General features: G+C 40.1%; 1 non-coding gene across 1 annotated transcript; it reads right to left on the bottom strand.

Annotated features, from left to right (window-relative positions):
- Positions 1 to 32,569: 32,569 nt before the first annotated feature.
- Positions 32,570 to 32,676, bottom strand: LOC112799119 (small nucleolar RNA R71). The gene has a single exon (XR_003200696.1). It is a non-coding gene; the product is annotated as a small nucleolar RNA R71 (small nucleolar RNA).
- Between the last annotated feature and the right edge of the window lie 39,413 nt (positions 32,677 to 72,089).

The raw sequence follows: 72,089 nt of genomic DNA, 5'->3' as shown, positions 1-72,089 counted from the left end.
GGGACGAATCAGAAGAAAGGAGTTCTTGAGATTGATACTCTGAATGCCATATTGGCTCAGAACAAAATATTGACTCAGCAAGTCAATATGATTTCTCAAAGTCTGTCTGTAATGCAAGCTGCACCAGGCAGTGCTAAGGACGCTTCATCTGAAGAAGAAGCTTATGATCTTGTGAACCCTTCAATGGAAGAGGTGAATTACATGGGAGAACCCTATGGAAACACCTATAATCTTTCATGGAGAAATCACCCAAATCTCTCATGGAAGGATCAACAGAGACCTCAACAAGGTTTGAATAACAATAATGGTGGAAGAAATAGGTTTAGCAATGGCAAGCCTTTTCCATCATCTTCTCAGCAACAGACAAAGAATTCTAAGCAGGGCCACTCTGACTTAGCAACCATGGTCTCTGATCTAATCAAAACCACTAAAAGTTTCATGACTGAAACAAGGTCCTCCATTAGAAATTTGGAGGCACAAGTGGGAGCAAGAAAGTTACTGAACTCCCTTCTAGCACTCTTCCAAGCAATACAGAAGAGAATCCAAAAGGGGAGTGCAAGGCCATCATCATGGCCGAACTTGGAGAGGAGAAAGAGGCAGTGAGCGCCACTGAGGAAGACCTCAATGGACATCCACTGGCCTCCAATGAGTTCCCTAAGAGGAACCATGAGAATCTGAGGCTCACACAGAGACCATAGAGATTCCATTGGATTTACTTCTTCCATTCATGAGCTCTGATGAGTATTCGTCCTCTGAAGAGGATGAAGATGTCACTGAAGAGCAAGTTGCTAAGTACCTTGGAGCAATCATGAAGCTAAATGACAAGTTATTTGGTAATGAGACTTGGGAGGATGAACCCCCTTTGCTCACCAAAGAACTGGCTGACTTGTCTAGGCAGAAACTACCTCAAAAGAGATAGGACCCTGGGAAGTTCTCAATACCTTGTACAATAGGCACCATGACCTTCAAGAAGGCTCAGTGTGACCTAGGGTCAAGCATAAACCTCATGCCTCTCTCTGTAATGGAGAAGCTAGGGATCTTTGAGATGCAAGCTGCAAGAATCTCACTAGAGATGGCAGACAATTCAAGAAAACAAGCTTATGGACTTGTAGAGGATGTTCTGGTAAAAGTTGAAGACCATTACATCCCTGCTGATTTCATAGTCCTAGAGACTGGGAAGTGCATGGATGAATCCATCATCCTTGGCAGACCCTTCCTAGCCACAGCAAAGGCTGTGATTGATGTTGACAGAGGAGAATTGATCATTCAAGTGAATGAAGAATCCATTGTGTTTAAGGCTCAAGGATATCCCTCTGTGACCATGGAGAGGAAGCATGAAGAGCTTCTCTCAAAACAGAGTCAAACAGAGCCCCCACAGTCAAACTCTAAGTTTGGTGTTGGGAGGCCACAACCAACTTCTAAGTTTGGTGTTGAACCCCCACATTCAAACTCTAAGTTTGGTGTTGGGAGGTTCCAACATTGCTCTGAGTATCTGTGAGGCTGACGATTGGATTTTTGACGGTTTAGAATTTCTCAAATAAAATCTCGTCGAAGTATAGTTTCTAAACCAAGCAATAATCCTTTCATACAAAAAGTTGTTTGTCACTAAAACAAACCCCTAAATTTATAAACCGAAGTATTCAAACCTCGGGTCGTTCTCCCTAGGAATTACAATAAAGTGTCTTGTTATTGGTTGTGAGTTATTTTGGGGTTTTTGAGATTATGGACAAGAATTATAAATGGCAAGGGAAATAACCTAACAACTAATAAAGCTCTTGGCAAGATATGAGAACTAGAAGTCCTATCCTAGTTATCCTCCTCAATTGTGATAACAAATTATCCATTACTCCCACTTAGTTAACCTCTAACCATGGAGGAAAGTCAAGTGGATGAATCAATTTGATTCCTCAAGTCCTAATCAACTCCTAAAGGAAAGACTAGCTTTAGAGGTATTCAAATCAATTAGCAACTTCTAATTATCAATCAACAAAAGGATTAGATAACTCAAGAGTCACTAATTACTCAACAAAAGCCAAGAGGAACAAAAGCTACACTAAAATCCTACCAAGCATTTCATCAAACACTTGGAAGGCACAAAAGAAAAGCAAAGTCATTTGACAACAAGAATGAAATCTAACAACAATTATTGCAAGGAATTAATAACAACAAATCAAAAGGAACAAAATTATTATGATTTACCTTGAATTGAATTGAAAGAAAAAGGAAGGAACAAAAGTAGATCTACACCAAAACACAAGAACAACATAAAGGAAATTACAACAAAAGAATAGAGGAAGATGAATGTAACAGCAAGGAATTGAAAGGTAGAAGTAGAAGAAGATGAATAAAATCTAGATCTAAGAACTAAACCTAATCCTAATCCTAATTTTAGAGAGAAGTAAGAGCTTCTCTCTCTAGAAACTACTTCTAACTACTAAACTAAACTAATGGTAACTAACATGTGTTTCCCTCTTCACTCCTTGGGTTAAATAGCATCAGAAATGAGTTGGATTGGGCCCACAAGGCTTCTAAAATCGCTGGCCACGTTTTGCTTCAAGTGGACTAGGTGGCAGCAACGGCGCGTGCGCGTACTATGCGCGTGCGCGCCACCATACTTGTAGCAACTATGGCAAATCTTATATCGTTTCGAAGCCCCGGATGTTAGCTTTCCAAACCAACTGGAATCGCATCATTTGGACCTCTGTAGCTCAAGTTATGGTCGTTTAAGTGCGAAGAGGTCGGCTTGACAGCTTTCCGGTTCTTTCATTTCTTCATGAGTTCTCCAACTTTTCATGCTTTCTTTCTTCATTCCCTTGATCCAATATTTGCCGCCTAAACCTTAAATCACTTAACAAACATATCAAGGCATCTAATAGAATCAAGGAGAATTAGATTTAGCTATTTTAAGTCCTAAAAAGCATGATTTCACTCTTAAGCACAATTAAGGGAGAAGTTATAAGACCATGCTATTTCAATGGATAAATGTGGGTAAAAGGTCGTAAAATCCCCTAAAATCAATACAAGATAAACCGTCAAATTGGGGTTTGTCAGAGGCTCCATGAGAGCCCACTGTCAAGCTACTGACGTTAAAGAAGCGCTTGTTGGGAGGCAATCCAATGTTATATTTATCTATATTTCCTTTGTTATTTTATGTTTTCTATAGGTTGATGATCATGAGAAGTCACAAAATCAATTGAAAAAGCAAAAATAGCACGAAAAACAAAAAGAAAAATAGCACACCCTGGAGGAAAAACTTGCTGGCGTTTAAACGCCAGTAAGGGCAGCAAATGGGCGTTTAACGCCCAGTCTGGCACCATTCTGGGCGTTTAACGCCAAAAAGGGGCACCAGACTGGTGTTAAACGCCAGGAAAGGGCAAAAAGATGGCATTAAACGCCAGAAATAGGCACCAGTCCGGTGTTTAGCACCAGAATTGGCAGAAGGAGCATTTTTGCTCGCCACTTGGTCCAGGGATGAATTTTCCTTGACACCTCAGGATCTGTGGACCCCACAGGATCCCTACCTACCCCACCACTCTCTCTCTTCTTCACCCATTCACCAATCACCTCAACACCTCTTCCCAAAAGAAACCCCTCACCAATCAAATCCAACTATTCTCTTCACTACTCACATTTATCCTTCATAAAACCCCACCTACCGAACCACAAAGCCACCTCCATCTCCTCTATTTCTTCTTCTTCTTCTCTCGTCTTTCTTCTTTTGCTCGAGGACGAGCAAACCTTCTAAGTTTGGTGTGGTAAAAGCATTGCTTTTTGTTTTTTCATAACCATTTTTGGCATCCAAGGCCGGAGAAACCTCTAGAAAGAGGAAAGGGAAGGCAAAAGCTTCCACCTCCGAGTCATGGGTGATGTGTGGAGAACGATCCAACACAAAACTCACCAACAAGTGTACCGGGTCGCATCAAGTAATAAAACTCACGGGAGTGAGGTCGATCCCACAGGAATTGAAGGATTGAGCAATTTTAGTTTAGTGGTTGATTTAGTCAAGCGAATCAAATATTGGTTGAGTGATTTTGTATCCAACAGTAAGTAAATAGTAGGAAATGTAAAGGGAGAAAGATGAATTGCAGAAATTAAAGAGAACTGAAAGTAAAGATGCTAAATCTTAAAGAGAAAGAAATTAAATGACTGAAACTTAAAGTACAAAAAATGTAAATTGCAGTAACTTAAAGTGCAAGAAATATAAATTGCTTGAATGGAAAAAGGGAGCTGAGGACTGGGAATTCAGAATTTAAGCAAGGGAAATTTAATTGCAACAATTAATAAAGCAGAAGATGAATTGGAAGTAACTAGAATTCAAACAGGAAATGAAATTTAATTGCAAGCAGGGGTTCACAGAAGAACCAAAAGGAAAAAGAGATCTCAGGGCTCCAGAGACTAGATAGCAAAGTCTAGATCTCAATTGCCTTCCCAGATCCAAGTTCACAAAGCAATTAACAAGAAATTAAAGAAAAAGCAGCAAAGAAAATGTAATTGAACTCAATTATGCAGCAAGGAAATTAAAGAGATCTTGAATGGAGATTGAGACAGAAATTCCTCAATTCTTCACACCCAAGACTCAAACAAGAAAAGTAAAAAGTGCTCAAGCAAGAACGAGGAAGAAGAGAGATCAATTCTCCTCCCCAATTCTCTCAAATCTCAGTTCCTAGCTCTCAATGAAGTCTCAAAATTAAAAATCAAAAGAAGGTTCAAAAATCAAAAGTAAAAGGAAAACTTCTAATTACATCAAACTATCTCCTATTCATACACTTTCTATTATTGGATTTTGGAATTTGGATGGGCTTTTGATTTGGTGAAGAAATGAATTCAATTGGATTTTTAATCCAATTTTTAGCCCATGAAAAAGTGGCTTCCAGGAGGCTGCCCTGCCCTTGTGGAGGGCAGAGCAGGAAATGGTGCGTGCGGCTCATTGCGTGCGTGCTTGGTGTGTGTGATGCTGCAGGATGCTGCCCTGCCCTTGTGGAGGGCAGGGCAATGTTGCCAATGGTGAGGTTCCAAGTTCGAAACTTGGTGGAGGCACACACTGCTTCTTTTTCTTTGGTTTTCTTGGCACCAAAGTAATGCTTAGTTCCTTGCTTCCTCACAGTGCCGTGTTCGATTCTGGGAGAATGAAAGCAAGCCAATTTTTGCTTGATTTTATTGTGCTTGAGCGCTACTCCTTTCCTCTTTGTCATTGGGTTCGAAATCCATAGGAAGCATTATGAAACAATTTCTTTTGAATTGTTCTTGGGTGAAGCCCGATATTGCTCTTGAGGAGGGCAGGGCAGAGTTTTTGCTCCCTTTGGTCCTTGGCATCAAATTGTGCTCTGCCCTTGTTGTGGGCAGGGCAGTGTTGCTTTTCAAAGTTTGGCTCATTATGTTGCTGTCCTGGAGGGCAGTGTGCCCTTGTGGAGGGCAATGTTTGCTTTCTCCTTCCATGCGCCACACTTCTCATCTCTTAGCCACACTTCTTAAGCCACATTTTTCTTCTTTTCTTCCCTTCTTCACCTACAAGAAACCAAAACTACCACTCAAAGTATCTCTAAATTCATAAGGTTTATAATTCATTAAAAATCAATTAATTCTTGCTCAAACCTCATAATTTAGCATCAATTTAATGGTAGTTGCTTGATTTAAAGAAGTTATGCATTTTCATTCCAAATCACTTACTTAGGATGCAAGAAAGTGCATAAAGACTAGTAAAACAAGTGAAATTAGCTTTGAAAAAAGGGTATATGATGACCTGTCATCAATGGGAGATGGAGAGATTCATCTCAAGGGTGCATCAAGACCACTTCTATGAAGTTGTGGCCATGAAAAAGGTGATCGCTGAGGTCCCTTTCAAACTCAAAAAGAGTGAATATCCAGAGATCCGACATGAGATCCGAAGTTACTATAGATCGGGCCATCATGATTCATAGCATCATGATTGGAGAGGAAATAGAAGTTCATGAGGTTATATCCCAAGAGCTTTAGAAGGTGGCGGACAAGTCCTCTACCTTGGCAAGGTTAGCCTTCCCTCATCTCATTTGTCCCCTCTGTTATTCAGTCAGAATTGACATAGAGGGAGACATCCTCATTGATGAAGACAAGCCCATCACTAAGAAGAGGATGAAGCAAACAAGGGATCCAACTCACCATGAAATCCCTGAGATACCTTAAGGGATGCACTTTCCTCCACAAAACTATTGGGAGCAAATCAACACCTCCCTAGGAGAATTAAGTTCCAACATGGGACAACTAAGAGTGGAGCACCAAGAACATTCCATTCTCCTCCATGAAATTAGAGAAGATCAAAGAGTCATGAGAGAGGAGCAACAAAGGCAAGGAAGAGACATTGAGGAGCTCAAGCACTCCATAAGATCTTCAAGAGGAAGAACAAGCCGCCACCTTTCTTATGAATGTCTTAGTGTCTATGCCTTAAAGTTATGAATGTCCTATGAATCCATCACCTTTCTTAAATGAAAAATGTTCTTAATTGGAAAAGAGAAGAATTGCATGAATTTTAAATTTTATAACAGATTAATTATTTTGATGTGGTGGCAATACTTTAACTTCTGAATGTATGACTGAACAGTGCATATGTCTTCTGAATTTGTTGTTCATGAATGTGGGCTCTTGAAAGAATGATGAAAAAGGAGACATGTTACTGAGGATCTGAAAAACCATAAAAATGATTCTTGAAGTAAGAAAAAGCATTGAATTAAAAAAAAGAAAAAAAAGAAGAAAAAGAAAAAAATAAAGTTGTGATCAAAGGCAAAAAGACTGTGCTTAAGAACCCTGGACACCTCTAATTGGGGACTCTAGCAAAGCTGAGTCACAATCTGAAAAGGTTCACCCAGTTATATGTCTGTGGCATGTATGTATCCGGTGGTAATACTGGAAGACAGAGCTTTGGGCCACGGCCAAGACTCATAAAGTAGCTGTGTTCAAGAATCATCATACTTAACTAGGAGAATCAATAACACTATCTAGATTCTGAGTTCCTATAGATAAAGTGAGATGCCAAAACTGTTCAAAGGATAAAGTGAGATGCCAAAACTGTTCAAAGGCAAAAAGCTAAAAGCCCCGCTCATCTAATTAACACTGATCTTCATAGATGTTTTTGGAATTCATTGCATATTCTCTTCTTTTTATCTTATTTGATCTTCAGTTGCTTGAGGACAAGCAACAATTTAAGTTTGGTGTTGTGATGAGCGGATAATTTATACGCTTTTTGGCATTGATTTTAGTATGTTTTTAGTATGTTTTAGTTAGTTTTTATTATATTTTATTAGTTTTTATTTAAAATTTACTTTTCTGGACTTTACTATGAGTTTGTGTGTTTTTCTGTGATTTTAGGTATTTTCTAGCTGAAATTGAGGGACCTGAGCAAAAATCTGATTCAGAGGCTAAAAAGAACTGCAGATGCTGTTGGATTCTGACCTCCTTGCACTCGAAGTGGGTTTTCTGGAGCTACAGAAGCCCAATTGGCGCGGTCTCAATTGTGTCAGAAAGTAGACATTCTGGGCTTTCCAGCAATGTATAATAGTGCATACTTTGCCTGATATTTGATGGCCCAAACTGGCGTTCCAAATCAGCTCAAGAATTCTGGCGTTTAACGCCGGAACTGGCACAAGAATGGGAGTTAAACGCCCAAACTGGCACAAAAGCTGGCGTTTAACTCCAAGAAAAGTCTCTACACATGAAAGCTTCAATGCTCAGCCCAAGCACACACCAATTGGGCCCGGAAGTGAATTTTTATGTCATTTACTCCTCTTTGTAAACCCTAAGCTACTAGTTCTCTACAAATAGGACCTTTTGCTATTGTATTAGAAATCTTTTGATCACTTTAGATCTTAGGATCATCTTTGGATGTCTAGTTCTTAGATTATGGGAGGCTGGCCATTTGGCCATGCCTAGACCTTGTTCTTATGTATTTTCAACGGTGGAGTTTCTACACACCATAGATTAAGGTGTGGAGCTCTGCTGTACCTCGAGTATTAATGCAATTACTATTGTTCTTCTATTCAATTCAGCTTATTCTTGTTCTAAGATATTCATTCGCACTCAAGAACTTGATGAATGTGATGATTATGTGATGCTCATCATCATTCTCACTTATGAACGCGTGCCTGACAACCACTCCCGTTCTACAAGCAAACAAGGCTTGAATGTTTATCTCTTGGATTCCTTAATCAGAATCCTCGTGGTGTAAGCTAGAATTGATGGCGGCATTCTTGAGAATCCGGAAGGTCTAAACCTTGTCTGTGGTATTCTGAGTAGGATTCAAGGATTGAATGACTGTGACGAGCTTCAAACTCGCGATTGTGGGGCGTTAGTGATAGACGCAAAAGAATCACTGGATTCTATTTCGACATGATCAAGAACCAACAGATGAATAGCCGTGCTGTGACAGAGTGTGTTGAACATTTTCACTGAGAGGACGGGACTGTAGCCATTGACAATGGTGATGCCCAACATACAGCTTGCCATGGAAAGGAGTAATAAGGATTGGATGAAGACAGTAGGAAAGCAGAGAGACGGAAGGTCAGCTCTTCTTATTCTTTGAAGAGTTCTTTGGTCAATTTCAGAGAGGATAGGGGAAGATCTTCCTGTACCTGACATACAAACACACAACAATAAACACACAGATCCAGAAAAACCAGTGAAACTTCAATCTATTGCTAGAATGAAATTTTAGTTAGTTTAAGCAAAAATTCAAACAGTTAATGTGTCAGTAAAACTTAAAGAAACAGAAAAGAAAAAGTGCTTAATCTAGACCTCCACTTCACTTAATCATTGTCAATCTATTTCAATCCCCGACAACGGTGCCAAAAACTTGATGTGTGGAAAACGATCCAACACAAAACTCACCGGCAAGTATACCGGGTCGCATCAAGTAATAAAACTCACGGGAGTGAGGTCGATCCCACAGGGATTGAAGGATTGAGCAATTTTAGTTTGGTGGTTGATTTAGTCAAGCGAATCAAGTAGTGGTTGAGTGGTTTATCATTAACAGAAACTAAATTGCTTGGAATGTAACGGGAGAGGGGAGAATTGCAGTAAATTAAAGAGCAGGAAAGTAAAAGATGCTGAATCTTAAAGAACAAGAAATTAAATGACTGAAACTTAAAGTGCAAGAAATGTAAATTGCAGTAACTTAAAGTGCAAGAAATATAAATTGCTTGAATGAAAAAGGGATTTGAGGATTGGGAGTTCAGAATTCAAACGAGGAAAATTAAATTGCAACAATTAACTAAACAAGAGATGAATTGAAATAGACTAGATCTCAAACAGAAATGGAAATTTAATTGCAGCAGGGATTCACAGAAGAACCCAAAAGGAAAATGGGATCTCAGGGCTCCAGAGACTAGGCAGTAGAGTCTAGATCTCAATTGCCTTCTCAGATCCAAGTTCACAAAGCAATTAACAAGAAATTAAAGAAGAAGCAGTAAAGGAAATGAAATTGAACTACATTATGCAGAAGAGAAATTAAAGAGATCTTGAATGGAGATTGAGACAGAATTTCCTCAATTCTTCACACCCAAGACTCAAACAAGAAAAGTAAAAATGCTCAAGCAAGAACGAGGAAGAAGAAAGATCAATTCTCCTCCCCAGTTCTCTGAATTCTCAGTTCCTAGCTCTCAGTGAAGTCTCAGAATTCAAAACTCAAAATAAGGTTCAAAAGTTTCAAAGTAAAGTAAAAGTTCAAAGCTCAAAAGAAATGTCCTAATTACATCAAACTATCTCCTATTTATACACTTTCTATTCTTGGATCTTGGGATTTGGATGGGCTTTTGATTTGGTGAAGAAATGAATTAAATTGGATTTTTTATTCAATTTTTAGCCCATGAAAAATTGCTTCCAGGAGGCTGCCCTGCCCTTGTGGAGGGCAGGGCAGAAAATGGTGCGTGCGGCCCTTGGTGCGTGTTGGTTGGTGCGTGTTGGTTGGTGCGTGTGGTGCTGCAGGATGCTGCCCTGCCCTTGTGGAGTGCAGGGCAAAGTTTTTTTGGTGCGCCAGATTTTGCTGCCCGTGCGTGCTGCTGCTGCCGAGACCCCCTTGGTGCACCAGATTCTGCCCATGCGTGCGTGCTGGCTGTGCACCACAAAATGCTGCCCTGCCCTTGCGGAGGGCAGGGCAATGTTTTCAAAAGTGAAGCTCCACGTTCGAAACTCGGTGGATGCACACGCTACTTCTTTTCCTTGGTTTTCTTGGCACCAAAGTAAGGCCTAGTTCCTTGCTTCCTCATGGTTCCGAGTTCAATCCTTGTGGCAAGAATTGGTAAGCTTTTTCTTTGAATTATTCTTGATTGGAGCCCGATATTGCTCTTGAGGAGGGCAGGGCAGAGTTTTTGCTCTCCTTGACCTTTGGCATCAAATTGTGCTCCGCCCTTGAGGAGGGCAGGGCAGTGTTGCTTCTCAAGCTTGTTTCATTATGTTGCCCTCCTGGAGGGCAGTGTGCCCTTGTGGAGGGCAATGTTTGCTTCCTCCTTCTATGCGCCACACTTCTCATCTCTTGGGCCATGCTTTCTTAAGTCACGCTTCCTCTTTTCTTCTTTTCTTCACCTTCAAATAATCAAAACAACCAATCAAAGTATCACTAAATTCACAAGGCTTATAAATCAATTAAAAATCAATTAAATTTAGCTTAAACTTCATGAGTTAGCATCAATTTAATGGTAGTTGCTTGATTTAAAGAAGTTATGCATTTTCATTCCAAATCACTTACTTAGGATGCAAGAAAGTGCATAAAGACTGATAAAACAAGTGAAATTAGCTTGAAAAATGGGTATATGATGACTTGTCATCAAGCGCACCAAAATTATCATCAAGTAATAACCCACAGTGGAGTAGGATCGTATCCACAGAGGTTGGCACACCCGAGCAGTTTTAATTGATTGATGAATTAGTCAAGCGGATCAATAATCGTGTGAAGTGTAAAATTGTGAATGGCATAAGTGTAAATGACTAGAATGTAAAGAAAAGCAGTAAAGTGCAGGAATGGAAATTACAGAATGTAAGTTTCTGAATCATAAATGACTTGAATGTAAATGGGAATGGGGAAATTACTGAAAGTAAAATGAAGCTATAAAGAAATGGATAGATAAGAATGGGAGAATTCATTGAGATTGGGATATGTTGCATCTTTGGATCAAATCTAGCTTAGATCTTCTTCAATCATGCAACTCACTGACCTCTTTGCAATCATGATTGATTGAGGTCCAATCCCTTGGTGACTCAATTTCTCAAATGTTGATCAGTAGCCAATTCCTTGGTCTAATTGCTCATGAAGAGAGATATGCTTGGTCCCTGATTATACCACACACCTTTGTAGATCCAGGTAGAGGGGGGATTATATGTCACGTATCCCATCACCAAAACCCTTAATCTACTCAAATGTGAGAAGGGATTTCAAGCATGGTTTCGTGTTTCCTTTCCCAAGGTTCCCATGAAACTCAATTGTATTCAATCTCTTTCTTAAGATAATTGATCACTAAACATTAAGAACGAAATTCCTTCTAACAAATCAAAGAGAAGATGAAGAGAAGAAGAATTTCACTATTATCAAACCGTCAAGTACAACAGAGCTCCCTCTCTCAATGAGAGGGAAGTTAGCTACTCATAGCTTAGAAAGAACTCAAATGTGGAATGTAAAAGTGGATCTAGAACTAACTGCTTAACCCCTTCTTCAGTACTCTTTTGGGGTATATATGCTGCTCCTAGTAAAATGAAATAATTACAAAAGTGAAAAAGGGAAAATTACATTTTGGAGGGAAAGAAAGCACTCAATAAATGTGACCTCTTAGCTGGCGTGTGGCTGGCGCTTCTCAGGCGTGTCACGTGCCCTTCAAAATGGCTTGGCGTGTCACGCTCAATCCCTCAAGTGGCACACTCGTCCCTCTTTCAACCTTGGCGTGCCACGCCTTCGAACTGAAGTGGCACGCTGAAGTGGAATTCTTGTGTTGGCGTGCCACGCCTTCGACCTCAAGTGACACGCCCTTTGATTTCTCCACTTTCCTTGCCTCTGGAAAATTGAACTGGTGTGCCACGCCTAAAGGTTGGCGTGCCATACCCTTGTTAGGTGAATGACCCCTCTACCTGGTGTGCCACGCCACGAACTCAAGTGTAATGCCCCAATGCTTCTCTGCCTCTGAATGATACTGGCGTGCCATGCCTTGTTGCTCAAGTGGCATGTGATGCGTGAGCATCTTGTCTATCTTTTCCTAGTAAATTTGCATCTAATTTCTTGAGTTTAATTAAGAATTAATTATATTTTAGCCACTATGGATGCTATTTTGAGTTTTGTGCAATTTTATTCATTTTAGGTAGCATTCGGATAGATTTGATGAAGTTTTTGCAGAGAAAAAGAAGAAACCAAAGGGATGACCAGCGAAGACCGACGCGGACGCATGGCTCACGCGACTGCACGGAATGGAGAAATTGCAATGACACGATCGCATGCCTGACGCGATCGCGTGCCTGACGCGAACGTGTGGACTAGAATCTGCACAAATGACGCGAGCGCGTGGACGGCGCGGACGCGTCACATGCGCGATCTGCAAAAACTACAAATGACACTGGAGGCGAATTCTGGGCTGTTTTAACCCTATTTCGAAGCCCAGAAAACACAGATTAAAAGCTGCAGAATGGACAAATCAAGTGGTCCCCACCCATCAACTGAAGATCTGTAAATTAATTCAAATTTAAATTCAAATCTTATCTTTTAGGAAAAGATATTATTTTTAGTTTTAGATATTAGATTTTAAATTATTAGGATTAGTAATATATAGAAACTCTGTACATTTAGACAAGGATACAGATATTGTTACCTGAATCCTTATTTTTCCTCTCAATCATGAGCAACTAATCCTTCATTGCTAAGGTTAGGAGTTGTGTCTGTTTGTATGGATTTATTCGTTTGATCATTCTAATTTAATCCATGTTTAGATTTATATTTCAATAATTGTTTTCGCTCTTTATTTTATGAATATGGGTGGAACGGAAGTATGAACCATGTTCTAATTGAGTTCTTGTAAAACTTGGAAAAGCTCTTTACTTGAACAACAGCTTGAAAACATATTCGCCTAAATTCTAATTGTTTGTATTTAATGGGATACGTGACATATAATCCCTTTATTTTTGGATAATTAGAATTCTTTTGGCATATAAACTAGAAATTGATCATCACCCTCTAATTGGAATTAATTGACCAAGAAATTGGCAATTAATGAATTTTAGAGGAGACTAGGAAGGTCTAAGGAATTAGGGTCTAGTCATATATAGTTTGCCATGAAATTAAATCTTGCATGATTAAAATAGTTAGTAAGAAAATAAATCCGGAAAAATAGATAACTCTGAAACTTTAACTGTTTTCTCAAATATTTTATTCCCAACTTATTTATCTGCTTGTCTTTGATATTCTGAATTTACACTTAAACCTTTTGAACATCTCAAAACCAATTTCTGCTTGCCTAACTAAGCTTATCACTCAATAACTGTTGCTTAATCCATCAATCCTCGTGGGATCGACCCTTACTCACATAAGGTATTACTTGGTACGACCCGGTACACTTGCCGGTTAGTAAGTGTGGGTTATAAATACCGCACCAAGTTTTTGGCGCCGTTGCTGGGGATTGATAGTGATTAACAACTATTAGTTGTTTGATTGCTTAGATTAGGCATTTTAGTTTTAATTTTTATTTAAATATTATTTTATTATTTTTCCAAAAAAAATCTTTTTTTTACGTTAATATTATTTTTCTTTTGTTCCCCCTCCCCTGTCACGTTTTCCTTCTTTCTTTTCTTTTTGTTTTTTTCCTTTTTAAAAAAATATAAAAATAAAAATAAAAATAAAAATTTTAAATAAATAGCACAAATATTGTTTTAAATTTCTGAAATTAAGTTTGATGTTGACTATTTATTATTTTTCTTCTATTTATTTTATTCAATATTTTTATCTCTTTACACAGAGTTACCTCACTGGAAATTCTCTGCGCTCTGATGTAGAGATTCCCAATCTTTCTTGTTTTCTGTTTGTTTATGCGCAGGAACAGAGACAAAGAACATCTCTTAGACTTTGATCCTGAACCTGAAAGGACTTTTAGGCGACGTTTACAACAGGCAAAATTGTACAAGGCTGCAGAATCCACTATGAATGCTAACAATGCTGATAATCCCAATGCGGCAAACCCGAATGGAAATGAGCAACAAAGGAGAGTGCTTGGCTCCTACTCTTCTCCTACCGCAGATCTTTATGGAAAAAGCATCGTGGTGCCTTCTATTACTGTAAACAACTTTGAGTTGAAGCCTCAACTGGTCACCCTGGTGCAACAAAACTGCCAGTATCATGGTCTTCCCCACGAAGACCCAAATCAATTCATTTCAAGTTTTCTACAGATTTGTGATACTGTGAAGACAAATGAAGTGAACCCAGATGTGTACAATCTAATGCTCTTCCCGTTTGCTCTGAAGGATGGAGCAAAACTATGGCTAGATTCTGAACCCAATGACAGTTTGGATACTTGGAACAAGGTGGTTACTGAGTTTCTCACAAAATTTTTCCCACCAAAGAAGCTGACTAAGCTTAGGATGGAGGTTTAGACCTTCAGACAGAAGGATAGTGAGACTCTGTATGAAGCTTGGGAGAGATACAAGCTACTGACTAGGCAATGCCCTCTAGACATGTTCTCCAAATGGACACAAATAGACATATTTTATGAAGGCTTGGGTGAAATGTCCAAAATGTGCTTAGACAATTCTGCAGGAGGTTCCTTGCACAAGAAGAAGACACCGGAGGAGACTATTGAGCTGATTGAATTGGTTGCAAGCAATCAATATTTACACTCCTCTAACAGTAATCCTGTGAATTCTGAAACCCCTCAGAAGAGAGGCGTGTTGGAAGTAGATGCTATTAATGATCTTCTTGCTCAGAACAAGCTGATGTCTCAGCAAATAAATCTACTTACTCAACAGATGGGTGGCATGCAAGTCTCAGCTATCAACACCCAAAATCCACCACAGGAAGTCTCCTATGACATGAAAGGTAATTTTGTGCAAAATGATAATTATGATTATGCTCAACCTTCTTTTGAACAGGTGAATTACATGGGGAGTGTTCCTAGGAATCCCAACAATGACCCATATTCTAAGACATACAACCCGGGATGGAGGAATCACCCAAATTTTGGATGGAGGGATCAACCTCAGAGACCTCAGAACTTCAACAATAATTCTCAGGGTGGTTTCCAACAGAACAATGATTTGGAAGTAATATTGACAGGTTTAAGACAGGAAACCAGAGCATCCATCAGGAACCTAGAGATTCAAATGGGTCAAATAGCCACCAGATTTAATAAAATTGATCAGAGGACCACTAATAACCTTCCTAGTAACACAATTCCAAATCCAAGAGAGGAATGCAAGGCTATCACTTTGATAAGTGGACAAGTGGCAAGTGCAGAAGCACAAGTTATGCAGGAAACCAGAGCCTCCATTAGAAATTTAGAGGTGCTAGTAGACCAACTAAGCAAGCAAATACTTGAGAGGTCTGCAAGTGCATTTTAAGGTGACACAGTGGTGAACCCATGAGAAGATTGCAAGGTTATTCAATTGAGAAGTGGTAAAGTAGCTAGTTCTAAGACCAAGGTCAATGAAGAGCTAGTTGAAAAGGATGCTCCAGTGGAGAAGAAAGAAGAAGTAGAGCACGCCCCTCTAAAGCGTGCAGACAACCCATTCCCAGACTCTCTTGACACTTATCCTACACTGCCAAAGGCTCCTGGGTACAAGCCTAAGATGCCATATCCTCAGAGACTTCAAAAGGAGACCAAGGACAAGCAGTTCTCAAACTTCTTGGAAATCTTCAGAAAGTTACAAATCAATATTCCTTTTGCTAAGGTTTTGGAGCAAATGCCTATCTATGCCAAATTCATGAAGGAGCTGTTGTCAAAGAAAAAGCGTTTAAAGGGAGATGAGACAGTAGTCTTGACTAAGGAATGTAGTGCTGTAATTTAGAATAACTTGCCAAAGAAGATGCCAGATCCAGAGAGCTTTCAAATTCTATGCACCATTGGGAGCACAACCTTTGAGAAAGCCCTATGTGATCTGGGGGCAAGCATAAATCTAATGTCCTTATCTGTGATGAAAAAGCTGCAAATCCAAGAGGCACAACCCACAAAGATAGCATTGCAGATGGCAGATAAATTTATGAAGCCTGCATACGGATTAGTGGAGAATATCTTGGTCAAAGTAGGTAAGTTCTTCCTCCCAGCAGACTTTGTGATTATGGACACAGGGGAGGATGAGAATGCCTCTATAATTCTAGGAAGACCATTCCTAGCCACTGGAAGAGCTCTGATTGATGTAGAAGTGGCTGAATTAGTGCTTAGAGTGCATAATGAGCAACTGGTCTTTCATGTCTTCAAAGATATACATCCAACAGGTGAAGAAGAGAGGTGCATGCAGGATGAGCTTATTGATCCAAGCCTTCAAAAACCGCCTGATGATACACAGCAGAATCTACAACTCAAACCTCTCTTGGTAACAGTCAGCCGCCTGATGATACACAGCAGAATCTACAACTCAAACCTCCCTTGGTAACAGTCAATAAAATTCCTCCTGACATCAAACCTAAGTTTGGTGTTGGAAATGCATCATCTACCAAGGAAGAGGTTCCCAAAAAGAAGAAAGTACCCAGAGCATGGAGAAATAAAAAGATCCCCACTGAAGGTTTCTCCCCATGAATGAAGGTAGTATTGACCAGCAATCCAGCATGGGTTTATACAGTAATCAGAATCCTCTCTCTGGAGCATATTGAGCTGCGTTATGGAGACACAGGAAAGAAGTTCAAAGTAAGGGGTGAAGAGCTGAGCCCCTATGATCCTCCTCCTTAGAGGAACTGACCGTCAAGCTAGTGACAATAAAGAAGCGCTTATCGGGAGGCAACCCGATAACTTCGTATCCTTAGCTATTTTTCATAGTATTAGTTTTCTTATTTATTTTATTTGAGTTCTTACTAATTTTCTGATCATGCAGCTATATTATTCCAGGAAATGAATACTTCAAAAAAAAAGGAGGAGGCACACGACACGTAAGCGTCACTGACGCGGACGCGTCACTTATGTGTGAGTGAAAATTGTTATTTGACAGAGAGTTGCACGGGAGTGGCGCTGGTCTCATGCCTTTCTCACAAATGATCCCACACATTTATGTACCCCACGCATTCACGTCGTTTGTGATTTTCGCCAGTCACGCGGGCGCGTCACCGACGCGAACGCATGACCTGCCAATTCGACGTAAATGAGTGTTTGGGCAGAGAGTTGTGCTAGCTTGGGGAAACAAGTGTGCTAAAAGCACAAATTTGATAACGCGGACGCCTGACTGACGCGTTCACGTCAATTGAACATATGGCCATCCACGCGTTCGCATGCATGACGCGAACGCGTCGTATGAAAATATGGCTCCCAAGCCATGCGAACAAAAACTCGCACGGGCGCGCAGCTGGCTTCGCGCAAAACGCACAAAACCCAGGGCACGCAGACGCGTGCCTGACGCTAACGCGTCATTATGAAGAATGCGCGACCCACACGGTCACGTGAGCCATGCGCACGCGTCGCTCACGCCGCCCAGTTTTCTTTTTCTCTCTCTCCCAATCCTAATTCTCTCTTATTCTTTTATCCTTTTATTTTTCTCTCTTCATAATATTTATCTCTTCTATTTTCAGTTCTTCTTTACTTAAGGACAAGCAAACCTTTAAGTTTGGTGTTGACGCTGCGCTTATAGGTTTTCTGGCACAAAAGGGAGGCGAATCATCTTTACTGTGGAACACAACCTAAAGAATAAAGCGACCGCTAGGATAACTAAGGTGGTTGAGTTCCTTTCATTTTATTCCTCCCCTTTTTTTTCTCTATGTTATGTTCTGGCTTTCTGCTATTTTACTTTGTCTGTTGCATGATCTTTTATTAGTTAGAAACCTAGGATTAGTTTTCTTTTAATTGCTTTAATTCTAAAAAGATGTTTCATGTACCACTCACTGAACTTGAATCTAAAAAGAAAAAAAAAGAAGTGATGTATTGCATGAGAAATTGAGTTAATTCTAAGAATAATCTTATTTACTTAAATGTGGTGGTATTTTCTGTAATTTTTGAATGTATGATATAAACAGTGCATATTTGAATTTGAATAAAGAGATGTTCATGTATAAGGAATAGGAATTTAGAGAATTATTATGACTTCTCTGAAATAAACAAAAATTTAATCCTTGAAGAAAAAGAAACAACAAAAGAAAAAAATAATAATAAATAAATAAATAATAATAAAAGCAAGGTCTAAGGCTCTGAGCATCAATGACTAGGGAGGTCAGGCATGATTAAAAGCTCAAAGAGTTGTTTCCCTAGTCATATGCTTGTGGTGTGACTGTGTCAAGTAATCCTTGAGACAGAACACTTAGAGTCGAGACCAAGTGCGTTTAACAGAGTATGCCAAAGGCTTTGAGCACCACTGTCTGAGAAAAATCAAAACTCAAAGGGAGTTCCCCAGTTAAGTACTTGTGGTGTTTTTGTGTCAAGTAACTCTTGAGACAAAACATTTAAAGTCACGGCTAGCCTCAAAGTGCAAAGCACCAAAGAAAAATAAATTAAAGTAAATGTTGCTGTGTTCAAGGATTAAACTAAAATGCAATGATCAGAGAATTCATAATATCATCCGGATTTTAATTCTGAATGACAATAACAATCTTGATTCAAAGGAGAATGAGATGCCAAATCTATTCAGGATTACAGTTATAAACTCCACTATAAAAAGAGTCATGAGCTTAATCGAACTCTCATTCTCATGCAAATTCACATCATAAGCATATATTAATTTTGGTTGCTTGAGGACAAGCAACAGTTTAAGTTTGGTGTTGTGATGCGTGAGCATCTTGTCTATCTTTTCCTAGTGAATTTGCATCTAATTTATTGAGTTTAATTAAGAATTAATTATATTTTAGCCACTATGGATGCTATTTTGAGTTTTGTGCCATTTTATTCATTTTAGGTAGCATTCGGATGGATTTGATGAAGTTTCTACAGAGAAAAAGAAGAAACCAAAGGGATGACCAGCGAAGACCGACGCGGACGCATGGCTCACGCGACCGTGCGGAATGGAGAAATTGCAATGACGCGATCGTGTGCCTGACGCGAACGCGTGGACTAGAATCTGCACAAATGACGCGAGCGAGTGGACGACGTGGAAGCGTCACATGCGCAATTGATGCATGAAAACTTGTCTCTCAACAAATTTCCCTTCGGCAAGTATATCGAATTGTCGTCAAGTAAAACTCACAATAGAGTGAGGTCGAATCCCACAGGGATTGATTGGTCAAGCAACTTTAGTTAGAAGAATATGCTAGTTAAGCTAAACAGAATTGAGATTGAGATGCAGGAATTTAAATGACTAGAAGGTAAATAACAGAAATTAAAGTGCAGAATCTTAAATGGGGAGTTGGGATAATGAGTAGGAAATTAAATGGCAGAAAGTAAATAGAATGGGTAAGATCAGAAATGGGGAGATCATTGGGTTTAGGAGATGTTGCATTCTCCGGATCAAGTTCATTCTCATCTCTTCATCAATCAATGCATTCATTAATGTCCTTGGCAATCTTAAGTGATTGGATCCCAATTCCTTGGCAATCCAATCTCTCTAAACTTGAACAATTGCCCAATTCCTTGATTTAATTGCTCATGGGAAGAGATGAAAGTGTGGTCACTGATTATACAACATGTATTTCCAAATCAAAGTGTTGGGAGGATTAAATGTCACAATATCCATCCAAACCCCAATTTGGTCCAACATGAGAAAGCATTTCTAGCATGATTTCCTCATCCCTTTTCCAAGGTTCAAAGGAGATCCAATTATGGAGAGTTTCTTTTCCAAGACAACTAACCAATTGAATTAAGATCGAAAGCTTTCTAGTAAGATCAAGAGAAAAGAAAGAAGAAGAAGAATGAAAACTATAATTGATCTATCAAATTACAACAGAGCTCCCTAACCCAATAAAAGGGGTTTAGTTGTTCATAGCTCTAGGAATCAAAAATGGCAGAGAAGAAGAATCCATTCTAGAAGTACAGAAAAGTAAATATGCAGAGAGTAGTTCCCAAAAGTGCTAAGCTTCTCTCTAGTTCAAAACTACTCCTATTTATACTACTCCTCATGATCTTCTAGTGAGTTCTTCAAGTCTTGGATGTGGGCTCTAGACCTTGAGTTGAAGCAATTCTCATCTTTAGTGGGCCCAGCTTGCAGAGAAATATGAATTAGGCTTGGGCATTTAGTAAGATTAACGTTGGGTAATATTTTGAGTGCGAAAACGTTAGTGGCATTCACTTTTTCCACTAACATTCCACCCTTATATACCCACGTTAATTCCAACGTTAGAAACCTTAATGTGAATACTAACGTTTCTTACTCAATCCTTGGCCAACGTTAATGGGACTCACTTTTCCCATTAACGTTGGCTTGTGCCCCTTTTCGCAAACGTTAATGGGAATCACTTTTCTCATTAACGTTGCTTGCCTCTTGCCCCTACGTTAGATCTCACGTTAGCTTGGTTAACGTAGCTCTTAACGTGGGTCTCTATCACCTTCGAGAGAGTTAGTGACACTCACCTTTGTCACTAACGCTCCTATTGCCTTAAGTCTCTACGTTAGAACCCACGTTAACAAAGTTAACGTGGCTCTTAACGTAGTAATGAAGCCATCTCCCAACGTTAGTAACAAAAGTGAGTGTCACTAACGTTGGTTCTTTGAATTCAACTCCACGTTAACTCTCACGTTAACAATCTCAACGTGAGAGTTAACGTAGGCAATGGTAATGATCCAACGTTAGTGACAAAAGTGAGTGTCACTAACGTTGGCGTTGTTGATCCTCTTCCACGTTAGAGTCCACGTTAACTAAGTTAACGTGACTCTTAACGTGGGGCATTGCCTAGTTTCCCAACGTTAGTGGTGTTCACTTTTACCACTAACGTTGAGGAGAAACGTTATTGGAGTTCATGTTTCTCGTTAACGTGGAGTCCTCTTTTTCTTCTACGTTAAGTACCACGTTAACTTAGTTAACGTGGCTCTTAACGTAAGCTATGAATGGCTTCGCTGGCGTTATTGGTGATCACTTTTCTCATTAACGTTGCAAGCTCTTTTCCATCCCACGTTAGTAGTCACGTTAACTAAGTTAACATGAATGCTAACGTAGTTCTTCCATGCTTCATTTGTCCTGAAATCAAGCAATTAAAGTGCATCAAAGCTCTAGCTAAAGTCATGAGATTATGCATCATCAAATTCTCTTGCAATTCTGGCAAAAATCCCATGAAATCATGCAAAATTCACAATAGTTGCTTAAATGAAGGTGTAAGTGTATTTTCACCCAAAACTTGCCTTATTCACTAGGAAAATGCATGAAACTACCCTAAAACAGTAAAGAAAAGGTCAGTGAAACTGGCCTAGATGCCCTGGCATCAGCGATCTGCAAAAATACAAATGACGCTGGAGGCAAATTCTGGGCTGTTTTAACCCAGTTTCGAAGCCCAGAAAACACAGATTAAAAGCTGCAGAATGGACAAATCAAGTGGTTCCCACCCATCAACTGAAAATCTGTTAATTAATTCAAATTTAAATTCAAATCTTATCTTTTAGGAAAAGATATTATTTTTAGTTTTAGATATTAGATTTTAAATTATTAGGATTAGTAATAAATAGAAACTCTGTACATTTAGACAAGGATACAGATATTGTTACCTGAATCCTTATTTTTCCTCTCAATCATGAGCAGCTAATCCTCCATTGTTAAGGTTAGGAGCTCTGTCTATTTGTATGGATTTATTCGTTTGATCTTTCTAATTTAATCCATGTTTATATTTATATTTCAATAATTGTTTTCGCTCTTTATTTTATGAATATGTGTGGAACGAAAGTATGACCCATGTTCTAATTGAGTTCTTGTAAAACTTGGAAAAGCTCTTTACTTAAACAACAACTTGAAAACATATTCTCCTAAATTCTAATTGTTTGTATTTAACGGGATACGTGACATATAATCCCTTTATTTTTGGATAATTAGAATTCTTTTGGCATATAAACTAGAAATTGATCATCACCCTCTAATTGGAATTAATTGACCAAGGAATTGGCAATTAATGAATTTTAGAGGAGATTAGGAAGGTCTAAGGAATTAGGGTTTAGTCATATATAATTTTCCATGAAATTAAATCTTGCATGATTAAAATAGTTAGTAAGAAAATAAATTTGGAAAAATAGATAACTATGAAACTTTAACTGTTTTCTCAAATATTTTATTCCCAACTTATTTATCTGCCTGTCTTTGATATTCTGAATTTACACTTAAACCTTTTGAACATCTCAAAACCAATTTCTGCTTGCCTAACTAAGCTTATCACTCAATAACTATTGCTTAATCCATCAATCCTCGTGTGATCGACCCTTACTCACGTAAGGTATTACTTGCTACGACCCGATACACTTGCCGGTTAGTATGTGTGGGTTATAAATACCGCACCAGCATGCCTATGTGAGGAATAGTGAATGGCGTGCCATGCCTTCGAGCTCAAGTGGCACGCCCCATGTAATTGGCCTCTTCCACCCTTTCTGGAAAATTATACCAGCGTGCCACGCCTGCAGGTTGGTGTGCCATGCCCATGATCTTGTCTTGTTCTAGGGGTTGGCGTGTCACGCCTTGGCATTCAAGTGGCATGCCAACGTGAGTTTTTGGAACTGGCGTGCCACGCCTTCGACACCAAGTGGCATGCCCAGTTCTTGCTTGTGTTGTCTTATGCATTGGCGTGCCACGCCCGGTTGCTCAAGTGGCACGTCTAAGTGAGGTTGAGAGGATGGTGTGCCACGTCTTCGACTTCAAGTGGCACGTCCATGTATTTGTTCACTCTTCAAGCTTGGCATGCCACGCCTAGGTCTTCAAGTGGCATGCCAAAGTGACTTTCTGGAGCTGGCGTGCCACGCCTTCGACTTCAAGTGGCATGCCTATAGTAGTTGATGGATCCAGCGTGCCACGCCCAGCCTGGCGTGCCACGCCCTTCTTGTGTCTCCTCTTTTTGCTCTTTGGAATCTATTACTAGCGTGCCACGCCCAGTCCCCAGCGTGCCACGCCCACATGCATGCTTAAATCTACCTTCTGGAATTTAGTACTGGCATGCCACGCTTAGTTCCTGGCATGCCATGCCAGCGCATTTTTGTGGCATTTGCCCTCAAGTGACACGCCAGTTTTACACGCCCAGCTCCTTGCTTATCTTCTACCCATTTTTGATACCTTTTTCACTTGCAATTCAGCACATCTCATCTCAAAGTAGTGTACCATAATATTCATCAAATAGTGCATGAATTGTAATGATCAAATCAGATTTGTGCTCTTTTATAGTCTTCTTTGTGCAAGAAAGAAGGGTAGATGATGCAAGTCATCATAACACCAAACTTAAGTTTTGCTTGTCCCAAGCAAATCAATGTGAGTAAACTTTTATATATTGAGGCCTTGGCTTTAAAAGACTACAATACAACTAAGAGTAAAACTAACTGTCTAACACATGTATGAATGTTTTAATTGTCATGAAAAACTCTTGGATCCTTGAGGGTTCACTCTGGTATAGGCTTTAGGGGTCCTTTCTATTGATTGTCACCTTGAAGTAGTAAAGGTTATTTTGCTTTCTAGACCATGACTTTAAGTGTTTTGTCTCAAGATAACCCTTTAATTAGGCTTTCAATTAGCACTCCCAAACCAGTTGGTTTTAGGGTACTAGGTGTTGAGACACCCCTAAGAATTTACTTGCCCAGGTTTATTCTTGACACATCTTCACCACGAGCATCTACTAGGATTACTACTTTTTTAGCTTTTTAATGTTTCTTTTTCTTTTCTATCCAGTAGTTGATGCTCAGAGCCTTAGGTCTTTATTGCTTACTACCTCTTGGTTTTATGGATATTCAAGGAACACCCCTTAGCCTTCCCTTTGTTATACCTTCTAGGACTAGTTCTCTCCATGACTCATTTTCTTTTTAGTTCATCTAAGGTTCTACACTTAACTTTTTGTTTCTTTGTTTGTTTGATAATCCCTCTTGGCCTTGGTCTCTCTTATTATTTTTGCACAACTCACAGTAACTCTTATGGAGACAAGTTCTACTTTTATTTAATTGAAATGAAGACTTGAAATACATTGCATTTTCTTTCTTGTTAAAGAAAAACTCATAAAGACTTTAAACAGAAAAAGAAAACTAAGCATAAAACATAAACTATCCTAGCATGATTATTCAAAGAGTAAATAAAGCAAACTTAAACATAGTGCAGAAATTTGGAAAGTGTCAACCATGGGGCTCAACAACCTTGAGCAGCTTCATCTTCAGTTCATTGGCCCCTTCCCTTTGTCCTTCTTCTTGGGAGGGGATAAGCCACCTTCATCTGGCTTGGAGGAACCTTCTTGAGCCTTGGCATCCTTGGGCTTCCAAAATCCTAGCCTCCTCATGTAGTTCTTCTCATCTTCCTTATGTTTGGCTAAAATTTCCTCTTGTCTTGCACTTAGCTCTTCCATCCCTTGCATGAAAGTTGGGTATCCTGGGTTTAGAGCGGCAACAGCGTTACACAAGTGATTCAGCTTCGCTTGTGTGTTTTGATGTCATATTGTCTCCTGGATAATGTCCTGGCATCATAGAGATGCCTGAATTCGGCCAAGGTCCTCTATTGCCACTTGCCTTGCTCTCCTATTTTGTCTAGTGCACTTCGCACTTCTCCCCAATCAAATTGTACTTGCTGCTCCTTCCTCATTTGTTCCTAATTCTCTTGGAGTTGTTGAACGTTTTGGTTGACTCTGCTCCATTATTGTTGCTGAGCCTCCTTGAATTGGTTGACATCTTCCCTCAAATGGTGTAGATCTCCCCTCATTTGGTGTACATCTCCTTGCAGTTGCTCCCAATTGAAACCTTCTGAAAATTGTTGATATTGGTGGTGTGGTGGTGGTTGAAGTGCTAGGAATTGAGGTTGCTCTTCTGTCTCTCCCTCTATTTGTTGTTGTTGTGGTTCATGAGCATGGGCTCTTCTTTCTCTAGCCCTGTTGAGTGGGTGGACAGCCACCACTTTTGCCATCTTCTTGGCAGTGATGAACTTGTCCTGCTTCACAAGCACTTCATCGATACTCTTTTCAACTCCAGCCTCATCACACAGCCTCTGTATGATGCTAGAGAATGCCAACCTTGTGTTGTCAGTGGTACTTTTCAGCACTTTGTTGATGTTGTTGGCAATCTTCTCCCCCACATTAATGTTCTCTCCTCTCATGATGCTGTAGATGAGCACAGCTCTCTCCTTCATCACCTCTGAAGTGTTGGATGTAGGGATTAGGGATCTCCTCACAAACTCTAGACACCATCTAGCTTGGGGGCTCAAATCTCTTCTCCTCAGTTGGTTGGGTATCCCATCCTTGTCGTTGATCCACTGCACATTCATCACACATATTTCGCTCAAAATCTCCTCAAACTCAGGGTCTTGTTGCTTCATTCTCTCTTCATAGCTCCTTGTCCTCTTCACCATTAGCATTCTCTCTATTCTAGAGGGGGCTGTAGTCAATGGATTTCCCCCTCACATAGCTAATATAGCCATATTGTTGCCCTGGTTGAGGTACAACATTGGCATAAAACTTCCTCACCAAGCTTTCAACCACTTCCTTTGGTGGGTTGCATAGAAGTGACCAACCCCTTTGCTCAATCTCAATGTTGATCTCGATGTGTTCATTCCTCCCTAGTTAAAATCCAACTTCTGGGATGATTTTCTTCTCACTCACCCAACCATAAAACTGATTTTGGTTGAATGCAGAGAGGAACTTGTAGGTGTTGAAAGAGCTTGAGGATCCAGAGGTTGATTCCTTTGTTCTTCTTTTCTTTGAGGCTGAGCTTTTTGGTGGTGCCATTAGGTTGGGAGAGTGTGAAAAAAAATAGGGGGTTCGAAAGAAAAAGAAGGTAAAACAAGGTTTTACTCCAACACCAAACTAAGGACTTGATTGTCCCAATCAAGAAAAGAAGGAAGAAAGCAGGGGATAGTAGAAGATGAGAGGATATGCAAAGGTAAGTGTTGTAGGGGTTGTTGAAGTAGAGGGGGATGGGGAGTGAGGCTTCTATAGTGGGTAAATAGTTGTTGTTCGAAGGTGGGAAATAAAAGGGATTAAATGTTTCCCACTTTGGGATGTGGCGCCTAGCGTGGGAAGAGGTGCCAACTCTTTTCCTCATTGTGTCTTCTGCGTTTGTTGTGTTCCAAAGTGCAAGTACACTTTGACTTCCTTGGTTTGTGAGTTGTTCCCCATGTGGGCCGCATCTTCTCTCCTGAAAATGAAACTGATCCCATTAGTAATGACAAAATACCCCTTCACATTTCTTCTCATCAAGAATGAATTGGGTTGCAACTGATGGGTGTCCCTTGGGACACCAAACTTAATTCTTTGGCATCTTAATAAATTGGTTTCGTCATTGTGAATTTAATGTGTTTATAAGAGTGGAGCAACATTAATCCTTTCATTTTCTTTCGATTCCAACTCCATTGAACTCATTAACTCATGTTTATTTATTATCCAAAGTATTAAGTGCTTTCAGCTTGGGTGAATTGGGTTGCTGTGTGATTATTGGTGGTGGCCACACCAAACTTAATCTCTGGGCTTACTCTTTAAAATTATTCTTTCAATTGTGAGTAAGCCTAGATTAAGTGGGTGAGAGGCCACACCAAACTTAGCACTTTAGCTAGTCCTCAACCCATTTACTCATCATTAGTCATGCATTCATCAAGTTGCAAATCCCAAATAGAAATAAATAAAAGAGTGTAAAAATGATCTACTATCAAAGCAAATAGCAAACTTCCTAATCTTAAAATTATAAACTAATCCTAATTAAAAAGATTGAAACAATCACAGAATTTAAACTACTTCTAAGAAAGCAATTAAATCAAAAGGATAAAGTGTTGGGGTGCCTCCCAACTAGCGCTTCTTTATTGTCATTAGCTTGACATTCCTTCATCTTTAGCTGAGCTTATACCTCACTCTCTACTCCTCCAATGAGCCTCCCAAGTAGTGTTTGAGTCTATGGCCATTGATAGAAAAAGTTATCTGAGTCTTGTCTTCCATGAGCTCCGCATGACCATAGGGGAACACCTTGAGCATGGTGAAAGGTCCTGACCATTGAGACTTAAGTTTTCCAGGGAAAAACTTGAGTCTTGAGTTGTAGAGTAACACCTTTTGTCCTTCAGTGAACTCACTTCTTGTTATCTTTTGGTCATGCCACCGTTTTGTATTCTCATATGCTTGATTTCTAAACTCTTCTAGTTCATTGAGTTGCGTTAATCTCTTTTCTCCAGCAGCCTTCTCATCAAAATTGAGTAGGTTTAGAGCCCAGAAAGCTCTGTGCTCTAGTTCAACTGGTAAGTGGCAAGCCTTGCCAAATACTAGTTGGTTTGGTGACATCCCAATGGGGGTCTTGAAAGCTGTCCTGTAGGCCCATAGAGCATCGTCTAGCTTCCTAGACCAGTCCTTTTGTGAGCTTCCAACAGTTTTTTCAAGTATTCGTTTCAGCTCTCTGTTGGAGATCTCGGCTTGCCCGTTGGTTTGTGGGTGGTATGGAGTTGCCACTTTGTGTTTTACTCCATATATGAGAAGGACTGCTTCCAATTGTTTGTTGCAGAAGTGTGACCCCCCATCACTAATCTGCTGAAGATGTTCCTTCTTAAGAAGCTTATCACAACCTTGTTGTCATTTGCTGCAGTAGCTATGGCCTCTACCCATCTTGAAACATAATCAACTGTCACTAATATGTAGCTATTTGAGTAGGAGGTTGGGAAGGGTCCCATGAAATCTATTCCCCATACATCAAATAGTTCCAGCTCTAGTATATATTGTTGTGTCATCTCATTCTTCTTGGTTAGATTACCAGCCCTTTGACATTCATCACACCTTGACACCATTTCCTTGGCATCCTTAAACACTGTCAGCCAGTAAAATCCGGATTGGAGCACCTTTGCTGTTGTCCTTTCTCCACTGAAGTGACCTCTATATGCTGATCCATGGCAGTGCCATAACACTTCTTGCCCTTCTTCATGGGATATACACCTTCTTAGGACACCATCAGTACACTTTTTGAACAAATAGGGGTCATCCTAGATGTAGTGTTTGGCATCCTTGATTAGCTTCCTCCTCATGTGCTTGTTGATATTTGTTGGTAACTCCCCAATAGCCTTGAAGTTAGCTATGTCTGCAAACCAAGGGGCTACTTGAATCATCATCAATTGTTCATCAGGAAAGATTTCATTTACTGCAACTTGCTGCATTTCTTTTTCTTGTGGAATCATTGAGAGGTGGTCAGCTACTTTGTTTTCTGCTCCGCTCCTATCTTTAATCTCAATATCAAATTCTTGGAGTAGCAAGATCCACCTTGTCAGTCTAGGCTTAGATTCTTGTTTGGTAAGCAAGTACTTGAGTGCTACATGATCAGTGAACACAATTACTTTTGAGCCAATAAGATATGATCTAAACTTATCAAAAGCAAAAACTATGGCTAAAAGTTCTTTCTCTGTGGTGGTATAGTTCCTTTAATTCTCATTAAGGACCTTGCTAGCGTAGTAGATTACATGTACTAGCTTGTCTTTCCTCTGTCCTAGGACAGCACCAACAACAAAATCAGATGTATCACACATTAGCTCAAAGGGAAGATCCCAACTTCGTGGTGCTATGATAGGTGCAGAGGATAGTCTCTTTTTAAGTTCATCAAAGGCTACCATGCATTCTCTATCAAAAACAAAAGGAATATTTGAGACAAGTAGGTTGCTAAGGGGTTTTGCAATCTTTGAAAAGTCTTTAATAAACCTCCTATAAAACCCAGCATGTCCCAAAAAGCTTCTGATTGTTTTGACATTGCAAGGTGGAGGTAATCTTTCAATTACTTCCACTTTTGTTCTATCTACTTCTATGCGATCTTTTGAAATCTTGTGACCAAGAACCACCCCTTCAGTCACCATAAAATGGCACTTCTCCCAGTTCAAAACAAGGCTGGTTTCTTGACACATTTTTAGCACAAGAGAAAGATGGTATAGGTAATTAGAATATGAGTCCCCAAACACAGAGAAGTCATCCATGAATACCTCTATGAACTTCTCAATCATATCCAAAAAAATGGAGAGCATGCACCTTTGGAATGTTGTAGGTGCATTGCACAATCCAAAGGGCATTCTCCTATAAGCAAATACACCATATGGACAAGTAAATGAAGTTTTTCCTGATCCTTGGGGTCTACAACAATTTGGTTGTAGCCCGAGTATCCATCTAGGAAACAATAATACTTATGTCCTGCTAGTCTTTCAAGCATCTGGTCCATGAATGGTAGGGGAAAGTGATCCTTCCGGGTGGCTTCATTAAGCTTCCGGTAGTCAATGCACATACGCCATCCGGTTACCGTTCTTGTGGGTATCAATTCATTCTTCTCATTTGCCACAACAGTGATCCCCTTTTCTTAGGAACTACTTGCACCAGGCATACCCAAGGGCTGTCCGAGATGGGGTAGATCACCCTTGCTTGCCACAATTTCAAAACTTCTTTCTGAACCACTTCATTCATAGTTGGGTTCAGCATCCTTTGTTGTTGTCTTGAGGGTTTGGCATCCACTTCAAGCAGGATTTTATGCATGCACATTGAAGGACTGAACCCCTTTAAATCTGAAAGTGTCCAGCCTATGGCATCCTTATGTTGTCTCAGCACTTGGATAAGTTCCTCTTCTTGCTCCTTTCTCAGACTTGAATTTATGATTACTGGGTAAGTGTTATTGGCACCTAGATATGCATACTTCAAGCTGGGTGGTAAAGCTTTCAGCTCTAGTTATGGTGGCTCTACATCTTTGTTGTCTGTAATAGTTGGCATGGTCGAGCTCCTCATGGTTGTTTGTGGTAGTTTTCCATCTGGTGGTTCTTGCTCCAGCTCACTGTTTTCTTCACATTGTTCTTCTCTCATGACTTCTTGGATTATCTGTTCCATGGTATCTACCATCACGCATTCTTCTATGGGTTCCTTGGGGTAACTCATTACTTTAAAGACATTGAAGACCATTTTCTCTTCATGCAATCTCAAGACTAATTCCCCTTTTTGTACATCAATGATGGCTCCAGCAGTGGCTAGAAATGGCCTTCCTAGGATAATTGATGTGTTGACTTCTTCTTTCATGTCCAGCACAACAAAATCAGCAGGGAAAATGAACTCTCCCACTTTCACTAGCAAATCTTCCACTACCCCATGTGGAAACTTAAATGTTCTGTAAGCCAATTGGAGTGCCATTCTTGTTGGCTTGGCTTCCTCAATCTTCATTCTTCTCATCATGGTCAGGGACATTAGATTTATGTTAGCTCCCAAATCACACAAAGCTTTCTCAATAGTGATGTCCCCTATGATGCAGGGAATTTGAAAACTCCCTAGGTCTTTCAGCTTTTGAGGTAACTTCTTCTGTATGATGGCGCTGCACTCTTCAGTCAAAACTTTGGTTTCTTTTGCTCCTCAGTTCCTCTTTTTGGTTATAAGCTCCTTCAAGAACTTGGCATAGAGTGGCATTTGTTCTAATGCCTTAGCAAATAGTATATTGATTTGGAGCTTCTTGAAGATCTCTAGGAACTTAGAGAACTGGCCATCCTTCCCATCTTTTCTCAATCTTTGAGGGTATGGTGCCTTTGGTACATAAGGCTTCAAAACTGGCTTTGGTGGAGGCAAAGCTGGGATCTCTCCTTCATCCTCTTTACCATGTTTTGGTGCAACCTCTTCATGATTATCTTTACTTGGGGCTCCTTCCTCTACAACCTTCCCACTTCTTAGAGTTATGACTTTGCATTCCTCTCTTGGGTTAGCCATGGTATCGCTGAAAAATGTGTGAGTTAAAAGTGGGATTTGTTTAGAAAGAATCCCTACTTATGCTTCCAACTTTGAGATTGCTGCACCTTGATTTTTCAGATTTAACCTGTATTCCTCTTGATTAGCATCTATCCTTCTGTCAGTTTGTGCTTTTCTGTCCATGAGGGAGGAGACTGCCCCTGAAATCTGGGATGAAAGTTGTGCTATTGCAGCCTCCATCCTTTCAAAGTTGCTCTTGGTTTCACATGATTGCATGGTTGAGCATGGTGTGTCTTGATTGAGGTTGTTGTGTATGGGTTGGTTGTTATGGTATGAGTGGTTTTGTGAGTTATGGTAAAGTCTATGGTTCCCTGTTTGATGGTTGGGGTTGTGGGTTTGTTGATTTGATGGATAAGGCTTGTTGTGGTCTTGGTTGTGATTTTGTTGATTTCCCCACCCAAAGTTTGGGTGGCTCTTCCAACCTGGGTTGTATGTCTTAGAGTGTGGGTCATATGGTGTTCTAGATGAATTATGCACATAATTAACTTGCTCCCAGTCACCTTCAGATTTTGATGCATTTCTTTCTTGTTGAGGAGTTTGGTCTTGAATAACTAAGGCTTGGTTGGCCTCCATCCTCTTGGTCAATGCTGCTATTTATGCCGTAATTGCCTTGCTGCAATTACACTCTATTTAACTCTACTAGCATATTTTTCTGACTAAAATTACTTGACTAATCAATCCCTGTGGGATTCGATCTCACTCTATTGTGAGTTTTTACTTGACGACAATTCGGTATACTTGCCAAAGGGAAATTTGTTGAGAGACAAGTTTTCGTGCATCAAGTTTATGGCGCCGTTGCTGGGGATTGATTTTGTATCAACAATGATTAAGTTGGAATTTCATTAGATTGAGCATTTTTATTTTGTTTGTTTATTTTCTCTAGTCATTTACCTTCAGTTTCTTTAAGTTCTTCCTCATCCCCTCACCCATTGTTATTCTTTTTTCCTTGATTGTTATTTACAATTCTGCTCACTAACCCACTAACTGTTTGATAATTTGCACCACTCACACTAACAATCACTCTAACAAGAATAATCACTTCATTTTATCTCTTATTGTATGCTCTGTTAGTTGTATGACAGGGAGAAGAGGCAGAGCTTCAACTTCCTTTGATTCAGAACATGAGAGGACCCTCCATAGATTAAGGAGGGAAGCAAGAGGGAAAAAAGTTGTTGGTGCTGAGGAAGAGGAAGAGTATTTTGAAACAAACATGGAGGAGAATTTGGAAAATAATCATGAAGGAGAAGCTCACAACCATGCCAGAGAAGGCCCTGCAAATCATGCTGGGTAAGAGAGGAGAGTTCTAGGCTCTTACATCAATCCAAATCCAGGAAACTGTGGAAATAGTATCCAAAAGCCCACCATACATGCCAACAATTAAAACCCCAGCTCATCACCCTTGTTCAGAACAACTGCTCATTTGGAGGAAGTGCCCAAGAAGACACCAATCAACATCTAACCACCTTCCTGAGAATATGTGACACTATGAAGTCTAATGGAGTCCATCCGGATGTCTATAGGCTACTTTTGTTCCCATTTTCACTCAGGGACAAAGCATTTAAGTGGCTTGAATCCTTCCCGAATGAGAGCTTAACAAATTGGGAAGACGTGGTGAACAAGTTTTTGGCAAGATTCTACCCTCCTCAGAGAATTAACAGGCTAAGAGCTGAGGTGAAAAGTTTCAGGCAACAAGATGGTGAGACTCTCTATGAGGCATGGGAGAGGTTCAAGGACTTAACAAGAAGATGCCCACCGGACATGTTCAATGAGTGGGTTCAACTTCACATTTTCTATGAAGGTCTTTCTTATGAGTCAAAGAAGGCTGTAGACCATTCATCAGGAGGCTCTCTAAACAAGAAGAAAACCATTGAAGAAGCCATAGATGTCATTGAAACTGTAGCTGAGAATGACTACTTCTATGCTTCGGAAAGAAGCAACACTCGAGGAGTAATGGAGCTAAACCACATGGATGCATTGCTGGCTCAAAATAAGATGATCATCAAGTAGCTAGCAGATCTCACCAAGAAGGTGGAAGAAAACCAAGTTGCAGCAGTCATCACTTTATCACCAGCTCAAGAAGGAGTGAATATAGGAGAAGAAGGTGACTGGGAACAAGCCAATTATGTTGGGAACTCACCCAGACAAATCCATGATCCATACTCCAAAACATACAATGTTGGATAGAGAAATCACCCTAACTTTGGGTGGGGAAATCAGCAAGACCAAGGCCAAGACCAGAGACACCACAACTACAATCCCAACAACAATGCAACTCACCAATATACCTCATAGAGATCCTATCAACACCCACCTAACCACCCTTCTCAACCACCTAATCTCAACCCACCATCACTAACCGAAGATAGACTTTCCAAGATTGAGGCTATACTTGAAAGCATCTGTAAGGAAATTCAAGACAGTAAAGTTTTTCGGGAAGAGGTGCGATCCAATATGCAAAATCAAGATGCTGCCATCAAGAAACTTGAAACACAAATTGGCTACCTATTCAAGCAAGCCCCTGGTCACATTACTCACAGCAACACCAATTCGACTCCAAGGAAGGAGTGTCAGGCTATCACCCTCAGAAGTGGGAAGGAATTGAGAGAAGCCCATAAGAACCCGTTAGAGAAGAATGCGGATGAAGAAGAAAAGGGACAAGAGGAAACTCGATTCTCCACTCCTAAGTCACATCAAGAGGGAGAAGCACTCAAACCATGCCTCTCAAAAGCTCCATACCCCAGCAAATGCCACTCTACGCCAAGTTCTTGAAGGAGTTGATGACCAAGAAGAGAAGCTGGAAAAACAATGAGACTGTAGTGCTCACCGAAGAATGCAGTGCCATCATCTAGCATAAATTGCCCCAGAAATTGAAGGATCCTGGGAGCTTCCAAATCCCTTGTATCATAGGGGAAATCACAATAGAGAAGGCTTTATGTGACTTAGGAGCTAGCATAAATCTGATGTCCTTAGCAATGATGAGGAAAATGAAGATTGAGGAGGCTAAACCAACAAGAATGGCTCTGCAACTAGCAGATCGATCATTCAAGTTTCCTCACGGAATCGTAAAAGACTTATTGGTAAAGGTGGGAGACTTCATCTTCCCAGCAGACTTTGTAGTATTGGACATGGAGGAAGGAGCCAAGACCTCTATCATCTTGGAAAGGGCATTCTTGGCCACCTCCGGAGCCATCATTGATGTCCAAAAGGGTGAACTTGTCCTTAGACTACATGAGAAGAAAATGATATTCAATGTGTTCAAGGCCATGAGTTACCGACATGACTCATTGGGAGAATGTATGAGGCTGGACTCGGTGGAAGCTGTGGTGCAAGAAACTCTTGAAGAAGAACTTGAGGAGTTAACAGAAGAAGAGGAATTAGTATCAAGCGAAGAGGCTGCAGCCACTGAAATGCATGTTCAAGGCACACTAGAAAGGAAGGATGAAAGAAAAGAAGTACCCAAACTTGAGCTAAAGGCACTGCCGCCCGCTCTCAAGTATGCATACTTAGGAGAGAATAAAAGTTATCCAATGATTATAAATTCAGCCCTCAGCCAAGAACAAGAGGAAAAGTTGCTTCAAGTCTTACAAAAACATAAGGATGCCATTGGATGGACACTTGCTGACTTGAAGGGAATCAGTTCAGCCATATGCATGCATAAGATACTATTGGAAGAGGATGCCAAACCCTTCATTCAGCCACAAAGGAGGTTGAATCCAGTTATGAAGGAAGTAGTATAGAAAGAAGTCTTGAAACTGTGCAATGGAGGAGTAATCTAACCAATTTCGGATAGCCCATGGGTCAGTCCAGTCCAAGTGGTCTCCAGGAAAGGAGGAATCACTGTGGTACCCAATGAAAGAAATGAGCTAATCCCTACAAGAACCGTCACAGGATGGAGGATGTGTAATGACTACAGAAAGCTCAATGAAGCCACAAGAAAAGATCATTTCCCACTTCCCTTCATGGATTAGATGCTGGAAAGACTTGCAGGACATGCATATTATTGTTTTCTATATGGTCATTCATGATATAACCAAAGAGTGGTTGATCCAAGAAACCAAGAGAAAACATCATTCACCTCTGCCCATATAGAGTGTTTGCCTACAGGCGCATGCCATTTGGGCTATGTAACGCACCTGCAACTTTTCAACGCTGCATGCTTTCCATCTTCTCGGATATGATAGAAAAGTTCATTGAAGTTTTCATGGATGACTTTTCAGTATTCAGAGACTCCTTTCCTCATTGCCTAAACCATCTTGCCTTGGTATTAAAAAGATGCCAAGAGACCAATTTGGTCTTAAATTGGAAAAAATGTCACTTCATGGTGACAGATGGAATAATCCTTGGCCATAAAGTTTCTAACCAAGGCATTAAGGTAGACAGAGCTAAGGTGGAGCTAATTGAAAAATTACCTCCACCAAGTGATGTCAAGGCAATTAAGAGCTTTTTTGAGCATGCTGGCTTCTACAGAAGGTTTATTAAAGATTTTTCAAAGATAGCCAAGCCCTTAAGAAATCTCCTTATGTCTGATACACTATTCATCTTTAATGAGAAGTTCATGCTTGCATTTGAGAACTTAAAAAAGAGGCTAACCTCTGCTCATATCATCACTCCACCTGATTGGAATCTACCATTCGAACTGATGTGTGATGCATCCGATTTTGCAGTTGGGGTAGTGTTAAGGCAGAGAAAAGAAAATTTGGGGCATGTCATATACTATGCCAGCAAGGTCTTTAATGACACTCAACGAAATTATACCACCACCGAAAAGGAGTTACTGGCAATAGTTTTCACATTTGACAAATTTAGATCCTACCTCATTGGCTCTAAAGTTAATTTTTTCACTGATCACACAGCACTCAAATATCTATTTGCCAAACAGGAGTCAAAACCAAGACTAATAAGATGGATCTTATTGTTGCAGGAATTCAACATTGAGATTAGAGGCAAAAAAGGTGTGGAGAATAAGGTAGTAGATCATCTATCCAGAATCCCTTGTGAGAAAGATGCTACACATGATACAAATGTAAATGTGTTTTTCCCAGATGAGCAGTTAATGTTGGTTCACAAAGCACCCTGGTTTGCAGATATTGCCAATTCTAAGGAAGCCGGTGATCTACCCCCTGGGATTAACAAACATCAAAGAAGAAAACTCATCAATGATGCTAAGTATTTCATTTGGGATGAACCCTATCTCTTCAAAAAATGCTCAGCTGGAATCCTTAGGAGGTGCATCTCAAAAGAAGAAGGACGAGAGGTCCTGTGGAGTTGTCATAGCGCTAGCTATGGAGGTCATTTTGGAGGAGAAAGAACCGCAGCAAAAGTACTGCAATGTGGGTTCTTCTGGCTCACTATTTTTAAGGATGCTAAGAAACTGGTGAGGAGCTGCAATGAGTGCCAAAGTGCTGGCAATCTGCCTAAGAAAAATGAGATGCCACAGCAATACATTCTAGAACTTGAACTGTTAGATGTGTGGGGGATCGACTTCATGGGACCATTCCCAACCTCATATTCGGACAAGTATATCTTGGTGGCAGTGGACCATGCATCTAAGTGGGTGGAGGCCGTGGCAACCCCAACAAATGACAACAAGGTAGTCATAAAATTTCTTAGAAAGAATATCTTCACCAGATTTGGAGTCCCATGAGCCCTCATCAGTGATGGAGGGAGGCATTTCTACAATAGACCATTGGAGACCCTACTCCTAAGATACGGGGTGAAGCATAAGGTTGCCACACCTTATCACCCCCAAACAAGTGGGCAAACAGAGATATCCAACCGAGAGTTGAAAAGGAACTTGGAAAAAACTGTGGGGATATCAAGAAAGGACTGGGCGAAGAAGTTAGATGATGCTCTTTGGGCATACAGGACAGCCTTCAAAACACCAATTGGGATGTCCCCATATAAACTGGTATACGGAAAGGCCTGTCACTTGCCATTAGAGCCGGAGCACAAAGCCCTTGGGCTCTTAAGATACTGAACCTGGACAGCACTGCTGCTGGTGAAAAGAGGATATTGCAGCTGCAAGAACTGGAAGAGTTTAGGTTTTAAGCCTATGAAAATACCATGATCTATAAGGAAAAACCAAAAAGTAGACATGATCTCAAACTGGCACCAAGAAGTTTCGAAGAAGGACAATATGTGCTTCTCTACAACTCCAGACTGAAACTCTTTCCTGGGAAACTCAAATCAAGATGGTCTAGACCCTTTCTAGTTACAAAAGTCTCACCATATGGACACATAGAAATCATGGAAGAAAGCTCAAAGAGGACATTCACTGTGAATGGGCAGAGACTCAAGCACTACTTGGGCAGCATGGGGGAAGTCCCCAAATAGAAATATGACCTCAACTAGAAAAGCGATCGTCGAGCTAGCAATGCTAAAAAAAGCGCTTTGTTGGGAGGCAACCCAACCTGAGGTAATTTTCTTTTCATGATTGGCCCTGATGAGCGGATAATTTGTATGCTTTTTGGCATTGTTTTTAGTATGTTTTTAGTATGATTTAGTTAGTTTTTAGTATATTTTTATTAGTTTTTAGCTAAAATTCACATTTCTGGACTTTACTATGAGTTTGTGTGTTTTTCTGTGATTTCAGGTATTTTCTGGCTGAAATTGAGGGTCTTGAGCAAAAATCTGATTCAGAGACTGAAATTGATGCTGTTGGATTCTGACCTCCCTGCACTCGAAGTGGATTTTCTGGAGCTACAGAAGCCCAATTGGCACGATCTCAACGGAATTGGAAAGTAGACATCCTGGGCTTTCCAGCAATATATGATAGTCCATACTTTGCCTGAGATTTGATGGCCCAAACCGGCGTGGCAAATCAGCCTCAGAATTTCCAGCGTTTAACGCTGCAACTGGCATAAAATTTGGAGTTAAACGCCCAAACTGGCATAAAAGCTGGCGTTTAACTCCAGAAAAAGTCTCTACACGAAAATGCTTCATTGCTCAGCCCAAGCACACAATAAGTGGACCCAGAAGTGGATTTTTACATCATTTACTCATTTCTGTATACCCTAGGTTACTAGTTTAGTATTAATAGGATCTTTTGACATTGTATCTGTACCTCATGACACTTTACACGTTTCTTTGTGTACTTTCCACGGAATGAGTCTCTAAACCCCATGGTTGGGGGTGAGGAGCTCTGCTGTGTCTTGATGGATTAATGCAATTACTACTATTTTTCATTCAATCATGTTTGCTTCCATTCCAAGATATTACTTGTTCTTAAACCGGATGAATGTGATGATCCATGACACTCATCATCATTCTCAACTATGAACGTGTGCCTGACAACCACCTCCGTTCTACCTTAGATTAAGTAGATATCTCTTGGATTCTTTAATCGGAATCTTCGTGGTATAAGCTAGAACTGATGGCAGCATTCAAGAGAATCCGGAAGGTCTAAACCTTGTCTGTGGTATTCCGAGTAGGATTCAATGATTGAATGACTGTGACGAGCTTCAAACTCCTGAAGGCGAGGCGTTAGTGACAGACACAAAAGTATCACTGGATTCTATTCCGGCCTGATTGAGAACCGACAGATGGATAGCCGTGCCGTGACAGGGTGCGTTGAACATTTCCACTGAGAGGATGGGAGGTAGCCACTAACAATGGTGAAACCCTTGCATACAGCTTGCCATGGAAGGAGCCTTGCGTGTTTGAAGAAGAAGACAGTAGGAAAGCAGATATTCAGAATATGGAGCATCTCCAAAACCTCAACCTATTCTCTATCACTGCAAAACAAGTACTTATTTCATGTTCTTTTACTTTTCACAATCAATCCTGATAATTTCTGATATCCTGACTAAGGTTTACAAGATAACCATAGCTTGCTTCAAGCCGACAATCTCCGTGGGATCGACCCTTACTCACGTAAGGTATTACTTGGACGACCCAGTGCACTTGCTGGTTAGTTGTGCGGAATTGCAAAAATGTGATTGCAATTTCGTGCACCAAGTTTTTGGCGCCGTTGCCGGGGATTGTTCGAGTTTGGACAACTGACGGCTTATCTTGTTGCTTAGATTAGGACTGTTTTATTTTTGTTGGTTTAGAGTCTTTTAGTTGAGTCTAGTTTCATATTTTAAGTTTGGTGTCAATTGCATGCTTTTGTTTTTCGTTTAATTTTCGAATTTGCATGTCTTTAGTCCCTTTTTGATCCGTAAAACTTCTAAGTTTGGTGTCCTCCTTGTGTTTTTCCCTTAAAATTTTCGAAAATTAGTGTTTGATTTGCTAAAAATTTTAAGTTTGGTGTCATTTTGTTGTTTTTCTCTTTCCTCATTTCAAAAATCAAATCTTTTTCATAAAATTTTTCAATCATATCTTTTTAATTGCTAATCTCAAAATCTTTCTAATTGACTAATTGATTCAGTTTTCAATTTGCTTTGATCTTATTTTCTTTTAATTTTCGAATTTTTTTTACTTTATTTTCCTTCTATTTTATTTTTTTTCGGTTGATTCAAAAAAAAATTATCTACTTGCAATCCATATCCTTTCCCTTTATCCATCATGGATCTAAGTGGGATTGAACAGTCCAGAAGGACTCTGGGGTCTTATGCTAACCCCATTACAGCTGCATATGGGAGTAGCATCTGTACACCTCCCATCAAAGCAAGCAGCTTTGAGCTAAATCCTCAACTCATTATCATAGTGTAGCAAAATTGCCAGTATTCCGGTCTTCCACAGGAAGAGCCTACTGAGTTTCTGGCACAGTTCTTACAAATTGCTGACACAGTACATGATAAAGAGGTGGATCAGGATGTCTACAGACTATTATTGTTTCCATTTGCTGTAAAAGATCAAGCTAAGAGGTGGTTGAATAACCAACCTACAGCAAGCATAAAGACATGGAAACAGTTATCAGACAAATTCCTGAATCACTTTTACCCTCCAAAGAGGATGACACAGCTAAGGCTGGACATCCAAGGCTTTAAACAAGAGGATAATGAATCCCTTTATAATGCCTGGGAGAGGTATAGAGGTATGCTAAGAAAATGCCCCTCTGAAATGTTTTCAGAGTGGGTACAGTTAGACATTTTCTACTATGGGCTTACAGAAAAAGCTCAGATGTCTTTAGACCACTCAGCTGGTGGTTCTATGCACATGAGGAAGACAATTGAAGAGGCTCAAGAGCTTATAGACACTGTTGCTAGAAACCAATATTTGTACTCTAGCAATGAGTTCTCTCCAAAAGAGGAAGTCATGACAGTAGTCACTGATCCTAATCCTCAAGAACAGATGATTGAGCATAATCAACAATTGCTCCTGATGACAGAACAGTTAGCAGAATTTAAAGAAATGCTCCATGAAACTAAAGTTACTAACAAGAACATAGAACTGCAGTTGAATCAAGCAAAACAGCAAATATCTAAACAGATAACAGAGGAATGTCAAGCAGTTCAATTGAGGAGTGGGAAGACACTGAATAACACTGCTCGAAAGAGCAAAAAGCCAAATAAGGAACAATTGACAGAGGATAACCAAACCACTGTTCAAAATCCCTCTGAGGACAGTAAGAGCCCAGAGAGGAACACTTTTGGCGTTCAAACGCCAGAAAAGGGGGGAAAGCTGGCGTTAAACGCCCATTCCCTGCCTAGCTCTGGCGTTCAAACGCCAAAAAAGGGGGAAAAGTTGGCGTTAAACGCCCATTTTTCACCCAATCCTGGCGTTCAGACGCCAAGGGAGGATCAGACACCTGAGAGTGCTGACAGTAATCCCTCTAACAAGGCTTCTTCAACCACTTCTGTAAGGAATAAACCTGCAGCATCTAAGGTTGAAGAATATAAAGCCAAGATGCCTTATCCTCAAAAACTCCGCCAAGCGGAATAGGATAAGCAATTTGCCCGCTTTGCAAACTATCTAAGGACTCTTGAAATAAAGATTCCGTTTGCAGAGGCACTTGAGCAAATACCTTCTTATGCTAAGTTCATGAAAGAAATCTTAAGTCATAAGAAGGATTGGAGAGAAACTGAAAAAGTATTTCTCACTGAAGAATGCAGTGCAGTCATTTTGAAAAGCTTACCAGAAAAGCTTCAAGATCCAGGAAGCTTTATGATACCATGCACATTAGAAGGTGCTTGCACCAAGACAGCCCTATGTGATCTTGGAGCAAGTATCAATCTAATACCTGCATCCACTATCAGAAAGCTTGGGTTGACTGAAGAAGTCAAACCAACCCGGATATGCCTCCAACTTGCTGATGGCTCCATTAAATATCCATCAGGCATAATAGAGGACATGATTGTCAAGGTTGGGCCATTCGCCTTTCCAACTGACTTTGTGGTGCTGGAAATGGAGGAGCACAAGAGTGCAACTCTCATTCTAGGAAGACCATTCCTAGCAACTGGACGAACTCTCATTGATGTACAAAAAGGGGAAGTAACCCTGAGAGTCAATGAGGATGAGTTCAAGTTGAGTGCTGTAAAAGCTATGCAGCATCCAGACACACCAAATGACTGCATGGGCACTGACATTATTGACTCTTTGGTGGAAGAGATCAATATGACTGAAAGTATGCATTTCTGGGAGAGGGTGACACTTTTCCAGTGATTATAAGCTCTGCTTTAAATCCACAGGAAGAGGAAGCACTGATTCAAGTGCTAAGGACACACAAGACAGCTCTTGGGTGGTCCATAAGTGATCTTAAGGGCATTAGCCCAGCTAGATGCATGCACAAGATCCTGTTGGAGGATAATGCCAAACCAGTGGTCCAACCACAGAGGAGGCTAAATCCAGCCATGAAGGAGGTGGTGCAGAAAGAGGTCACTAAATTACTAGAGGTTGGAATTATTTATCCTATTTTTGATAGCCCCTGGGTGAGCCCTGTACAAGTTGTCCCCAAGAAGGGAGGCATGACAATGGTTCATAATGAAAAAAATGAACTGGTTCCTACAAGAACAGTCACAGGGTGGCGTATGTGTATTGACTACAGAAGGCTCAATACAGCCACCAGAAAGGATCATTTTCCTTTACCATTCATAGACCAAATGCTAGAAAGACTAGCTGGTCATGATTATTACTGCTTTTTGGATGGCTATTCAGGTTACAACCAAATTGCAGTAGATCCTCAGGACCAAGAGAAAACAACATTTACTTGCCCTTCTGGCGTGTTTACCTACAGGAGGATGCCTTTTGGTCTGTGTAATGCTCCTGCAACCTTTCAGAGATGCATGCTATCCATCTTCTCTGACATGGTGGAGAAATTCCTGGAAGTCTTCATGGATGACTTCTCAGTATATGGAGACTCATTCAGCTCATGTCTTAACCACCTAGCACTTTTCCTGAAAAGGTGCCAAGAGACTAACCTGGTTTTAAACTGGGAGAAATGTCACTTTATGGTGACTGAGGGAATTGTCCTTGGACACAAAATTTCAAGCAGGGGAATAGAGGTGGATAAGGCAAAGGTAGAGGTAATTGAAAAATTACCACCACCTACCAATGTTAAGGCAATCAGAAGCTTTCTGGGGCATGCAGGATTCTACAGAAGGTTTATAAAGGATTTTTCGAAAATTGCAAAACCTCTGAGTAATCTGCTAGCTGCTGACACACCATTTGTGTTTGATACACAGTGTCTGCAGGCATTTGAGACCCTGAAAGCCAAGCTGGTCACAGCACCAGTCATCTCTGCACCAGACTGGACATTGCCATTTGAACTAATGTGTGATGCCAGTGACCATGCCATTGGTGCAGTGTTGGGACAGAGGCATAACAAACTTCTGCACGTCATTTATTATGCCAGCCGTGTTCTAAATGATGCACAGAAGAATTACACAACCACAGAAAAAGAGTTACTTGCAGTGGTCTATGCCATTGACAAGTTTAGATCCTATCTAGTGGGATCCAAAGTGGTTGTGTACACTGACCATGCTGCTCTTAAATACTTACTCACAAAGCAGGATAAGATGGGTGTTGCTTCTGCAAGAGTTTGATATAGAAATAAGAGACAGAAAAGGGACAGAGAACCAAGTAGCTGATCATTTGTCCCGAATAGAACTAGTAGCTGGGGCGTCCCTCCCTTCTACTGAGATCTCAGAGACTTTCCCAGATGAGCAACTCTTTACCATTCAAGAAGCTCCATGGTTTGCAGATATTGCAAATTATAAAGCTGTGAGGTTCATACCCCAGGAGTACAGCAGAGTGCAAAGAAAGAAATTAATTTCAGATGCCAAGTACTACCTCTGGGATGAACCATATCTCTTTAAGAGATGTGCAGACGGAATGATCCGCAGATGTGTACCCAGAGAAGAATCACAAAGGATCCTGTGGCACTGCCATGGATCACAGTATGGAGGACATTTTGGAAGTGAGCGAACAGCCACTAAAGTCCTCCAATGTGGCTTCTACTAGCCTACTCTCTATAAAGATGCCCGAGAGTTTGTGCGTAACTGTGACAGCTGCCAAAGAGCTGGTAACTTGCCTCACGGATATGCCATGCCTCAACAAGGGATATTAGAGATAGAATTGTTTGATGTATGGGGAATTGACTTCATGGGTCCATTCCCACCATCATACTCAAACACTTACATTCTGGTGGCAGTGGACTATGTATCTAAGTGGGTAGAAGCAATTGCTACACCCACTAATGATACCAAGACCGTGCTGAAATTCCTCCAGAAACACATCTTCAGCAGATTTGGTGTTCCCAGAGTACTAATCAGTGACGGGGGCACTCATTTCTGCAATAGACAGCTATACTCTGCTATGGTTAGATATGGAATTAGCCACAAAGTGGCAACTCCATACCATCCACAGACAAATGGGCAAGCTGAAGTCTCTAACAGAGAGCTAAAAAGAATTTTGGAACGGACTATGATAGCCCGAAGAAAGGATTGGGCAAAGAGCTTGGATGATGCTCTGTGGGCATACAGAACAGCATTCAAGACTCCTATAGGAACCTCTCCATACCAGCTGGTGTATGGGAAGGCCTGTCATCTGCCCGTGGAACTGGAACATAAAGCCTACTGGGCAACCAGATTCCTAAACATGGATGCTCAGTTAGCTGGTGAAAAAAGATTGCTCCAGCTAAATGAGCTAGAGGAGTTCAGACTCAATGCCTTTGAAAATGCAAAAATTTATAAAGAAAAGGCAAAGAAGTGGCATGACAAGAAGTTGTCATCCAGAATCTTTGAGCCAGGACAAAAAGTTCTGCTCTTCAACTCTAGGCTCAGACTGTTTCCAGGAAAACTTAAATCCCGGTGGAGGGGTCCGTATGTGATTACAGGAGTGTCACCATATGGATATGTTGAGCTTCAGGATATTGATTCTGACAAAAAGTTCATTGTTAATGGACAGAGAATCAAGCATTATCTTGAAGGCAATTTTGAGCAGGAATGCTCAAAACTGAGACTTGAGTGATTCTCAGTAAAGGCCCAGCTAAAGACAGTAAAGAAGCGCTTGCTGGGAGGCAACCCAGTCATTAGAAGGTTATATGTTTTGTTTTTACAAAGGCAAGTATCAAAAATGAAGGAATTCACAGAGTTACAGAAGGATTCAGCGCAAAAAGCAGAGAAAAAGAGCTTACTGGCGAAAAAACGCCAGTAAGGGGCATTTTGGGCGTTAAACGCCAGAATGGGCACCATTCCTGGGCGTTTAGCAAAACGCCCAGTGATAAAGGGAATCCTGGCGTTTAACGCCAGCCAGGGCACCTGGCTGGGCGTTAAACGCCCACAATGGGCAACAAATGGGCGTTAAACGCTAGAATGGGTGCCATTCTGGGCGTTTAACGCCAGAAAGGTGGGGGGACCAAGATTTTGTTTTCAAATCAAATTTTTTTTTCAAACTTTCCTTTTCTTACCCGTACTTTTCTACATAAATACATCTCAACCTTTCATCATTCACTTTCAAATCTTCAAAAATCAAAAATCATTCTTCAAATCTCTCAAATCAATCCCAAATCTTGTTTAAAAACACACCCTTCTCTCAAATTCTCTCCATATCTTCTCAAATCCCCTTTCAATTTTTCGAAATCTCCTTTTCCCCCTTATAAAACACGTTTGGCCTCCTCATTCCCCCACACCATTCGAATTTGCTCTCCTCCTCTCTCTTCTTTCCTTTCTTTTGCTTGAGGACAAGCAAACCTCTAAGTTTGGTGTGCTTTTCCGTGATCACTAAGCCAAGATTCATCAAGATCATGGCTCCTAAGGGAAAACAAACCAATTTAAGAGGAAAGAAAGAGAATAATCCAAAGAATCTTTGGAATCAAGAGAAGTTCTTAACCAAAGAACATGAAGACCATTATCACAAGATAATGGGTCTGAGGTCAGTGATCCCGGAAGTTAAATTTGATCTGAAAGAAGATGAATATCCGGGGATCCAAGAGCAAATTCGAAACAGAGAATGGGAAGTTCTAACCAATCCTGAGATAAAGGTTGGAAGGAATATGGTTCAGGAATTCTACTCAAATCTGTGGCTAACAGATAAGCAGAGAATGACTGGAACTGCTTACCATACTTACAGAACCATGGTCAGATGGAAAGTTATGTACTTCCATCTGGACAAAATAAGAGAAATCTTCAAACTGCCTCAACTGCAGGATGATCCTGAATCCTTTAATAGGAGAATGGTGAGAGCAGATAAAGGGTTGGATCAAGTTCTAGAGGACATATGCCTCCCTGGAACTAAGTGGATAACCAATTCAAAGGGTGTCCCAAACCAACTCAAGAAGGGAGACCTCAAACCAATTGCAAGAGGGTGGCTAGACTTTATTGGGCGTTCCATACTGCCCACTAGCAACCGTTCTGAGGTCACCATCAAGAGAGCAGTGATGATTCATTGCATTATGCTTGGAAAAGAAGTGGAGGTTCATCATGTGATTGCTTGTGAGATCTACACAATTGCAAATAAGAATTCCACTGAAGCCAAATTGGCTTATCCAAGCTTGATTTCCTTGCTCTGTAAAGAGGCTGGGGTAAAGATGGGAGTAGATGAATTCATACCCATTGAACATCCAATCACCAAGAAGTCAATGGAAGGACAAATGCAAGACAACTCTATCAAGAGGAGGGCGCAGGAATTCCTCCCTGAATTCCCTAAAATTGACTACTGGACCAGCCTAGAAGCATCTATCATCAAGTTACAAGAAACTATGGAGCAACTGAAGGAAGAACAGCAGAATCAGAACTGCATGCTCTGCAAATTGCTGAAAGAACAAGAGAAGCAGGGGCGTGAACTCCAAGAATTGAAACGCCAAAAGCTCTCCTCTCAAGTTGAGGGTGCATCCACTTCTCAAAATCAAGGTTGTTGAGTCCTAACTCTGTCAAAACCTCTATCATTAGGAGCCTAGTTTAAATTTTTGTTTTCTAATTTTTTTTAGTCTCATCTTATATCTATTTTTGAGTCTTGTTCTTAATTCATAATTAATAAAATTTAAAATTCATGTCTTAAAGCTATGAATGTCCTATGAATCCATCACCTCTCTTAAATGAAAAATGTTTTAATCACAAAAGAACAAGAAGTACAGGATTTCGAAATTTATCCTTGAAACTAGTTGAATTAGTTTGATGTGGTGACAATAATTTTTGTTTCCCGAATGAATGCTTGAACAGTGCATATGTCTCTTGAATTTGTTGTTTTGAGAATGTTAAAAATTTTTGGCTCTTGAAAGAATGAGGAAAAAGAGAACTGTTATTGAGGATCTAAAAAAATCATCTAATTGATTCTTGAAGCAAGAAAAAGCAGTGGATACAAAAAAAAATGTCGAAAAAAAAGGAGAGAAAAAGAAAGAAAAAGAAAGAAATGAAGTTGTGATCCAAGGCAAAAAGAGTGTGCTTAAGAACCCTGGACACCTCTAATTGGGGACTCTAGCAAAGCTGGGTCACAATCTGCAAAGGTTCACCCAATTATGTGTCTGTGGCATGTATGTATCCGGTGGTAATACTAGAAGACAGAGTGCTTTGGGCCACAGCCAAGACTCATACACTGGCTACGTTCAAGAATCATTATACTTAACTAGGAGAATCAATAACACTATCTGAGTTCTGAGTTCTTATAGATGCCAATCATTCTGAACTTCAAAGGATAGAGTGAGATGCCAAAACTGTTCGGAGGCAAAAAGCTACTAGTCCCGCTCATCTAATTGGAGCTAAGTTTCCTTGATATTTTGGAGTCTATAGTATATTCTCTTCTTTTTATCCTATTTTGATTTTCAGTTGCTTGGGGACAAGCAACAATTTAAGTTTGGTGTTGTGATGAGCGAATAATTTGTACGCTTTTTGGCATTGTTTTTAGTATGTTTTTAGTATGATTTAGTTAGTTTTTAGTATATTTTTATTAGTTTTTAGCTAAAATTCACTTTTCTGGACTTTACTATGAGTTTGTGTGTTTTTCTGTGATTTCAGGTATTTTCTGGCTGAAATTGAGGGTCCTGAGCAAAAATCTGATTCAGAGACTGAAAAGGACTGCAGATGCTGTTGGATTCTGACCTCCCTGCACTCGAAGTGGATTTTCTGGAGCTACAGAAGCCCAATTGGCACGCTCTCAATGGCATTGGAAAGTAGACATCCTGGGCTTTCCAGCAATATATGATAGTTTGTACTTTGCCCGAGATTTGATGGCCCAAACCGGCGTGGCAAATCAGCCTCAGAATTTCCAGCGTTTAACGCTGGAACTGGCATAAAATTTGGAGTTAAACGCCCAAACTGGCATAAAAGCTGGCGTTTAACTCCAGAAAAAGTCTCTACACGAAATGCTTCATTGCTCAGCCCAAGCACACACTAAGTGGACCCAGAAGTGGATTTTTACATCATTTACTCATTTCTGTATACCCTAGGTTACTAGTTTACTATTAATAGGATCTTTTGACATTGTATTTGTGCCTCATGACACTTTACATGTTTCTTTGTGTACTTTCCACGGCATGAGTCTCTAAAACCCATGGTTGGGGGTGAGGAGCTCTGTTGTGTCTTGATGGATTAATGCAATTACTACTGTTTTTCATTCAATCATGTTTGCTTCCATTCCAAGATATTACTTGTTCTTAAACCAGATGAATGTGATGATCCGTGACACTCATCATCATTCTCAACTATGAACGTGTGCCTGACAACCACCTCCGTTCTACCTTAGATTAAGTAGATATCTCTTGGATTCTTTAACCGGAATCTTCGTGGTATAAGCTAGAACTGATGGCGGCATTCAAGAGAATCTGGAAGGTCTAAACCTTGTCTGTGGTATTTTGAGTAGGATTCAATGATTGAATGACTGTGACGAGCTTCAAACTCCTGAATGCGGGGCGTTAGTGACAGACGCAAAAGAATCACTGGATTCTATTCCGGCCTGATTGAGAACCGACAGATGGATAGCCGTGCCGTGACAGGGTGCGTTGAACATTTCCACTGAGAGGATGGGAGGTAGCCACTGACAACGGTGAAACCCTTGCATACAGCTTGCCATGGAAGGAGCCTTGCGTGTTTGAAGAAGAAGACAGTAGGAAAGCAGAGATTCAGAAGATGGAGCATCTCCAAAACCTCAACCTATTCCCTATCACTGCAAAACAAGTACTTATTTCATGTTCTTTTACTTTTCACAATCAATCCTGATAATTTCTGATATCCTGACTAAGATTTACAAGATAACCATAGCTTGCTTCAAGCCGACAATCTCCGTGGGATCGACCCTTACTCACGTAAGGTATTACTTGGACGACCCAGTGCACTTGCTGGTTAGTTGTGCGGAATTGCAAAAGTGTGATTGCAATTTCGTGCACCAGGCCCAATAAAAACTTCAAGTTGAGTTCTCTGTATTGTGAGGAGCTAAGTTTTGTGTTGCACACCAAACCATTTCAAGGGTGAATATGGAACTCTAAGTTTGGTGTTCCACCAAAGATTCCAGCTAAAGAGTGCATTGCAACCCTTCAGTGAGAAAGCATTGCTCTAACAACCATAGAACTCACTTGACAGAGGTTTAACCTCTAATGCATAGTTTGTCTTTTTAGCTCATAGTTGTTTTCTTAATAAAAGCACATGAGGTTTCTTCATGTATTCAATTTACTGTATTGGGCAATGAACTAAGTTTGGTGTTCACACACCAAATCATGTTCAGAAATTCACAAGCATGCATGCATGCTAACTATTTTCCAAGTGCTTGGGGAACAAGCAACTTCCAATAGTGTTACAGGAATTTAATCAATCTCAGCGAATAATCATACCTCATCATCCAAGGAGACAAGCAAGGATGCAAATGCTAGGACAATAATGCCAAAGAAGACATCATGAGGTTGTATTGAACTGTCTCAAGTTGCACTGCTTTAGTTAAAAAAAATTGATTGAATATTTTCCTAGAAACATGTATATTCTGCTTGTTCCTCTTTATTCACATCAAAGTATGCTAGTCTAAATGTCCCTACTGCATTTCTCATCTTGCTTACTTGAATGATTGTCCTTTAAGCCAATCAAAAATAAAATGTTATAAAAAGAACAAGAGTGGAGTTATCTTGTGAAGTGAATTCTGAATGTTTGTGGTAGGATGACTAATTAGCTAAGTTGGTTCACCAACAAGGTAGGAAGGCAACTATCTATCCTGAATCCTATGCTTGAAACATATCCTATGAGACTAACCAAATAATGAAATCCCAATAAGAAGATAGAAAGAGCAATAAAAGTGAAAAGGAAAGAAAAATAATGAAAAATAATGCTAGGTACCAAGAGTTTGAATATTGAGGCATGTGTCTGTGGTGTTCATGTGCAAGGGATATGCTTGGATGAATAAGCTTTTAGGGGTGCCTTATCACTTGGTAACTTGGGTTAACTAATCCAGGATTATCACCTGAAAGTCCACTATCAAGAGTAACCTTTGCTATAGAACACGTAGCAACCCAAAGAGGCACTGGACACCAAGGTCTCAAGAAAGAAAAATAACAAACCATGTGCCTGTGGTGTGTATGTATGGGGGAAAGAGACTTGAGGGTGTAAGCCCTTAGGGGTGCCTTAACACCTAGCACCTTGAACCAACTGGTTCGGGAGTTCTGGCTGAAAGCTTATCTTAAAGAGTCGCCCTCTTACAGAGCACTTAACCTAAAAAGAAATCCAATAAATCCTAGAAGGGAAAGGAGGATCAATAATTAGGAAGTCTCAAAGGATGTAATCAAACAAGTGTTCAAGGGCATGATAAAGGCCTGAAATCTAGTAAAGTAATGAACTTAAGTTGCTATGCATGAAACCCCATAAACCAGGAATTTTACTTTTATTTTGTTCATCTTGTCTCTTTCATTCATTCTTCTTATGTTTTAGTACTTGCTTAGGGACAAGCAAGCTTTAAGTTTGGTGTTGTGATGCCAGGGCATCTAGGCCATTTTTACTGACCTTTTCTTTACTGTTTTAGGGTAGTTTCATGCATTTTCTTAGTGAATAAGGCAAGTTTTGGATGAAAATACACTTACACATTGATTCAAGCAACTATTGTGAATTTTACATGATTTCATGAGGATTTTACAAGGATTGAATGACAAATTGATGATGCATAATCTCCTGACTTGGGCTAGAGCTTTGATGCACTTTATTTGCTTGATTTCAGGAAGCAAAGAAGAACCACGTTAGTAGCCACGTTAATCTAATTAACGTGACCACTAACGTGGAATAGGAATGAGCTTGCAACATTAATGAGAAAGGTAGTCGACAATAACGCCTGCGAAGCCATCATAAACCCACGTTAATTGCCACGTTACATTAACGTGGTAGTTAACTTGGAGATAAAGGGAGCTCCAACGTTAGTGGTAAACGTGAACACCACTAACGCTACAAAGTGGCAATTGGCCACATTAAGAGTCACGTTAACCTAGTTAACGTGAACTCTAACGTAGAAGGGAAGACAAACAAGAGATCCCACTTATCATGAAATCACTGAGATGCCTCAAGGGATGCACTTTCCTCCACAAAACTATTGGGAGCAAATCAATACCTCCCTAGGAGAATTGAGTTCCAACATGGGACAACTAAGGGTGGAGCACCAAGAACATTCCATCCTCCTCCATGAAATTAGAGAAGATCAAAGAATCATGTGAGAGGAGCAACAAAGGCAAGGAAGAGACATTGAGGAGCTCAAGCACTCCATAAGATCTTCAAGAGGAAGAACAAGCCGCCATCACTAAGATGGACCTGTTCTTTAATTTCCTTGTTCTCTATTTTCCTGTTTTTTGAATTTTAATGCTTATGTTTATCTATGTTTGTGTCTTATGATCATTAGTGTCTTAGTGTCTATGCCTTAACGTTATGAATGTCCTATGAATCCATCACCCTTCTTAAATGAAAAATGTTCTTAATTGAAAAAGAGAAGAATTGCATGAATTTTAAATTTTATAACAGATTAATTATTTTGATGTGGTGGCAATACTTTTGTTTTCTGAATGTATGCTTAAACAGTGCATATGTCTTTTGAATTTGTTATTCATGAATGTTGGCTCTTGAAAGAATGATGAAAAAGGAGACATGTTACTGAGGATCTGAAAAATCATAAAAATGATTCTTGAAGCAAGAAAAAGCAGTGAATACAAAAAAAAAAGAAAAAAGGGAGAAAAACGAAAAAAAAGAAAAAAAAGGAAAGAAAAGAATAAAGTTGTGATCCAAGGCAAAAAGAGTGTGCTTAAGAACCATGGACACCTCTAATTGGGGACTCTAGCAAAGCTGAGTCACAATCTGAAAAGGTTCACCCAGTTATGTGTCTGTGGCATGTATGTATCTGGTGGTAATACTGGAAGACAAAGTGCTTTGGGCCACGGCCAAGACTCATAAAGTAGCTGTGTTCAAGAATCATCATACTTAACTAGGAGAATCAATAACACTATCTGGATTCTGAGTTCCTATAGAAGCCAATCATTCTGAATTTCAAAGGATAGAGTGAGATGCCAAAACTATTCAGAGGCAAAAAGCTAAAAGCCCCGCTCATCTAATTAATACTGATCTTCATGGATGTTTTTGGAGTTCATTGCATATTCTCTTCTTTTTATCTTATTTGATTTTCAGTTGCTTGGGGACAAGCAACAATTTAAGTTTGGTGTTGTGATGAGCGGATAATTTGTACGCTTTTTGGCATTGTTTTTAGTATGTTTTTAGTATGTTTTAGTTAGTTTTTAGTATATTTTTATTAGTTTTTAGTTAAAATTCACTTTTCTGGACTTTACTATGAGTTTGTGTGTTTTTCTGTGATTTCAGGTATTTTCTGGCTGAAATTGAGGGACTTGGGCAAAAATCTGATTCAGAGACTGAAAAGGACTGCAGATGCTGTTGGATTCTGACCTCCCTGCACTCGAAGTGGATTTTCTGGAGCTACAGAAGCCCAATTGGCGTGCTCTCAATGGCGTTGGAAAGTAGACATCCTGGGCTTTCCAGAAATATATAATAGGCCATACTTTGCCCGAGATTTGATGGCCCAAACTGGCGTTCCGAATCAGCTCAAAACTGCCCGGCGTTAAACGCCGGAACTGGCACAAGAATGGGAGTTAAACGCCCAAACTGGCATAAAAGCTGGCGTTTAACTCCAAGAGAAGTCTCTACACGAAAATGCTTCAATGCTCAGCCCAAGCACACACCATGTGGGCCCGGAAGTGGATTTTTATGTCATTTACTCATCATTTGTAAACCCTAGGCTACTAGTTCTCTACAAATAGGACCTTTTGCTATTGTATTTTCATCTTTAGATCCTTTGATCATCCTTAGATCTTTGAATCTTTTGATCACGTTTTGGAGGCTGGCCTCTCGGCCATGCCTAGACCTTGTTCTTATGTATTTTCAACGGTGGAGTTTCTACACACCATAGATTAAGGTGTGGAGCTCTGCTGTACCTCGAGTATTAATGCAATTACTATTGTTCTTCTATTCAATTCATCTTATTCTTGTTCTAAGATATTCATTTGCACCCAAGAACATGATGAATGTGATGATTATGTGACACTCATCATCATTCTCACTTATGAACGCGTGCCTGACAACCACTCCCGTTCTACAAGCAAACAAGGCTTGAATGTTTATCTCTTGGATCCCTTAATCGGAATCTTCGTGGTATAAGCTAGAATTGATGGCGGCATTCAAGAGAATCCGGAAGGTCTAAACCTTTTCTGTGGTATTCTGAGTAGGATTCAATGATTGAATGACTGTGACGAGCTTCAAACTCGCGATTGTGGGGCGTTAGTGACAGACGCAAAAGAATCACTGGATTCTATTCCGACATGATCGAGAACCGACAGCTGAATAGCCGTGCCGTGACAGGGTGCGTTGAACATTTTCACTGAGAGGATGGGAGGTAGCCACTGACAACGGTGAAACCCTACATATAGCTTGCCATGGAAAGGAGTAAGAAGGATTGGATGAAGACAGTAGGAAAGCAGAGAGACGGAAGGCACAAAGCATCTCCATACCCTTATCTGAAATTCTCACCAATGAATTACATAAGTATCTCTATCTTTATCTTTATGTTTTATTCATATATCCTCCATAACCATTTGAGTTTGCCTGACTAAGAATTATAAGGTGACCATAGCTTGCTTCATACCAACAATCTCCGTGGGATCGACCCTTACTCACGTAAGGTTTATTACTTGGACGACCCAGTGCACTTGCTGGTTAGTTGTGCGAAGTTATGATAAATAGTTGAGATTGTAATTGAGCGTACCATGTTGATGGCGCCATTGATGATCACAATTTCGTGCACCAGTTAACCTAGTTAATGTGAACTTTAACGTGGGGAGGAGAGTGTTAGTGACAAAGGTAAGTGTCACTAACGCTCTCGAAGATAGGCATGCCCACGTTAAGAGTCACGTTAGTTGTACTAATGTGAACTCTAACGTAGGGAAAGAGGGGCACAAGGCAACGTTATTGGAAAAGGTGATTCCCAATAACGCTTGCGAAGGATCATAAGGCAACGTTAGTGGTCACGTTAGTGCCGCTAACATTGAAGTTAACATGGACTATATGAGGTTGGAACATTAGTGAAAAAGGTGATTGCCACTAACGTTCTCAAACCCACATTCTCACTTAACATTAACATCACTAACGCCCCTGCCTAACTCACACTTTTCTGCAAGCTGAGCCCACTAAAGGTTATAACTGCTTCAGCTCAAGATCTAAGGCCCACATCCAAGACTCGAAGAACTCACTAGAAGATCAAGAAGAATAGTATATATAGGAGTAGTTTTGAACTATAGGGGAGCTTGGCACTTTGGAGAACTACCCTCTGTATATTTACTTTTCTACATTTTCTAGCTAAGCATGTATTCTTTTCTGCCATTTCCCATTTCCAGAGCTATGAACAACTAAACCCCTTTCATTGGGTTAGGGAGCTCTGTTGTAATTTGATGGATCAATTATAGTTTTCATTCTTCTTCTTCTTTCTTCTCTTTTGATTAACTAGAAAGCTTTCGATCTTAATTCAATTGGTTAATTGTCTTGGAAAAGAAACTCTCCATAATTGGATCTCCTTTGAGCCTTGGAAAAGGGATGAGGAGATCATGCTAGAAATGCTTTCTCATGTTGGACCAAATTGGGGTCTGGGCGGATATAGTGACATGTAATCCTCCCAACACTTTGATTTGGAAATACAGGTGGTATAATCAGTGACCACACTTCTTCTCTTCCCATGACCAATTAAATTAAGGAATTGGGCAATTGTTCAACCTTATATAGATTGGGTTGCCAAGGAATTGGAATCCAATCACTTAAGATTGCCAAGGAGATCAATAGATTCTTTGATTGAGGAAGAGATGAAAATGAATTTGATCCGGAGAATACGACATCTCCTGAGCCCAATGAATTCCCCATTTTTGATCTTACCCATTCTCTTTACTTTCTGCCATTTATTTCCATGTTCATCTCCCTGATTCCCCATTTAAGATTTTGTACTTTATTTTGTTGGAATTTACTTTCCCACCATTTAATTTCCTGCAACATCAATTACACTCTGTTTAGCTCAACTAGCATATTCTTCCGACTAAAATTGCTTGACCAATCAATCCCTGTGGGATTCGACCTCACTCTATTGTAAGTTTTTACTTGACGATAATTCGGTATACTTGCCGAAGGGAAATTTGTTGAGAGACAAGTTTTCATGCATCATTGGGCACTTCCTCCATATAAGCAATTATTCTGAACGAGTGTAATGAGCTGAGGCTTCAGCTCAAAATTATTGGCATGAATTGTTGGCTTTAGGATGCTACTACCATAATTCCCTGGATTTGGGTTGATGTAAGAGCCTAAGACTCTCCTTTCTTGCCCATCATGATTGACTAGGCCTCCCCTGGCATGGTTATGAACTTCCTTCTCATGATAATTCTCCATATTCTCCTCTATGTTTGTCTCAAAATACTCTTCCTCTTCCTCAGCACCAACGACTCTCTTCCCTCTTGCTTCCCTCCTTAATCTAAAGAAGGTTCTCTCAGGTTCAGAATCAAAGGGAGTTGAAGCTCCGCTTCTCCTACCTCTCATTCAACCAATTAAGACAAAAAAAGCAAGAAAGAAAGTGGGTGAATGAATTACTTCGTTAGAATGGTTGTTAGTGTGAGTGGTGCAATTGATCAAACAGTTAGAAGTGTAGGAATAGGGATAATCAAAAAAGAAGGAAATAGAGCTCAAAATAAAAAAATAATAAAATAAAAAAATGCTAAATGAAGGGAATTAAAATAACAAGGAAATTAAATTGCTTAATCTAGCTCTCCAATCAATTTAATCACTATCAAATTTAAGCCAATCCCCGGCAACGGCGCTATAAAACTTGATGACTGTCATTCACTACCCCCTTTTAAAAATTTAGTGAACGAGTCCTTTTGGCAAGCGCACCAAAATTATCGTCAAATAATAACCCACAGTGGAGTGGGATCGTATCCACAAAGATTCGCAAACCCGAGCAGTTTTAATTGATTGATGAATTAGTCAAGCGGATCAATAATCCTGTGAAGTGCAGAATTGTGAATGGCATAAGTGTAAATGACTAGAATGTAAAGAAAAGCAATAAAGTGTAGGAATGGAAATTGCAGAATGTAAATTGCTGAATCATAAATGACTTGAATGTAAATGGGAATGGGGAAACTGCTGAAAGCAAAATGAAGCTATAAAGAAATGGATAGATAAGAATGGGGGAATTCATTGAGATTGGGAGATGTTGCATCTTTGGATTAAATCTAGCTTAGATCTTCTTCAATCATGCAACTCACTGACCTCTTGGCAATCATGATTGATTGAGCCCCAATCCCTTGGTGACTCAATCTCTCAGATCTTGATCAATAGCCAATTCCTTAGTCTAATTGCTCATAAAGAGAGATATGCTTGGTCCCTGATTATACCACATACCTTTGTAGATCTAGGTAGAGGTGGGATTATATGTCACGTATCCCATCACCAAAACCTATAATCTACTCAAATGTGAGAAGGGATTTCAAGCATGGTTTCATGTTTCCTTTACCAAGGTTCCCATGAAACCCAATTGTATTCAATCTCTTTCCCAAGATAATTGAACACTAAGCATTAAGAACGAAATTCCTTCTAGAAAATTGGTGCACGAAATTGCAATCACACTTTTGCAATTCCGCACAACTAACCAGCAAGTGCACTGGGTCGTCCAAGTAATACCTTACGTGAGTAAGGGTCGATCCCACGGAGATTGTCGGCTTCAAGCAAGCTATGGTTATCTTGTAACTCTTAGTCAGGATATCAATAATTATCAGGGTTGATTGTAAAAAGTAAAAGAACATGAAATAAATACTTGTTTTGCAGTAATGGAGAACAGGTTGAGGTTTTGGAGATGCTCTATCTTCTGAATCTCTGCTTTCCTACTGTCTTCTTCTTCAAGCACGCAAGACTCCTTCCATGGCAATATGTATGTAGGGTTTCACCGTTGTCAATGGCTACCTCCCATCCTCTCAGTGAAAATGTTCAACGCGCTCTGTCACAGCATGGCTAATCATCTGTTGGTTCTCAATCAGGTTGGAATAGAATCCAGTGATTCTTTTGCGTCTGTCACTAAAGCCCATCCTTCAGGAGTTTGAAGCTCGTCACAGTCATTCAATCCTTGAATCCTACTCAGAATACCACAGACAAGGTTTAGACCTTCTGGATTCTCTTGAATGCCACCATCAATTCTAGCTTATACCACGAAGATTCTGATTAAGGAATCCAAGAGATATCTACTCAATCTAAGGTAGAACGGAGGTGGTTGTCAGGCAAACGTTCATAGGTGAGAATGATGATGAGTGTCACAAATCATCACATTCATTAGGTTTAGAAACAAGTGATATCTTAGAATAAAAGCAAGCGTGATTGAATGAAAAACAGTAGTAATTGCATTAATCCATCAAGAGACAGCAGAGATCCTCACCCCCAACCATGGGGTTTAGAAACTCATGCCGTAGAAGATACAATAAGAAACGTGTAAAGTGTCATGAGGTACAGATACAACGTCAAAAGATCCTATTAATAGTGAACTAGTAACCTAGGGTATACAGAAATGAGTAAATGACTTAAAAATCCACTTCCGGGTCCACTTGGTGTCTGCTTGGACTAAGCTTTGAAGCTTTCATGTGTAGAGACTTTTTCTGGAGTTAAACGCCAGCTTTCATGCCAGTTTGGGCGTTTAACTCCAATTCTTATGCCAGTTCCGGCGTTAAACGCCGGGAATTCTGAAGCTGACTTGCAACGCCGGTTTGGGCCATGAAATCTCGAACAAAGTATGGACTATTATAAATTGCTGGAAAGCCCAGGATGTCTACTTTCCAACGCCGTTGAGAGCGCGCCAATTGAGCTTCTGAAGCTCCAGAAAATCCATTTCGAGTGCAGGGAGGTCAGAATCCAACAGCATCTGCAGTCCTTTTCGGTCTCTGAATCAGATTTTTACTCAGGACCCTCAATTTCAGCCAGAAAATACCTGAAATCACAAAAAAAGACACAAACTCATAGTAAAGCCCAGAAAAGTGAATTTTAACTAAAAACTAATTAAAATATAATAAAAACTAACTAAAATATACTAAAAACATACTAAAAACAATGCCAAAAAGCGTACAAATTATCCGCTCATCACAACACCAAACTTAAATTGTTGCTTGTCTCCAAGCAACTAAAAATCAAACAGGATAAAAAGAAGAGAACATACTATAGACTCCAAAATATCAATGAAACTTAGCTCCAATTAGATGAGCGGGACTAGTAGCTTTTTGCTTTTGAACAGTTTTGGCATCTCACTTTATCCTTTGAAGTTTAGAATGATTGGCATCCATAGGAACTCAGAACTCGGATAGTGTTATTGATTCTCCTAGTTTAGTATGATGATTCTTGAACATAGCTACTTTATGAGTCTTGGCTATGGCCCAAAGCACTCTGTCTTCCAGTATTACCACCGGATACATACATGCCACAGACACATACTTGGGTGAACCTTTTTGCCTTGGATCACAACTTTTTTTTTTAGTATTCACTGCTTTTTCTTGCTTCAAGAATCAATTTGATGATTTTTCAGATCCTCAATAACAGTTCTCCTTTTCCATCATTCTTTCAAGAACCAACAATTTTAACATTCTTAAAACAACAAATTCAAAAGACATATGCACTGTTCAAGCATTCATTCAGAAAACAAAAAGCATTGTCACCACATCAAACTAATTTAACTAGTTTCAAAGATGAATTCGAAATCCTGTACTTCTTGTTTTTTTGTGATTAAAGCATTTTTCATTTAAGAGAGGTGATGGATTCATAGGACATTCATAGCTTTACGACATGAACTTTAAATTTTATTAATCATGAATTAAGGACAAGACTCAAAAATAGATATAAGATAAGACTAATTGTAATAGAAAACAAAAATTTAAATAGGCTCCTAATGATAGAGGTTATCACAGAGTTAGGACTCAACGACCTTGATTTTGAGAAGTGGATGCTCCCTCAACTTGAGGGGAGAGCTTTTAGTGTTTCAACTCTTGAAGTTCACGCCTTTGCTTCTCTTGTTCCTTTAGCAATTTGCAGAGCATGCAGTTCTGATTCTGCTGTTCTTCCTTAAGTTGCTCCATCGTTTCTTGCAACTTGGTGATAGATGCTTCTAGGCTAGCCCAGTAGTCAATTTCAGGAAATTCAGGGAGGAACTCCTGCGCCCTCTTTTTGATAGAGTTGTCTTGCATTTGTCCTTCCATTGACTTCTTGGTGATTGGATGTTCAATGGGTATGAATTCATTTACTCCCATCTTCACCCCAGCCTCTTTACAGAGCAAGGAGATCAAGCTTGGGTAAGCCAGTTTGGCTTTAGTGGAATTCTTGTTTGCAATTGTGTAGATCTCACAAGCAATCAGATGATGAACCTCCACTTCTCTTCCAAGCATAATGCAATGAATCATCACTGCTCTCTTGATAGTGACCTCAGAACGGTTGCTAGTGGGCAATATGGAATGCCCAATAAAGTCTAGTCAGCCTCTTGCAATTTGTTTGAGGTCTCCCCTTTTAAGTTGGTTTGGGACACCTTTTGAATTGGTTATCCACTTAGTTCCAGGGAGGTAAATGTCTTCTAGAACTTGATCCAACCCCTTATCTGCTCTCACCATTCTCCTATTAAAGGATTCAGGATCATCTTGCAGTTGAGGCAATTTGAAGACCTCTCTTATTTTGTCCAGATGGAAGTAAATAACTTTCCCTCTGACCATGGTTCTGTAAGTATGGAAAGCAGTTCCAGTCATTCTCTGCTTATCTGTCAGCCACAGATTTGAGTAGAATTCCTGAACCATATTTCTTCCAACCTTTATTTCAGGATTGGTTAGAACTTCCCATCCTCTGTTTCAAATTTCCTCTTGGATCCCCGGATATTCATCTTCTTTTAGATCGAATTTGACTTCCGGGATCACTGACCTCAGACCTATTATTTTGTGATAATGGTCTTCATGTTCTTTGGTTAAGAACTTCTCTTGATTCCAAAGACTCTTTGGATTATTCTCTTTCTTGCCTCTTAAATTGGTTTGTTTTCCCTTAGGAGCCATGATCTTGATAACTCTTGGCTTAGTGATCACGGAAAAGCACACCAAACTTAGAGGTTTGCTTGCCCTCAAGCAAAAGAAAGGAAAAAGTGGAGAGAGGAGGAGAGCAAATTCGAATTGTGGGGAGAAAGGGGTGCCCGAACATGTATTTATAAGGGAGGGGGAGAGATTTCAAAAATTGTGAAGAAGATTTGAGAAGATATGGAAAGAATTTGAGAAATATTTGAGTTTTTGAAGAAGATTTGGGAAGGATTTGAGAGAGATTTGAAGAATGATTTTAATTTTTGAAAATTTGAAGGTGAATAATGAAAGTTTGAAATGTGTTTATGTAGAAAATTATGGATCAAAAAAGGAAAGTTTGAAAAAATTTTAATCAGAAAGCAAAATCTCTGTGTCCCAAATTGCAATCACACTTTTGCAATTCCGCACAACTAACCAGCAAGTGCACTGGGTCGTCCAAGTAATACCTTACGTGAGTAAGGGTTGATCCCACGGAGATTGTCGGCTTGAAGCAAGCTATGGTTATCTTGTAACTCTTAGTCAGGATATCAATAACTATCAGGGTTGATTGTAAAAAGTAAAAGAACATGAAATAAATACTTGTTTTGCAGTAATGGAGAACAGGTTGAGGTTTTGGAGATGCTCTATCTTCTAAATCTCTGCTTTTCTACTATCTTCTTCTTCAAGCATGCAAGACTCCTTCCATGGCAAGCTGTATGTAGGGTTTCACCGTTGTCAATGGCTACCTCCCATCCTCTCAGTGAAAATGTTCAACGCGCTCTGTCACAGCACGGCTAATCATCTGTTGGTTCTCAGGAGTTTGAAGCTCGTCACAGTCATTCAATCCTTGAATCCTACTCAGAATACCACAGACAAGGTTTAGACCTTCCGGATTCTCTTGAATGCCGCCATCAATTCTAGCTTATACCACGAAGATTCTGATTAAGGAATCCAAGAGATATCTACTCAATCTAAGGTAGAACAGAGGTGGTTGTCAGGCACACGTTCATAGGTGAGAATGATGATGAGTGTCACAGATCATCACATTCATCAGGTTTAGGAACAAGTGATATCTTAGAATAAAAGCAAGCGTGATTGAATGAAAAACAGTAGTAATTGCATTAATCCGTCAAGACACGGCAGAGCTCCTCACCCCCAACCATGGGGTTTAGAAACTCATGCCATAGAAGATACAATGAGAAACGTGTAAAGTGTCATGAGGTACAGATACAATGTCAAAAGATCCTATTAATAGTGAACTAGTAACCTAGGGTATACAGAAATGAGTAAATGAATTAAAAATCTACTTCCGGGGTCCACTTGGTGTGTGCTTGGGCTGAGCTTTGAAGCTTTGATGTGTAGAGACTTTTTCTGGAGTTAAACGCCAGCTTTCATGCCAGTTTGGGCGTTTAACTCCAATTCTTATGCCAGTTCCGGCGTTAAACGCCGGGAATTCTGAAGCTGATTTGCAACGCCGATTTAGGCCATCAAATCTCGGGCAAAGTATGAACTATTATATATTGCTGGAAAGCCCAGGATGTTTACTTTCCAACGCCGTTGAGAGTGCGCCAATTGGCTTTCTGTAGCTCCAGAAAATCCATTTCAAGTGTATGGAGGTCAGAATCCAACAGCATCTGCAGTCCTTTTCGGTCTCTGAATCAGATTTTTGCTCAGGACCCTCAATTTCAGCCAGAAAATACCTGAAATCACAGAAAAACACACAAACTCATAGTAAAGCCCAGAAAAGTGAATTTTAACTGAAAACTAATAAAAATATAATAAAAACTAACTAAAATATACTAAAAACATACTAAAAACAATGCCAAAAAGCGTACAAAGTATCCGCTCATCACAAATCAAAGAGAAGATGAAGAGAAGAAGAATTTCACTATTATCAATCCATCAAGTACAACAGAGCTCCCTCTCTCAATGAGAGGGAAGTTAGCTACTCATAGCTTAGAAAGTACTCAAAAGTGGAATGTAAAAGTGGATCTAGAACTAACTGCTTAACCCCTTCTTTAGTACTCTTTTGGGGTATATATACTACTCCTAGTAAAATGAAAGAATTACAGAAGTGAAAAAGGGAAAATTACATTTTGGAGGGAAAGAAAGCACTAAATAAACGTGACCCCTTAGCTGGCGTGTGGCTGGTGCTTCTCAGGCGTGTCACGTGCCCTTCAAAATGGCTTGGCGTGTCACGCTCAATCCCTTAAGTGGCACACTCGTCCCTCTTTCAACCTTGGCGTGCCACGCCTTCGAACTCAAGTGGCACGCCGAAGTGGAATTCTTGTGTTGGCGTGCCACACCTTCGAGCTCAAGTGGCACGCCCTTTGATTTCTCCACTTTCATTGCGTCTGGAAAATTTAACTGGCATGCCACGCCCATGTTAGGTGAATAACCCCTCTGCTTGGCACGCCACGCCTTATTGCTCAAGTGGCACACCTAAGTGAGGAATAGTGAATGGCGTGCCACGCCTTCAAGCTCAAGTGGCACGCCCCATGTAATTGGCCACTTCCACCCTTTCTGAAAAATTATACCAGCGTGCCACGCCTGCAGGTTGGCGTGCCATGCCCATGATCTTTTCTTATTCTAGGGGTGGTGTGCCACGCCTTGGCCTTCAAGTGGCATGCCAAATTGACTTTTTGGAATTGTCGTGCCACGCCTTCGACACCAAGTGGCACGCCCAGTTCTTGCTTGTGTTGTCTTGTGCATTGGCATGCCACGCCTGGTTGCTCAAGTGGCATGCCTATGTGAGGTTAAGAGGTTGTCGTGCCACACCTTCGACTTCAAGTGGCACACGCATGTATTTGTTCACTCTTCAAGCTTGGCGTGCCACGCCTGGGTCTTCAAGTGGCAAGCCAAAGTGACTTTCTGGAGCTGGCGTGCCACGCCTTCGACTTCAAGTGGCACGCCCATAGCAGTTGATGGATCCGGCGTGCCACGCCCAGCCTGGCGTGCAACGCCCTTCATGTGTCTCCTCTTTTTGCTCTCTGGAATCTATTACTTGCGTGCCACGCCCAGTCCCTGGTGTGCCACGCCCACATGCATGCTTGGATCTACCTTCTGGAATTTAGTACTGGCGTGCCACGCTTCGTTCCTGGCGTGCCACGCCAGTGCACTTTTGTGGCGTTTGCTCTCAAGTGACATGCCAGTTTCACACGCCCAGCTCTTTGCTTGTCTTCTACCCATTTTTTATACATTTTTTACCTACAATTCAGCACAACTCATCTCAAAGTAGTGTACCATAATATTCATCAAATAATGCATGAATTGTACTGATCAAATGAGATTTGTGCTCTTTCATGGTCTTCTTTATGCAAGAAAGAACGGTAGATGATGCAAGTCATCAGGTGCCTAGCCTTATTTCTTACTCTCTTTCTTTTTTAAACTCTCACTATTCTTTTCCTTTTTCTTATTAGGATCTTGTTGTTTAGCTAGTCTCATAGAATGTGCTTCAAGCATATGATTCAGAACATCTAGTTGCCTGTATACCTTGTTAGTGAACCAACTTAGCTAATTAATTACCACACCACAAACATTGAGAACTCGCTTCACAAGATGAACCCTACTCTGGTTTTTCATAGCATTTTCTTTTAGTTAGCTTAAAGGGCAAGCATACAATTTAGCAGGGTGAAAATGAAAACTGGGAACTTAGACCAGTAACCCTGATATGTGAATAAAGAGGAACAAGCAGAATATGAATGTCTCTGAGAACAATATTCAATCATACTTTCAATTAAAGTACTACAACTCAGAGATAGTTAAATACAATACAACCTCTTGATGTCTTCCTATTTCTTCCTTGTCATCATCATCCTAGGTTTTGCATCCTTATTTGTCTCCTTGGATGATGGTGTATGGTTATTCCAAGGGATTGATTAAATTCCTATAAAACTATTGGAAGTTTCTTGTTCCCCAAGCACTTGAAAAACAGTTAGCATGCACGTATACTTGTGAATTTTTGAACTTAATTTTGTGTGTGAACACCAAACTTAGTAAATTGAATACATGCAGAAACCTCTTGTGCTTTTATTAAGAAAACAACTATGAACTAGAAAAGCAAACTATGAACTAGAAACTAAGCATCTATCAAGTAGTTTCTCTGATTGTTAGAGCAAATGCTTTATCATTGAAGGGTTGCAATGCGATTTTCAGATGGAGTCTTTGGTGGAACACCAAACTTAGAGTTTCACATTCACGCTTGGATTGTTTTGGTGTGCAACACCAAACTTAGCTCCTCACAATACAGAGAACTCTACTTGAATCTTTTATTGAGATAATAATGAAAAGAAAACTACCTCAAGTTGGGTTACCTCCCAACAAAGCGCTTTTATTAGCGTCGCTAGTTCGACGGTTGCTTCTTTAGTTGAGATTATACTTCTGTTTAGGGCCTTCCCCCATATTGCCCATGTAGTGTTTGAGTCTTTGCCCATTCACAGTGAATTTCCTCCTTGAGCTTTCTTTCATGATTTCTATGTGTCCATAAGGTGATACCTTTGTGACCAGAAAGGGTCCCGACCACCTTGATTTGAGTTTTCCAGGGAAGAGTCTCAGTTTGGAGTTGTAGATGAGTACATGTTGTCCTTCTTCGAAACTTCTTGGTGCCAGGTTGAGATCATGTCTCCTTTTTACATTTTCCTTTTAGATTTTGGCGTTTTCATAGGCTTGAGACCTAAACTCTTCCAGTTCTTGCAGCTGCAAGACCCTTTTTTCACTAGCAGCAGTGCTGTCGAGGTTTAGTATCTTGAGAGCCCAAAAGGCTTTGTGCTCCAGCTCTAATGGTTAGTGACAGGACTTTCCATACACCAGCTGATATGGGGACATCCCAATTGGTGTTTTGAAGGCTGTCCTATACGCCCAAAGAGCATCATCCAACTTTTTCGACCAGTCCTTTCTTGATGCCCCCACAGTAATTTCCAAGATCCTTTTAAACTCTTTGTTGGATATCTCGATTTGCCCACTTGTTTGGGGATGATAAGGTGTGGCAACCTTATGCTTCACCCCATATCTTAGGAGTAGAGTCTCTAATGGTCAGTTGCAAAAATGACTCCCTCCATCGCTGATGAGGGCTCGTGGTACTCCAAATCGGCTGAAGATATTCTTTCTAAGAAAGTTCATGACCACCTTGTTGTCATTTGTTGGGGTTGCCACGGCCTCCACCAACTTAGATACATAGTCCACTACCACCAAAATATACTTGTTCAAATATGAGGTTGGGAATGGTCCCATGAAGTCGATCCCCCATACATAAAACAGTTCGAGTTCTAAGATGAATTGATGTGGCATCTCATTTCTCTTAGGTAGATTTCCAGCCCTCTGACACTCATCGCAGCTCCTCACCGGTTCCTTGGCATCCTTGAAGATAGTAGGCCAGAAGAACCCGCATTGCAATACCTTTGCTGCGGTTCCTTCTCCTCCAAAATGACCTCCATAGCTAGAACTATGGCAATTCCATAGGACCTCTCATCCTTCTTCTTCTAAAATGCACTTCCTAAGGATTCCATCTGAGCACTTCTTAAAGAGATATGGCTCATCCCAAATGAAATATTTAGCATCATTGATGAGTTTTCTTCTTTGATGTTTGTTGATTCCAGGAGGCAAGTCAACAATTGCCTTAAAATTGGTAATATCTGCAAACCAGGGTGCCTTGTGAACCAACATTAACTGTTCATCTGGAAAGAACTCATTTACACTTGTATCATGTGTACCAATTTTCTCACAAGGGATCTTGGATAGATGATCTGCTACCTTGTTCTCCACACCCCTTTTTGTCTCTAATCTCAATATTGAATTCCTGCAACAATAAGATCCATCTTATCAGTCTTGGTTTTGATTCCTGTTTGGCAAATAGATATTTAAGTGCTTTGTGATCGGTGAAAACAATCACTTTAGAGCCAATGAGGTATGATCTATATTTGTCAAATGTAAAAACTATTGCCAACAACTCCTATTCAGTAGTGGTATAATTTCTTTAAGTGTCATTGAGGACCTTGCTGGCATAGTATATGACATGCACCAAATTATCTTTCCTCTATCCTAGTACTGCCCCAACTATAAAATCAGATGCATCACACATCAATTCGAATGGTAAGTTCCAATCAGGTGGGGTGATGATAGGAGCTGAGGATAGCTTCTTTTTCAAGTTTTCGAATGCTAGCATGCACTTTTCATCAAAGATAAATGGGGTATCAGACACAAGAAGATTGCTTAAGGGCTTGGCTATCTTTGAAAAATCGTTAATAAATCTTCTGTAGAAGCCATCATGCCCTAAAAAGCTCTTAATTGCCTTGACATCACTCAGTGGATGTAATTTTTCAATTAGTTCCACCTTAGCTCTGTCTACCTCAATGCCTTGGTTAGAAACTTTATGGCTAAGGACTATTCCTTCTGTCACCATAAAGTGACATTTTTCCTAATTCAAGACCAGATTGGTCTCTTGACATCTTTTTAATACCAAGGCAAGATTATTTAGGCAATTAGGAAAGGAATCCCCGAATACTAAAAAGTCATCCATAAAGACTTCAATGAACTTCTATATCATATCCAAGAAGATAAAAAGCATGCAGCGTTGAAAAGTTGCAGGTTCATTACATAGCCCAAATGGCATGCGCCTTTAGGCAAACACTCCATATGGGCAAGTAAATGATGTTTTCTCCTGGTCTCTTGGATCAACCACTATTTGGTTATATCCTGAATAACCATTTAGAAAACAATAATATGCGTATCCTATAAGTCTTTCCAGCATCTGATCCATGAAGGGAAGTGGAAAGTGATATTTTCTTGTGGTTTCATTGAGTTTTCTGTAATCAATGCACATCCTCCATCCTGTGACGTTTCTTGTAGGGATTAGCTCGTTCCTTTCATTGGGTACTATAGTGATTCCTCCTTTCTTGGGGACCACTTGGACGAGGCTGACCCATGGGCTATCCGAAATTAGGTAGATTACCCCTCCCTGCCACTGCTTTATGACTTCCTTCGGTATCACTTCCTTTATGACTGGATTCAGCCTCCTTTGGGGTTGAATGGAAGGATTGGCATCATCTTCTAACAGTATTTTATGCATGCATATGGCTGAACTGATTCCCTTCAAGTCAGCAAGTGTCCATCCAAGGGCATCCTTATGCTTTTGCAATACTTGGAGTAATTCCTCCTCTTGTTCTCGGCTGAGGGCTGAGTTTATGATCACTGGATAGCTTTTATTCTCTCCTAAATATACATACTTGAGAGTGGGCGGCAGTGCCTTTAGTTCAAGTTTAGGTGCTTCTTTTCTTTCATTCTTCTCCTCTAGTGTGCCTTGAACATGAACCTCAGTTGTCGCAGCCTCTTCCCTTGATGCTGATTCCTCTTCTTCTGTCAACCCCTCAAGTTCTTCCTCTTCAAAAGTCTCTTGCACTACAGCTTCCACTGAATCCAACCTCATACATTCTCCCAATGAGTCTTGTGGGTAACTCATGCCCTTGAATACATTGAATATCATTTTCCCCTCATGTAGTCTAAGGATAAGTTCATCCTTTTGGACATCAATGATGGCTCCGGCAGTGGCTAAGAATGGCCTTCCTAGGATGATAGAGGTCTTGGCTCCTTCCTCCATATCCAACACTACAAAGTCTGCTGGGAAGCTAAAGTCTCCTACCTTCACCAACAAGTCTTCTACTATTCCGTGAGAAAACTTGAATGATTGGTCTGCCAGTTGCAGGGCAATTCTTATTGGCTTGGCCTCTTTAATCCTCATTTTTATCATCATTGCTAAGGACATCAGATTTATGCAAGCTCCTAAATCACATAAAGCCTTTTCCACTATGATTTCCCCTATGATATAAGGAATTTGAAAGCTCCCAGGATCCTTCAATTTCTGGGGTAATTTGTGCCTGAATGATGGCACTACATTCTTCGGTTAGTATCATAGTCTCGTTGTTCTTCCAGCTTCTCTTCTTGGTCATCAACTCCTTCAAGAACTTGGAATAGAGTGGCATTTTTTCTATTGCTTCAGCAAAGGGTATGTTAATCTGTAATTTCTAAGAATCCTGAGAATTGGCTGTCCTCTCCCCTCTTTTTCAATTGCTGAGGGTATGGGGCTTTTGTAACGTATGACTTCAGTACTTCTCCTTCTTGATGTGAATTAGGAGTGGAAACTCTAACTTCATCTTGTCTCTTTTCCTTTTCATTTGAGTTATTCTCTTGTGGTTTCTTGGAAGTCTTCTTCAATTCCTTCCCACTTCTGAGAGTGATAGCTTGACACTCCTCCCTTGAGGTTGAATTAGTATTGCTGCGAATATTATGGCTAGGGACTTGCTTGAATAAGTAGCTAATTTGTCTTTCAAATTTCTTGATGGCAGCATCTTGATTTTACATATTGGATCGCATTTCTTCCCGGAATGCTTTACTGTCTTGAACTTCCTTGAATATATCTTCAAGTAGAGTCTCAATTCTGGAGAGTCTATCTTCGGGTGGTGATGGTGAACTGAGGTAGGAGGGGTGAGAAAGGCCATTTTGATTTTGATGTGGATGTTGAGAGGTACTATTGGGTGGGTGCTGATATGATCTCTACGTGGAATGTTGGTGAGTTGCATTGTTGTTGGGGTTGTGACGTCTTTGATCCTGGCCTTGATCTTGTTGATTTCCCCACCCAAAGTTTGGGTGGTTCATCCAACCCGGATTATAAGTTTTAGAGTATGGGTCATGGGCCTGCCTAGGTGAGTTCCCAATATAATTGGCTTGTTCCCAGTAACTCTCTTCCTCTGTATTTACTCCTTCTCGAGCTGGTGGTGAAGTATTGACTGCTGCGACTTAGTTCTCTTCCATCCTTTTGGTAAGGTCAGCTAACTGCTTGGTGATCATCTTGTTTTGAGCCAGCAGTGCATCCATATGGTTTAGCTCTATCACTCCTCGAGTGTTGCTCATTTTAGAAGCATAAAAATAGTCATTCTTAGCTACAGTCTCGATGACATCTATGGCTTCTTCAATGGTCTTTTTCTTGTTTAGAGATCCCCGTATGAGTGGTCTACATCCTTCTTTGATTCATAAGAAAGACCCTCATAGAAAATGTGCAGTTGAACCCATTCATTGAACATGTCTGGTGGACACCTTCTTGTTAAGTCCTTAAACTTCTCACATGCCTCATAGAGAGTTTCAGCATCTTGTTGCCTGAAGGTTTGTACCTCAGCTCTCAACTTGTTAATTCTTTGAGGAGGATAGAATCTTGCCAAGAATTTGTTCACCACATCTTCCCAGGCTGCTAAACTCTCCTTCAGGAAAGATTCCAACCATTTAGATGCTTTGTCCCTAAGTGAAAAAGGGAACAAAAGTAGTCTATAGACATCCGGATGAACACCATTAGACTTCACAGTATCACATATTCTTAAAAATGTGGTTAGATGTTAATTGGGGTCTTCTTGGGTACTTCCTCCGAATGCACAGTTGTTCTGAACAAGGGTGATGAACTGGGGCTTCAGTTCAAAGTTATTGGCATGTATGGTTGGCTTTTGGATGCTACTTCCATAATTTCCTGGGTTTGGGTAGATGTAAGAGCCTAGAACTCTTCTCTCTTACCCATCATGATTCACTGGGCCTTCTCTGGCATGGTTGTGAGCTTCTTCTTCCTGGTGGTTCTCTATATTCTCCTCCATGTCTGTTTTAAAATACTCCTCCTCTTCCTCAGCACCAATGACTCTCTTCCCTCTTGCTTCCCTCCTTAATCTAAGGAAGGTCCTCTCAGGTTTAGAATCAAAGGAAGTTGAAGCTCCGCTTCTTCTACCTGTCATACAACCAACAGAGCAAAAAGCAAGAAAGAAGATAAATAAAGAAATTACTCTTGTTAGAATGGCTGTTAGTGTGAGTGGTGCAATGTATCAAACAGTTAGTGGGTTAGTGAACTAAATGGTAGATAGCCAGGAAAACAGATGAAGAAGAAAGAAAACAGAAACAAAATAGAAAAATTGGAAGTAAATGACTAAGATGAAATAATCAAAATAAAGAAAATTGCTCAATCTAGTTATCCTGCAACTTAATCATTGTTGATACAAAATCAATTCCCGGCAACGGCACCATAAACTTGATGCATGGAAACTTGTCTCTCAACAAATTTTCCTTTGGCAAGTATACCGAATTGTCGTCAAGTAAAAACTCACAATATAGTGAGGTTGAATCCCACAGGGATTGACTGGTAAAGCAACTTTAATTGGAGGAATGTTCTACTTGAGTTACGCAGAAGTTGAGTTAATAATTGCAGAAAATTAAATGGCGGGAAAGCAAATGACAGAAAATGTAAATGCTAGAAATAAATGGCGGAAAGTAAATTGTAGAAAGTAAATTGCAGAATCTTAAATGAGGATTTGGGGAGATGAACATGAAAGTAAATGGCAGAATGTAAAGAGAATGGGTAAGATCAGAAATGGGGAATTTATTGGGCTTAGGAGATGTTGCATTCTCCGGATCAAGTTCATTCTCATCTCTTCCTCAATCAATGCATTCATTGATCTCCTTGGCAATCTTAAGTGATTGGATCCCAATTTCTTAGCAACCCAATCTCTCTAAGCAAGAAAAATTACCCAATTCCTTGATTTAATTGCTCATGGGAAGAGATGAAGTAGGGTCACTGATTATACCACATGTATTTCCAAATTAAAGTGTTTGAATGGAAAACAGAAGTAATTGCATTAATTCATCGAGACACAGCAGAGCTCCTCACCCCCAATAATGGGGTTTAGAGACTCATGCCATCAGAAATACAAAGTTCAGATCTAAAATGTCATGAGATACAAAATAAATCTCTAAAAGTTGTTTAAATACTAAACTAGTAACCTAGATTTACAGAAAATGAGTAAACTGAGATAGATAGTGCAGAAATCCACTTCTGGGGCCCACTTGGTGTGTGCTGGGGCTGAGACATGAGCTTTTCACGTGCCTGGGCTATTTCTGGAGTTAAACGTCAGGTTGTAACCTGTTTTAGGCGTTTAACTCCAACTTGTAACCTATTTCTGGCATTTAACACCATTTTACGCCATTTATCATTGAGAAAACTATAAACTATTATATATTGCTGGAAAGCCCTGGATGTCTACTTTCCAACGCAATTGAGAACGCACCAATTGGACTTCTGTAGCTCCAAAAAAATCATTTCGAGTGCAGGGAGGTCAGAATCCAACAACATCAGCAGTCCTTTTTCAGCATGAATCAAATTTTTGCTCAGATCCCTCAATTTTAGCCAGAAAATACCTGAAATCATAGAAAAAAATGCAAACTTATAGTAAAGTCCAGAAATGTGAAATTGCATAAAAACTAATAAAAACATCCCTAAAAGTAGCTAGACCGTACTAAAAACTACCTAAAAATAATGCCAAAAAGCGTATAAATTATCCGCTCATCAGAGATCCATTTATGGAGAGTTTCTTTTCCAAGACAAATAACCAATTGATTTAGGATCGAAAGCTTTCTAGTAAATCAAGAGAAAAGAAAGAGCAAGAAAAATGAAAACTATAATTGATCCATCAAATTACAACAGAGCTCCCTAACCCAATGAAAAGGGGTTTAGTTGTTCATAGCTCTGAAAACGGAAGATGATAGAGAAGAGTGCATTCAGAAAGTAAACTAGAATTTGCAAGAAAAGTAAATATACAGAATGTAGTTCCCAATAATGCCAAGCCTCCTTCTAGTTTAAAACTACTTCTATATATACTACTCTTCTTGATCTTCTAGTCAGCTCTTCAAGTCTTGGATATTGGCCTTTGATCTTGAGTTAAAGCAGTTACAATCTTTCGTGGGATCAGCTTTGCTTGCAGAAAAAGTGTGAGTCAGGCATGGGTGGACGTTAGTTAGGACGTTAGTGGTGTTAACGTTAAGTGTAAATTTGGGTTCAAAAATGTTAGTGACGATAACCTTTTTCACTAACGCTCCAAACCAAATTGATCCACATTAACTTCAACGTTAGTGGCACTAACGTGACCACTAACGTTGCCTCTTAGTCCTTCACAAATGTTATTGCCATTCACCTTTACCAATAACATTGCTCCTTAGTCTTTCACAAACGTTATTGGTATTCACCTTTACCAATAACGTTGCTCCTTGCTTCTCTTCCCTACGTTAGTGATCCACGTTAGTGTAACTAACGTGGCCCTTAACGTGGGCATGCCCAAGCTTTGAGGGTGTTAGTGACACTCACCTTTGTCACTAACGCTTCAAAACACCCCTTCTTCCCACGTTAGTGCCTCACGTTAATTGCATTAACGTGATCACTAACGTGGTAGTAATTGCCATCTCCAA

The sequence above is a fragment of the Arachis hypogaea genome, chromosome 4 (assembly GCF_003086295.3).
Source record: "Arachis hypogaea cultivar Tifrunner chromosome 4, arahy.Tifrunner.gnm2.J5K5, whole genome shotgun sequence".
Lineage (NCBI taxonomy): Eukaryota > Viridiplantae > Streptophyta > Magnoliopsida > Fabales > Fabaceae > Arachis > Arachis hypogaea.
This window is presented reverse-complemented; position numbering and strand designations above follow the sequence as displayed.